Source organism: Coffea arabica, chromosome 6e (genome assembly GCF_036785885.1).
Source record: "Coffea arabica cultivar ET-39 chromosome 6e, Coffea Arabica ET-39 HiFi, whole genome shotgun sequence".
Classification (NCBI taxonomy): domain Eukaryota; kingdom Viridiplantae; phylum Streptophyta; class Magnoliopsida; order Gentianales; family Rubiaceae; genus Coffea; species Coffea arabica.
This window is the reverse complement of record NC_092321.1, coordinates 54,368,214-54,440,302: the sequence shown is the minus strand read 5'-3', so window position 1 is coordinate 54,440,302 and position 72,089 is coordinate 54,368,214. Positions and strand designations below refer to the sequence as shown.

Sequence of the window (72,089 nt, the reverse complement as noted above, 5' to 3'; positions counted from 1 at the left end):
GTCGAGTCAAAGTCTTGATCACATCTCACGTTGACACTTCGTCAACCACATAAGTATCAAATCCGTAGATACATCACTTTTCTTCGAATCCCGTCACCGTTACACCCCCTTACCGGGCCCGCTCATCAAAGTTTTTGATAATACTCGAGTATATCATGGCAATACTGCACGAGTAATGCCGAACAAGATCTCTCCAATAGATCATGCTCTACAAATATCTCATGGTTTGCTAAGCTTATCGACCAAGCCCATGCTGGCTCGATTCGCAAAGTTAGCCAACGAGTTTGGGCGTCCCCCGAATACGAATACGAATACGAATACGAGTATAAGTCGATGAGCAACGCTCAAATCGACAATTCCAAATAGGAATCACAAATACGGATCACGTATACGAATCACAAATACAAATCACATCCACATTATCATGTACAAGTCGGATACGAATTCACATAGAAAAATTCGAATATAATTTCATTTGAAAGAGAACGAGTGCGATAAAGTACACCCTCGTCTCAAAATTTCAAATTTACATAACGGATAAGAAACAGATAACCACTTAACAACAAGTTCATGCACTTGACACTCACCAATCGAAATAAGGGAGTAAGTGCGTAAACGAGCCTTTAGGTGTTCCCCTCGAGATCCTCTTGAAGGTCTCCTTGAGCACCTGAGTAAATAGTAATTGTCTATTACACACTATCGCTTAAAACCCCTAATTATCGAGGAAGATTGCACACTTGTACAATCTAAGAAAATTTCACGAAAATGAGCCTTGATTACTCGTAAATCGAGGCTAAAAAAAATGGGATTTTAAAACACAAGCGAAATCTGATTTTCATCTTTGAAATCAAGTGTAAAACGGTTTAGCAATATCGAAGGAAAATAGAGAGTTCGTAACTCTCAATTTCCTTTAAGTTCGGAAATTTCAGATTTGTCACCCATACTTTGGAAAATCGTAGCTCATTCTATACAAGTCCAAAATTGGAAAACTTTGTACCGTTGGAAACCTCTTGGAAAGTACTAAAAGTTCTTAGAAGACACTTTTCCATGAATCTAAGTGGAAAGTACTCAAAAATGAGCTTGAAATCACTGTTCCAGAATGTTCAGGATTGAGCTGGGGTTGGTTTTTTTCGCTAACTTTGGAAATTTGGCAGAATTCACTCGTTGCAAACTAGCCCTTGAAATTTATAACTCAATTAGAGGTGCAAGTAAGGTTTAGGGCAGAACAAGCGGATTCAGAATTGGAGTTTCGAGCACCGAGATACGGTAGCTCGAAGTTGGGAAAATTCAAGTCTGGTGAACAATTTCCAGATTTGAGTTTCCAAAAATTGGAACCTTAGCTAAGTGTCAAAACGAACTTGGATTGGTATAAAATTTTGCAGTATGTTACTCCTATATGAAAGGTACCGCTCTATCAAATTTCAGGGAAAAAATACCTTCGGAAAGGTAGTTAATTAATCATCCAAAGTTCAGGAAAATTTCTAAAGCAACCTGTCTTTTGACTTCATTTCCCAATTTAAATCGTTTAATCAAGAAAGCTATCCAACCATGGTTCATTTGTGAAATAAAGGTCTAAGATACATCCATGATACCTTTGGTAAGTGTTTAGCATCAAGAACTTCAATTAATAAGATCACTCCCAGGTTTTGTCCCAAACCAGTCCAAGTATTTCGGTATTTTTCCAAAACAGGGCAGTCCTCTTGTTTTGGTCACAACTCAGTCAATTTAACTCAGAATGGGGCATGGTTTATGTCGTTGAAAAATACATTCATAGGGATATAATATCACAGAAGAAATCATTTCAAAATTTGGCACCCAACTAGTTCAAAATCGAGCATCAATTTGCTGCCTTATCACTTCATTCCAGATGAACAGAGCAACAGGACAGCGATCTTAAAACGTTTGGTTCGGCTCACTCACAAAGAATCAGAACGTGCATTTTATCTCAAATTAACGCCTGGAATGTCTAGTTTCCAACGCCACCAACGGCACATGATTTTGACATCCGAGGACGGAGTTACGGCCGAAACACCACCGCTGGTCAGAGCCATACGTGAACAGTTTCCAGATTTGCTAGTTTCACAAAAAAAATTCATCTGCCCAACCAAACCTCATTATTTTTCAATGAAATTTTTCACACATCTAATACGTCATATAAACATCAGATTCAACCCATTAGATCATTAAAAATTGGCCTTAAAATGGCCGAACAAGGCAGGGGCAAAATCGGAAACTTTTGCTTCTTGCACCCAATGAAATTTCTATCAATTACACACCATTAATCCATCATTTTAACCACTAAACCAACAATATATCCACCATCAATCATCAAATCAGCAACAACCCAAGAGTGGGAGTTCATAGAGCCCACCATCAAAATTTTCCAACAATACAAGCTACCCATGTGAAGATTCTAGCTCATATGTGTAATTTAACCTCCATAGGACAAGTTTAGAGTGTTGGATCATTACCTACTTTGGTGGTTGTTCAAGTCAGAATTTTTTTTGGCCCTTTGAAGCCTGAAGAAAACCGTGGAAATGAAGCTCTTCTGCTTGCCTAAGTGAATCTCCAAGTGGTTTGTAAGCTGGATGCAAATTTTGAGATGAAATGGGGGAAGATTGGTGCAAGAATGAAGAAGCTTTTCTTCCTTTCTTTCCTTTGCTGTTTGGTCGGCTGTTTTGGTGTGAAAATGGGAGTTCTAGCCGTGCACTTAAGGTGAGAAAAGAAGGGTTTTGATCTGGTGTGATGGGTCCACTAAAAGCTTAAGAATGTGTGGACAAAATTGCTCCAAAAGTCAACTAAGGATAGTGCGCGAATGCGCGCGTTTCGTGCTCGTTTCCTCTCAGGTTTGTTTCACTTGTGCACTAAACCTCTAATGCACTTCCATTCATACTATTATTATTCACTTTTAATAGTCTAAAATAACGGTCTTAAGTCCCTTAATTGATCGCGCGCGTAAAACGCGTATTTCCAATTTTGCGCGATAACGCTTAACTTTCAAAAAAAAATTCTTATAACGATTATATTACTAACTAATACTTGAGCACTTAAATATAAAAATACCTAATTTAAGACTAATGTACATGTCTCTAATTTTTCCGAACTTATTGTATCCTCGATTCAATTATTTATTCCAATCGCATATTCACTATTTTTACTTAACGAGTCTTCAGAAATTAAATTTTGAAACAAGTCACTTTAAAAATATAACTAAGCCATAGATCCTTTTAATTAGGTCTAAAAATGTTAGAAAATAATATTTGGGGCAATTGGCCAAATAAATAATTAAATGAGCTAGAATTTGGAGTTTAAAATAGGTAAATTTTTGTGAGTCTTTACATGAGTCGAGTATTAATTCCTTAATGAACCTTTCTTAATCTACCATTGATCATTGTTAACTCTCTAATATCAATACACTCTCGATTCAAATATAGTCTCGAAAAACATGCACTCGTTGTTCCAAACTAAACGAGTTTTCGAAAAGTGAATTTTTCTAACAACACGCTTTAAAAAATATAAATGAGGCATCGTTCCATATAAATGGATTTTAAATGATCGAAATAAATAATTTGGAGAAAAATGAGTAAATAAATATTTAAACAAACTACCAATATTCGATAAAAAAAATAAAAAAAAAAATTTCGAGTCCTCACATCCTCCCCTCCTTAAAAGAATTTCGTCCTCGAAATTCACACTTAGGATAATAGTCATACCCCTTAATAGTCATGCCTTTCAAATTAATCACTAACTTACACCCTCCGATCCATATCTCACAATTTCTATTTACCCAATTAGTAGTCAAACTTTGATTCTATCTTATGAATTTAGGATTTTGCAAAAAGTGTGTACGGTACTAGGTCACTGAGAACCTTAGATAGACAAATAGAAGGAGGAATCATACCTCTAATGACTTTAGTAGAATCGGAAACATGTTGATAATCTAATGCATAAACCCTAGCTGGTGCATTAGATCGACTTCCTCCAACACTAGGCTGCTTAGCGGCTGACTTTTCAGGCCTTTGGGTACTACCTCCGTCTTTTGGTACGGTCGGGCATTTTGATATCTGGTGCTCGGTACTACCACAATACAAGCACTTCCCTTGTTTCCTAAAACAATCATTCTCCGTATGGTTGAGCTTGCCACAATAACCACAAACGACTTGGGGAGCCACAGATTGACCACTTGGAGGTGTCCCTCTCGATTGACCTCGTCCATTGCGATCTACTCTTGATTGAGTCCCTTTTTGCATGTTAGATATCTCCACTCCACCCATCCCTTTTCCCTTTTTAAAAGGTGGGGCACTCTTATCTGCCTGTCCCGAATGGTTACTAGAAGTGCCCCTCTTCTTAGCATGAAAGTCTCTAACTTGCAGCCTTGCACTCTCAACTCTCTGTGCTTTTTCTAAGACTTCAGTAAACGTAGAGATTTGGGCTGCAGCCAAACCCTCCTGGATTTCTACATTAAGTCCCTGCACGAACCGTCTAATCCTCCTCCGTTCATTAATCACCAATTCAGGAGCGTACTTAGAAAGCTTAGTGAACTTTCCCTCGTACTCCGCTACACTAAGGGTTCCTTGTTTCAACTTGATGAATTCATCCTCCCTTTTCTCTTGGATTAAGGGCAGAAGAAATTTCTCATTAAATTCCCTCGTGAAATTCTCCCAAGTCCAAGGGGTTTGAGCTCTTTCCCACTTTCCCCTTATCAGGTCCCACCAAGCGCGTGCAACTCCCTCAAATTGGAATGCAGCAAAATTCACTCGCCTATCCTCGGTATAGTCTAAGGCGGCGAATATATTGGTCATTCTCTCTAACCAGTTTTCAGCTGCCTCGGGGTCGGGCTCTCCAGTGAACTTAGGCGGGTTGAATTTAAGAAACCTCTCCAAGGCTCTATCTTCTCCTCTATCCTGTCCCCCAGGTTGGTTAAGCGGTCCTGGACCCTGTCGTTCAGCTAAGCGTTCTAGGATATCAGTCATCCTATTGATGGCAGTAGCCATTTGGTTAACCTCTATATTCTCTTGTCCTTGGGTCGGTCCAGTTGCCGATCCTTGTTCATCCCCTTGAGGTTGGGTCTGTCTAGTCCCTCGCCCATGGTCTCGACCACTCCTTAGTCCTTCCATTATCTTAAGGGTGCCTAATGCAAGAAATAAAAGCGATCACGCAAGAAATTTCTTAAAACAAGAGCCGATCTTGAAAACATCAGAGATAACAATAATTAACAAGTATTTATGCTTTTAAAATTCATACAATTAGCAAGTCGGGGGGGTATGACAAAAAAAATACAGCACACAGGTGCCACAAAAGTACTTTTAGTCACATACGACTAAAGTAAAGTCAAGTGCCTCAAAAGTAGGCCATACAGTCATACAAAAATGCAATGGCCTCAGCACTAGCATTACTCCAGCTAAATCCAACTACATCAGTCCAAAAGGGGCTAATAATTTTTTTTTTTTGTTCATTTCCAACTCATATCAAACTCTTGGATCCTATGGAGTTACAAAGGACCATCCATCAATCTTTCTCTATCTCTCTCTCTCTTAGGCTCAACTACATTCCACTTCTCTCTAGTCAATATTGTCCCACACTCAGTTAAAATATTCTGCGCCAGATGTCTCATTTCTCTTACTACATGAACTGGACATCCGTTGACCTCTTGCACTTGCTCTCACGAAACATTAGTCCATTCTTGTTCCTCGCAAATGGAGATCTTAAGTCTTTAACATTACCCTCAACTCTTAAGTACTCGGGTACAAGAATCCGAAATAAGATAATTCACATCTCGAGCTGGCCAGTCCCAAGAGTAAATCACCATATTTGAGATTCGTACCCAACATACATATCTGGTCTTTCCCAAGTATTACGATAAAAGATTTATACCTATCACATTCATGATTCACAGCTTACACTCTAAAAGAGTACTTAAGCCTTTACTCATTCATATGATAAAGACCATAACACCATTTGACCCAATCTCACCCTTCGCAGATACCACGCGAAGCGGCTCTGATTTTTTTTTTTTTCCTACAAGTGGTCACTTAACTTTCAAACCAGTCCCACAGTCCGGCATCCTAAATTTCAACCCTAAGATACACTACAAAGATCTGAAACCTAAGCTCTGATACCAACTGTGACAGTTCTCAGGGTCACATCACGGGGTACCTATCAGCTTGCCACCCGCACGCGGGCATCCCCTACGGAGAGTTTCGCTTCGTGACTCTTCACGAACGAGAGGCTCGGGACTTTTCCAGACGAAGGACGTAAAGTCCCAACTATCGGCATATGACTCTGATACCAACTGTGACTCCCCCACATCTCCCTAAGGCGAACCAAAGGGTATCCGCGGGACGCCTGCCCAACTCTCGCCAGGACTCAAGCAATTCCATTCAACTTAAAACCAAACCGAACATTTCGAAGAGAGCAACATGAATACAATTAAGGCAGAAGCGCTAAAACTTATCAAGTCACTTAACATGTAACCAGTACATCGGGTAATCATAATACAACTTAAATCTTAAATACAAGTCAGGGCCCAAATTTTACATTTCAATTCCAAAAGTACAACCCAAACCAGGGCATAGCCAAAATATAGTAGAAATCCTAAACAAAAGGACAACGAAGGGTTTCTCCATACTTCCCCAAGATTCGGTCCTGTTAAGGAAAACAAACTAATAGGATGAGCCAATACTCAGTGAGGCCAAGAAAACACACATGCAAACACATAATCCAAGTACCAACAACAATTACATTGTAGGTAAGGCTATCAAATTCGAATAATTCAGATTTCGAATAGGAAAAAAATAAACAGAAACAATTCAAGGATACTGTAGCTCTCAGGAGCTAAATTCCACGTAGTCGAGTCAAAGTCTTGATCACATCTCACGTTGACACTTCGTCAACCACATAAGTATCAAATCCGTAGATACATCACTTTTCTTCGAATCCCGTCACCGTTACACCCCCTTACCGGGCCCGCTCATCAAAGTTTTTGATAATACTCGAGTATATCATGGCAATACTGCACGAGTAATGCCGAACAAGATCTCTCCAATAGATCATGCTCTACAAATATCTCATGGTTTGCTAAGCTTATCGACCAAGCCCATGCTGGCTCGATTCGCAAAGTTAGCCAACGAGTTTGGGCGTCCCCCGAATACGAATACGAATACGAATACGAGTATAAGTCGATGAGCAACGCTCAAATCGACAATTCCAAATAGGAATCACAAATACGGATCACGTATACGAATCACAAATACAAATCACATCCACATTATCATGTACGAGTCGGATACGAATTCACATAGAAAAATTCGAATATAATTTCATTTGAAAGAGAACGAGTGCGATAAAGTACACCCTCGTCTCAAAATTTCAAATTTACATAACGGATAAGAAACAGATAACCACTTAACAACAAGTTCATGCACTTGACACTCACCAATCGAAATAAGGGAGTAAGTGCGTAAACGAGCCTTTAGGTGTTCCCCTCGAGATCCTCTTGAAGGTCTCCTTGAGCACCTGAGTAAATAGTAATTGTCTATTACACACTATCGCTTAAAACCCCTAATTATCGAGGAAGATTGCACACTTGTACAATCTAAGAAAATTTCACGAAAATGAGCCTTGATTACTCGTAAATCGAGGCTAAAAAAAATGGGATTTTAAAACACAAGCGAAATCTGATTTTCATCTTTGAAATCAAGTGTAAAACGGTTTAGCAATATCGAAGGAAAATAGAGAGTTCGTAACTCTCAATTTCCTTTAAGTTCGGAAATTTCAGATTTGTCACCCATACTTTGGAAAATCGTAGCTCATTCTATACAAGTCCAAAATTGGAAAACTTTATACCGTTGGAAACCTCTTGGAAAGTACTAAAAGTTCTTAGAAGACACTTTTCCATGAATCTAAGTGGAAAGTACTCAAAAATGAGCTTGAAATCACTGTTCCAGAATGTTCAGGATTGAGCTGGGGTTGGTTTTTTTCGCTAACTTTGGAAATTTGGCAGAATTCACTCGTTGCAAACTAGCCCTTGAAATTTATAACTCAATTAGAGGTGCAAGTAAGGTTTAGGGCAGAACAAGCGGATTCAGAATTGGAGTTTCGAGCACCGAGATACGGTAGCTCGAAGTTGGGAAAATTCAAGTCTGGTGAACAATTTCCAGATTTGAGTTTCCAAAAATTGGAACCTTAGCTAAGTGTCAAAACGAACTTGGATTGGTATAAAATTTTGCAGTATGTTACTCCTATATGAAAGGTACCGCTCTATCAAATTTCAGGGAAAAAATACCTTCGGAAAGGTAGTTAATTAATCATCCAAAGTTCAGGAAAATTTCTAAAGCAACCTGTCTTTTGACTTCATTTCCCAATTTAAATCGTTTAATCAAGAAAGCTATCCAACCATGGTTCATTTGTGAAATAAAGGTCTAAGATACATCCATGATACCTTTGGTAAGTGTTTAGCATCAAGAACTTCAATTAATAAGATCACTCCCAGGTTTTGTCCCAAACCAGTCCAAGTATTTCGGTATTTTTCCAAAACAGGGCAGTCCTCTTGTTTTGGTCACAACTCAGTCAATTTAACTCAGAATGGGGCATGGTTTATGTCGTTGAAAAATACATTCATAGGGCTATAATATCACAGAAGAAATCATTTCAAAATTTGGCACCCAACTAGTTCAAAATCGAGCATCAATTTGCTGCCTTATCACTTCATTCCAGATGAACAGAGCAACAGGACAGCGATCTTAAAACGTTTGGTTCGGCTCACTCACAAAGAATCAGAACGTGCATTTTATCTCAAATTAACGCCTGGAATGTCTAGTTTCCAACGCCACCAACGGCACATGATTTCGACATCCGAGGACGGAGTTACGGCCGAAACACCACCGCTGGTCAGAGCCATACGTGAACAGTTTCCAGATTTGCTAGTTTCACAAAAAAAATTCATCTGCCCAACCAAACCTCATTATTTTTCAATGAAATTTTTCACACATCTAATACGTCATATAAACATCAGATTCAACCCATTAGATCATTAAAAATTGGCCTTAAAATGGCCGAACAAGGCAGGGGCAAAATCGGAAACTTTTGCTTCTTGCACCCAATGAAATTTCTATCAATTACACACCATTAATCCATCATTTTAACCACTAAACCAACAATATATCCACCATCAATCATCAAATCAGCAACAACCCAAGAGTGGGAGTTCATAGAGCCCACCATCAAAATTTTCCAACAATACAAGCTACCCATGTGAAGATTCTAGCTCATATGTGTAATTTAACCTCCATAGGACAAGTTTAGAGTGTTGGATCATTACCTACTTTGGTGGTTGTTCAAGTCAGAATTTTTTTTGGCCCTTTGAAGCCTGAAGAAAACCGTGGAAATGAAGCTCTTCTGCTTGCCTAAGTGAATCTCCAAGTGGTTTGTAAGCTGGATGCAAATTTTGAGATGAAATGGGGGAAGATTGGTGCAAGAATGAAGAAGCTTTTCTTCCTTTCTTTCCTTTGCTGTTTGGTCGGCTGTTTTGGTGTGAAAATGGGAGTTCTAGCCGTGCACTTAAGGTGAGAAAAGAAGGGTTTTGATCTGGTGTGATGGGTCCACTAAAAGCTTAAGAATGTGTGGACAAAATTGCTCCAAAAGTCAACTAAGGATAGTGCGCGAATGCGCGCGTTTCGTGCTCGTTTCCTCTCAGGTTTGTTTCACTTGTGCACTAAACCTCTAATGCACTTCCATTCATACTATTATTATTCACTTTTAATAGTCTAAAATAACGGTCTTAAGTCCCTTAATTGATCGCGCGCGTAAAACGCGTATTTCCAATTTTGCGCGATAACGCTTAACTTTCAAAAAAAAATTCTTATAACGATTATATTACTAACTAATACTTGAGCACTTAAATATAAAAATACCTAATTTAAGACTAATGTACATGTCTCTAATTTTTCCGAACTTATTGTATCCTCGATTCAATTATTTATTCCAATCGCATATTCACTATTTTTACTTAACGAGTCTTCAGAAATTAAATTTTGAAACAAGTCACTTTAAAAATATAACTAAGCCATAGATCCTTTTAATTAGGTCTAAAAATGTTAGAAAATAATATTTGGGGCAATTGGCCAAATAAATAATTAAATGAGCTAGAATTTGGAGTTTAAAATAGGTAAATTTTTGTGAGTCTTTACATGAGTCGAGTATTAATTCCTTAATGAACCTTTCTTAATCTACCATTGATCATTGTTAACTCTCTAATATCAATACACTCTCGATTCAAATATAGTCTCGAAAAACATGCACTCGTTGTTCCAAACTAAACGAGTTTTCGAAAAGTGAATTTTTCTAACAACACGCTTTAAAAAATATAAATGAGGCATCGTTCCATATAAATGGATTTTAAATGATCGAAATAAATAATTTGGAGAAAAATGAGTAAATAAATATTTAAACAAACTACCAATATTCGATAAAAAAAATAAAAAAAAAAATTTCGAGTCCTCACATCCTCCCCTCCTTAAAAGAATTTCGTCCTCGAAATTCACACTTAGGATAATAGTCATACCCCTTAATAGTCATGCCTTTCAAATTAATCACTAACTTACACCCTCCGATCCATATCTCACAATTTCTATTTACCCAATTAGTAGTCAAACTTTGATTCTATCTTATGAATTTAGGATTTTGCAAAAAGTGTGTACGGTACTAGGTCACTGAGAACCTTAGATAGACAAATAGAAGGAGGAATCATACCTCTAATGACTTTAGTAGAATCGGAAACATGTTGATAATCTAATGCATAAACCCTAGCTGGTGCATTAGATCGACTTCCTCCAACACTAGGCTGCTTAGCGGCTGACTTTTCAGGCCTTTGGGTACTACCTCCGTCTTTTGGTACGGTCGGGCATTTTGATATCTGGTGCTCGGTACTACCACAATACAAGCACTTCCCTTGTTTCCTAAAACAATCATTCTCCGTATGGTTGAGCTTGCCACAATAACCACAAACGACTTGGGGAGCCACAGATTGACCACTTGGAGGTGTCCCTCTCGATTGACCTCGTCCATTGCGATCTACTCTTGATTGAGTCCCTTTTTGCATGTTAGATATCTCCACTCCACCCATCCCTTTTCCCTTTTTAAAAGGTGGGGCACTCTTATCTGCCTGTCCCGAATGGTTACTAGAAGTGCCCCTCTTCTTAGCATGAAAGTCTCTAACTTGCAGCCTTGCACTCTCAACTCTCTGTGCTTTTTCTAAGACTTCAGTAAACGTAGAGATTTGGGCTGCAGCCAAACCCTCCTGGATTTCTACATTAAGTCCCTGCACGAACCGTCTAATCCTCCTCCGTTCATTAATCACCAATTCAGGAGCGTACTTAGAAAGCTTAGTGAACTTTCCCTCGTACTCCGCTACACTAAGGGTTCCTTGTTTCAACTTGATGAATTCATCCTCCCTTTTCTCTTGGATTAAGGGCAGAAGAAATTTCTCATTAAATTCCCTCGTGAAATTCTCCCAAGTCCAAGGGGTTTGTGCTCTTTCCCACTTTCCCCTTATCAGGTCCCACCAAGCGCGTGCCACTCCCTCAAATTGGAATGCAGCAAAATTCACTCGCCTATCCTCGGTATAGTCTAAGGCGGCGAATATATTGGTCATTCTCTCTAACCAGTTTTCAGCTGCCTCGGGGTCGGGCTCTCCAGTGAACTTAGGCGGGTTGAATTTAAGAAACCTCTCCAAGGCTCTATCTTCTCCTCTATCCTGTCCCCCAGGTTGGTTAAGCGGTCCTGGACCCTGTCGTTCAGCTAAGCGTTCTAGGATATCAATCATTCTATTGATGGCAGTTGCCATTTGGTTAACCTCTATATTCTCTTGTCCTTGGGTCGGTCCAGTTGCCGATCCTTGTTCATCCCCTTGAGGTTGGGTCTGTCTAGTCCCTCGCCCATGGTCTCGACCACTCCTTAGTCCTTCCATTATCTTAAGGGTGCCTAATGCAAGCGTACTTAGAAAGCTTAGTGAACTTTCCCTCGTACTCCGCTACACTAAGGGTTCCTTGTTTCAACTTGATGAATTCATCCTCCCTTTTCTCTTGGATTAAGGGCAGAAGAAATTTCTCATTAAATTCCCTCGTGAAATTCTCCCAAGTCCAAGGGGTTTGAGCTCTTTCCCACTTTCCCCTTATCAGGTCCCACCAAGCGCGTGCAACTCCCTCAAATTGGAATGCAGCAAAATTCACTCGCCTATCCTCGGTATAGTCTAAGGCGGCGAATATATTGGTCATTCTCTCTAACCAGTTTTCAGCTGCCTCGGGGTCGGGCTCTCCAGTGAACTTAGGCGGGTTGAATTTAAGAAACCTCTCCAAGGCTCTATCTTCTCCTCTATCCTGTCCCCCAGGTTGGTTAAGCGGTCCTGGACCCTGTCGTTCAGCTAAGCGTTCTAGGATATCAGTCATCCTATTGATGGCAGTAGCCATTTGGTTAACCTCTATATTCTCTTGTCCTTGGGTCGGTCCAGTTGCCGATCCTTGTTCATCCCCTTGAGGTTGGGTCTGTCTAGTCCCTCGCCCATGGTCTCGACCACTCCTTAGTCCTTCCATTATCTTAAGGGTGCCTAATGCAAGAAATAAAAGCGATCACGCAAGAAATTTCTTAAAACAAGAGCCGATCTTGAAAACATCAGAGATAACAATAATTAACAAGTATTTATGCTTTTAAAATTCATACAATTAGCAAGTCGGGGGGGTATGACAAAAAAAATACAGCACACAGGTGCCACAAAAGTACTTTTAGTCACATACGACTAAAGTAAAGTCAAGTGCCTCAAAAGTAGGCCATACAGTCATACAAAAATGCAATGGCCTCAGCACTAGCATTACTCCAGCTAAATCCAACTACATCAGTCCAAAAGGGGCTAATAATTTTTTTTTTTTGTTCATTTCCAACTCATATCAAACTCTTGGATCCTATGGAGTTACAAAGGACCATCCATCAATCTTTCTCTATCTCTCTCTCTCTTAGGCTCAACTACATTCCACTTCTCTCTAGTCAATATTGTCCCACACTCAGTTAAAATATTCTGCGCCAGATGTCTCATTTCTCTTACTACATGAACTGGACATCCGTTGACCTCTTGCACTTGCTCTCACGAAACATTAGTCCATTCTTGTTCCTCGCAAATGGAGATCTTAAGTCTTTAACATTACCCTCAACTCTTAAGTACTCGGGTACAAGAATCCGAAATAAGATAATTCACATCTCGAGCTGGCCAGTCCCAAGAGTAAATCACCATATTTGAGATTCGTACCCAACATACATATCTGGTCTTTCCCAAGTATTACGATAAAAGATTTATACCTATCACATTCATGATTCACAGCTTACACTCTAAAAGAGTACTTAAGCCTTTACTCATTCATATGATAAAGACCATAACACCATTTGACCCAATCTCACCCTTCGCAGATACCACGCGAAGCGGCTCTGATTTTTTTTTTTTTCCTACAAGTGGTCACTTAACTTTCAAACCAGTCCCACAGTCCGGCATCCTAAATTTCAACCCTAAGATACACTACAAAGATCTGAAACCTAAGCTCTGATACCAACTGTGACAGTTCTCAGGGTCACATCACGGGGTACCTATCAGCTTGCCACCCGCACGCGGGCATCCCCTACGGAGAGTTTCGCTTCGTGACTCTTCACGAACGAGAGGCTCGGGACTTTTCCAGACGAAGGACGTAAAGTCCCAACTATCGGCATATGACTCTGATACCAACTGTGACTCCCCCACATCTCCCTAAGGCGAACCAAAGGGTATCCGCGGGACGCCTGCCCAACTCTCGCCAGGACTCAAGCAATTCCATTCAACTTAAAACCAAACCGAACATTTCGAAGAGAGCAACATGAATACAATTAAGGCAGAAGCGCTAAAACTTATCAAGTCACTTAACATGTAACCAGTACATCGGGTAATCATAATACAACTTAAATCTTAAATACAAGTCAGGGCCCAAATTTTACATTTCAATTCCAAAAGTACAACCCAAACCAGGGCATAGCCAAAATATAGTAGAAATCCTAAACAAAAGGACAACGAAGGGTTTCTCCATACTTCCCCAAGATTCGGTCCTGTTAAGGAAAACAAACTAATAGGATGAGCCAATACTCAGTGAGGCCAAGAAAACACACATGCAAACACATAATCCAAGTACCAACAACAATTACATTGTAGGTAAGGCTATCAAATTCGAATAATTCAGATTTCGAATAGGAAAAAAATAAACAGAAACAATTCAAGGATACTGTAGCTCTCAGGAGCTAAATTCCACGTAGTCGAGTCAAAGTCTTGATCACATCTCACGTTGACACTTCGTCAACCACATAAGTATCAAATCCGTAGATACATCACTTTTCTTCGAATCCCGTCACCGTTACACCCCCTTACCGGGCCCGCTCATCAAAGTTTTTGATAATACTCGAGTATATCATGGCAATACTGCACGAGTAATGCCGAACAAGATCTCTCCAATAGATCATGCTCTACAAATATCTCATGGTTTGCTAAGCTTATCGACCAAGCCCATGCTGGCTCGATTCGCAAAGTTAGCCAACGAGTTTGGGCGTCCCCCGAATACGAATACGAATACGAATACGAGTATAAGTCGATGAGCAACGCTCAAATCGACAATTCCAAATAGGAATCACAAATACGGATCACGTATACGAATCACAAATACAAATCACATCCACATTATCATGTACGAGTCGGATACGAATTCACATAGAAAAATTCGAATATAATTTCATTTGAAAGAGAACGAGTGCGATAAAGTACACCCTCGTCTCAAAATTTCAAATTTACATAACGGATAAGAAACAGATAACCACTTAACAACAAGTTCATGCACTTGACACTCACCAATCGAAATAAGGGAGTAAGTGCGTAAACGAGCCTTTAGGTGTTCCCCTCGAGATCCTCTTGAAGGTCTCCTTGAGCACCTGAGTAAATAGTAATTGTCTATTACACACTATCGCTTAAAACCCCTAATTATCGAGGAAGATTGCACACTTGTACAATCTAAGAAAATTTCACGAAAATGAGCCTTGATTACTCGTAAATCGAGGCTAAAAAAAATGGGATTTTAAAACACAAGCGAAATCTGATTTTCATCTTTGAAATCAAGTGTAAAACGGTTTAGCAATATCGAAGGAAAATAGAGAGTTCGTAACTCTCAATTTCCTTTAAGTTCGGAAATTTCAGATTTGTCACCCATACTTTGGAAAATCGTAGCTCATTCTATACAAGTCCAAAATTGGAAAACTTTATACCGTTGGAAACCTCTTGGAAAGTACTAAAAGTTCTTAGAAGACACTTTTCCATGAATCTAAGTGGAAAGTACTCAAAAATGAGCTTGAAATCACTGTTCCAGAATGTTCAGGATTGAGCTGGGGTTGGTTTTTTTCGCTAACTTTGGAAATTTGGCAGAATTCACTCGTTGCAAACTAGCCCTTGAAATTTATAACTCAATTAGAGGTGCAAGTAAGGTTTAGGGCAGAACAAGCGGATTCAGAATTGGAGTTTCGAGCACCGAGATACGGTAGCTCGAAGTTGGGAAAATTCAAGTCTGGTGAACAATTTCCAGATTTGAGTTTCCAAAAATTGGAACCTTAGCTAAGTGTCAAAACGAACTTGGATTGGTATAAAATTTTGCAGTATGTTACTCCTATATGAAAGGTACCGCTCTATCAAATTTCAGGGAAAAAATACCTTCGGAAAGGTAGTTAATTAATCATCCAAAGTTCAGGAAAATTTCTAAAGCAACCTGTCTTTTGACTTCATTTCCCAATTTAAATCGTTTAATCAAGAAAGCTATCCAACCATGGTTCATTTGTGAAATAAAGGTCTAAGATACATCCATGATACCTTTGGTAAGTGTTTAGCATCAAGAACTTCAATTAATAAGATCACTCCCAGGTTTTGTCCCAAACCAGTCCAAGTATTTCGGTTTTTTTCCAAAACAGGGCAGTCCTCTTGTTTTGGTCACAACTCAGTCAATTTAACTCAGAATGGGGCATGGTTTATGTCGTTGAAAAATACATTCATAGGGCTATAATATCACAGAAGAAATCATTTCAAAATTTGGCACCCAACTAGTTCAAAATCGAGCATCAATTTGCTGCCTTATCACTTCATTCCAGATGAACAGAGCAACAGGACAGCGATCTTAAAACGTTTGGTTCGGCTCACTCACAAAGAATCAGAACGTGCATTTTATCTCAAATTAACGCCTGGAATGTCTAGTTTCCAACGCCACCAACGGCACATGATTTCGACATCCGAGGACGGAGTTACGGCCGAAACACCACCGCTGGTCAGAGCCATACGTGAACAGTTTCCAGATTTGCTAGTTTCACAAAAAAAATTCATCTGCCCAACCAAACCTCATTATTTTTCAATGAAATTTTTCACACATCTAATACGTCATATAAACATCAGATTCAACCCATTAGATCATTAAAAATTGGCCTTAAAATGGCCGAACAAGGCAGGGGCAAAATCGGAAACTTTTGCTTCTTGCACCCAATGAAATTTCTATCAATTACACACCATTAATCCATCATTTTAACCACTAAACCAACAATATATCCACCATCAATCATCAAATCAGCAACAACCCAAGAGTGGGAGTTCATAGAGCCCACCATCAAAATTTTCCAACAATACAAGCTACCCATGTGAAGATTCTAGCTCATATGTGTAATTTAACCTCCATAGGACAAGTTTAGAGTGTTGGATCATTACCTACTTTGGTGGTTGTTCAAGTCAGAATTTTTTTTGGCCCTTTGAAGCCTGAAGAAAACCGTGGAAATGAAGCTCTTCTGCTTGCCTAAGTGAATCTCCAAGTGGTTTGTAAGCTGGATGCAAATTTTGAGATGAAATGGGGGAAGATTGGTGCAAGAATGAAGAAGCTTTTCTTCCTTTCTTTCCTTTGCTGTTTGGTCGGCTGTTTTGGTGTGAAAATGGGAGTTCTAGCCGTGCACTTAAGGTGAGAAAAGAAGGGTTTTGATCTGGTGTGATGGGTCCACTAAAAGCTTAAGAATGTGTGGACAAAATTGCTCCAAAAGTCAACTAAGGATAGTGCGCGAATGCGCGCGTTTCGTGCTCGTTTCCTCTCAGGTTTGTTTCACTTGTGCACTAAACCTCTAATGCACTTCCATTCATACTATTATTATTCACTTTTAATAGTCTAAAATAACGGTCTTAAGTCCCTTAATTGATCGCGCGCGTAAAACGCGTATTTCCAATTTTGCGCGATAACGCTTAACTTTCAAAAAAAAATTCTTATAACGATTATATTACTAACTAATACTTGAGCACTTAAATATAAAAATACCTAATTTAAGACTAATGTACATGTCTCTAATTTTTCCGAACTTATTGTATCCTCGATTCAATTATTTATTCCAATCGCATATTCACTATTTTTACTTAACGAGTCTTCAGAAATTAAATTTTGAAACAAGTCACTTTAAAAATATAACTAAGCCATAGATCCTTTTAATTAGGTCTAAAAATGTTAGAAAATAATATTTGGGGCAATTGGCCAAATAAATAATTAAATGAGCTAGAATTTGGAGTTTAAAATAGGTAAATTTTTGTGAGTCTTTACATGAGTCGAGTATTAATTCCTTAATGAACCTTTCTTAATCTACCATTGATCATTGTTAACTCTCTAATATCAATACACTCTCGATTCAAATATAGTCTCGAAAAACATGCACTCGTTGTTCCAAACTAAACGAGTTTTCGAAAAGTGAATTTTTCTAACAACACGCTTTAAAAAATATAAATGAGGCATCGTTCCATATAAATGGATTTTAAATGATCGAAATAAATAATTTGGAGAAAAATGAGTAAATAAATATTTAAACAAACTACCAATATTCGATAAAAAAAATAAAAAAAAAAATTTCGAGTCCTCACATCCTCCCCTCCTTAAAAGAATTTCGTCCTCGAAATTCACACTTAGGATAATAGTCATACCCCTTAATAGTCATGCCTTTCAAATTAATCACTAACTTACACCCTCCGATCCATATCTCACAATTTCTATTTACCCAATTAGTAGTCAAACTTTGATTCTATCTTATGAATTTAGGATTTTGCAAAAAGTGTGTACGGTACTAGGTCACTGAGAACCTTAGATAGACAAATAGAAGGAGGAATCATACCTCTAATGACTTTAGTAGAATCGGAAACATGTTGATAATCTAATGCATAAACCCTAGCTGGTGCATTAGATCGACTTCCTCCAACACTAGGCTGCTTAGCGGCTGACTTTTCAGGCCTTTGGGTACTACCTCCGTCTTTTGGTACGGTCGGGCATTTTGATATCTGGTGCTCGGTACTACCACAATACAAGCACTTCCCTTGTTTCCTAAAACAATCATTCTCCGTATGGTTGAGCTTGCCACAATAACCACAAACGACTTGGGGAGCCACAGATTGACCACTTGGAGGTGTCCCTCTCGATTGACCTCGTCCATTGCGATCTACTCTTGATTGAGTCCCTTTTTGCATGTTAGATATCTCCACTCCACCCATCCCTTTTCCCTTTTTAAAAGGTGGGGCACTCTTATCTGCCTGTCCCGAATGGTTACTAGAAGTGCCCCTCTTCTTAGCATGAAAGTCTCTAACTTGCAGCCTTGCACTCTCAACTCTCTGCGCTTTTTCTAAGACTTCAGTAAACGTAGAGATTTGGGCTGCAGCCAAACCCTCCTGGATTTCTACATTAAGTCCCTGCACGAACCGTCTAATCCTCCTCCGTTCATTAATCACCAATTCAGGAGCGTACTTAGAAAGCTTAGTGAACTTTCCCTCGTACTCCGCTACACTAAGGGTTCCTTGTTTCAACTTGATGAATTCATCCTCCCTTTTCTCTTGGATTAAGGGCAGAAGAAATTTCTCATTAAATTCCCTCGTGAAATTCTCCCAAGTCCAAGGGGTTTGTGCTCTTTCCCACTTTCCCCTTATCAGGTCCCACCAAGCGCGTGCCACTCCCTCAAATTGGAATGCAGCAAAATTCACTCGCCTATCCTCGGTATAGTCTAAGGCGGCGAATATATTGGTCATTCTCTCTAACCAGTTTTCAGCTGCCTCGGGGTCGGGCTCTCCAGTGAACTTAGGCGGGTTGAATTTAAGAAACCTCTCCAAGGCTCTATCTTCTCCTCTATCCTGTCCCCCAGGTTGGTTAAGCGGTCCTGGACCCTGTCGTTCAGCTAAGCGTTCTAGGATATCAATCATTCTATTGATGGCAGTTGCCATTTGGTTAACCTCTATATTCTCTTGTCCTTGGGTCGGTCCAGTTGCCGATCCTTGTTCATCCCCTTGAGGTTGGGTCTGTCTAGTCCCTCGCCCATGGTCTCGACCACTCCTTAGTCCTTCCATTATCTTAAGGGTGCCTAATGCAAGCGTACTTAGAAAGCTTAGTGAACTTTCCCTCGTACTCCGCTACACTAAGGGTTCCTTGTTTCAACTTGATGAATTCATCCTCCCTTTTCTCTTGGATTAAGGGCAGAAGAAATTTCTCATTAAATTCCCTCGTGAAATTCTCCCAAGTCCAAGGGGTTTGAGCTCTTTCCCACTTTCCCCTTATCAGGTCCCACCAAGCGCGTGCAACTCCCTCAAATTGGAATGCAGCAAAATTCACTCGCCTATCCTCGGTATAGTCTAAGGCGGCGAATATATTGGTCATTCTCTCTAACCAGTTTTCAGCTGCCTCGGGGTCGGGCTCTCCAGTGAACTTAGGCGGGTTGAATTTAAGAAACCTCTCCAAGGCTCTATCTTCTCCTCTATCCTGTCCCCCAGGTTGGTTAAGCGGTCCTGGACCCTGTCGTTCAGCTAAGCGTTCTAGGATATCAGTCATCCTATTGATGGCAGTAGCCATTTGGTTAACCTCTATATTCTCTTGTCCTTGGGTCGGTCCAGTTGCCGATCCTTGTTCATCCCCTTGAGGTTGGGTCTGTCTAGTCCCTCGCCCATGGTCTCGACCACTCCTTAGTCCTTCCATTATCTTAAGGGTGCCTAATGCAAGAAATAAAAGCGATCACGCAAGAAATTTCTTAAAACAAGAGCCGATCTTGAAAACATCAGAGATAACAATAATTAACAAGTATTTATGCTTTTAAAATTCATACAATTAGCAAGTCGGGGGGGTATGACAAAAAAAATACAGCACACAGGTGCCACAAAAGTACTTTTAGTCACATACGACTAAAGTAAAGTCAAGTGCCTCAAAAGTAGGCCATACAGTCATACAAAAATGCAATGGCCTCAGCACTAGCATTACTCCAGCTAAATCCAACTACATCAGTCCAAAAGGGGCTAATAATTTTTTTTTTTTGTTCATTTCCAACTCATATCAAACTCTTGGATCCTATGGAGTTACAAAGGACCATCCATCAATCTTTCTCTATCTCTCTCTCTCTTAGGCTCAACTACATTCCACTTCTCTCTAGTCAATATTGTCCCACACTCAGTTAAAATATTCTGCGCCAGATGTCTCATTTCTCTTACTACATGAACTGGACATCCGTTGACCTCTTGCACTTGCTCTCACGAAACATTAGTCCATTCTTGTTCCTCGCAAATGGAGATCTTAAGTCTTTAACATTACCCTCAACTCTTAAGTACTCGGGTACAAGAATCCGAAATAAGATAATTCACATCTCGAGCTGGCCAGTCCCAAGAGTAAATCACCATATTTGAGATTCGTACCCAACATACATATCTGGTCTTTCCCAAGTATTACGATAAAAGATTTATACCTATCACATTCATGATTCACAGCTTACACTCTAAAAGAGTACTTAAGCCTTTACTCATTCATATGATAAAGACCATAACACCATTTGACCCAATCTCACCCTTCGCAGATACCACGCGAAGCGGCTCTGATTTTTTTTTTTTTCCTACAAGTGGTCACTTAACTTTCAAACCAGTCCCACAGTCCGGCATCCTAAATTTCAACCCTAAGATACACTACAAAGATCTGAAACCTAAGCTCTGATACCAACTGTGACAGTTCTCAGGGTCACATCACGGGGTACCTATCAGCTTGCCACCCGCACGCGGGCATCCCCTACGGAGAGTTTCGCTTCGTGACTCTTCACGAACGAGAGGCTCGGGACTTTTCCAGACGAAGGACGTAAAGTCCCAACTATCGGCATATGACTCTGATACCAACTGTGACTCCCCCACATCTCCCTAAGGCGAACCAAAGGGTATCCGCGGGACGCCTGCCCAACTCTCGCCAGGACTCAAGCAATTCCATTCAACTTAAAACCAAACCGAACATTTCGAAGAGAGCAACATGAATACAATTAAGGCAGAAGCGCTAAAACTTATCAAGTCACTTAACATGTAACCAGTACATCGGGTAATCATAATACAACTTAAATCTTAAATACAAGTCAGGGCCCAAATTTTACATTTCAATTCCAAAAGTACAACCCAAACCAGGGCATAGCCAAAATATAGTAGAAATCCTAAACAAAAGGACAACGAAGGGTTTCTCCATACTTCCCCAAGATTCGGTCCTGTTAAGGAAAACAAACTAATAGGATGAGCCAATACTCAGTGAGGCCAAGAAAACACACATGCAAACACATAATCCAAGTACCAACAACAATTACATTGTAGGTAAGGCTATCAAATTCGAATAATTCAGATTTCGAATAGGAAAAAAATAAACAGAAACAATTCAAGGATACTGTAGCTCTCAGGAGCTAAATTCCACGTAGTCGAGTCAAAGTCTTGATCACATCTCACGTTGACACTTCGTCAACCACATAAGTATCAAATCCGTAGATACATCACTTTTCTTCGAATCCCGTCACCGTTACACCCCCTTACCGGGCCCGCTCATCAAAGTTTTTGATAATACTCGAGTATATCATGGCAATACTGCACGAGTAATGCCGAACAAGATCTCTCCAATAGATCATGCTCTACAAATATCTCATGGTTTGCTAAGCTTATCGACCAAGCCCATGCTGGCTCGATTCGCAAAGTTAGCCAACGAGTTTGGGCGTCCCCCGAATACGAATACGAATACGAATACGAGTATAAGTCGATGAGCAACGCTCAAATCGACAATTCCAAATAGGAATCACAAATACGGATCACGTATACGAATCACAAATACAAATCACATCCACATTATCATGTACGAGTCGGATACGAATTCACATAGAAAAATTCGAATATAATTTCATTTGAAAGAGAACGAGTGCGATAAAGTACACCCTCGTCTCAAAATTTCAAATTTACATAACGGATAAGAAACAGATAACCACTTAACAACAAGTTCATGCACTTGACACTCACCAATCGAAATAAGGGAGTAAGTGCGTAAACGAGCCTTTAGGTGTTCCCCTCGAGATCCTCTTGAAGGTCTCCTTGAGCACCTGAGTAAATAGTAATTGTCTATTACACACTATCGCTTAAAACCCCTAATTATCGAGGAAGATTGCACACTTGTACAATCTAAGAAAATTTCACGAAAATGAGCCTTGATTACTCGTAAATCGAGGCTAAAAAAAATGGGATTTTAAAACACAAGCGAAATCTGATTTTCATCTTTGAAATCAAGTGTAAAACGGTTTAGCAATATCGAAGGAAAATAGAGAGTTCGTAACTCTCAATTTCCTTTAAGTTCGGAAATTTCAGATTTGTCACCCATACTTTGGAAAATCGTAGCTCATTCTATACAAGTCCAAAATTGGAAAACTTTATACCGTTGGAAACCTCTTGGAAAGTACTAAAAGTTCTTAGAAGACACTTTTCCATGAATCTAAGTGGAAAGTACTCAAAAATGAGCTTGAAATCACTGTTCCAGAATGTTCAGGATTGAGCTGGGGTTGGTTTTTTTCGCTAACTTTGGAAATTTGGCAGAATTCACTCGTTGCAAACTAGCCCTTGAAATTTATAACTCAATTAGAGGTGCAAGTAAGGTTTAGGGCAGAACAAGCGGATTCAGAATTGGAGTTTCGAGCACCGAGATACGGTAGCTCGAAGTTGGGAAAATTCAAGTCTGGTGAACAATTTCCAGATTTGAGTTTCCAAAAATTGGAACCTTAGCTAAGTGTCAAAACGAACTTGGATTGGTATAAAATTTTGCAGTATGTTACTCCTATATGAAAGGTACCGCTCTATCAAATTTCAGGGAAAAAATACCTTCGGAAAGGTAGTTAATTAATCATCCAAAGTTCAGGAAAATTTCTAAAGCAACCTGTCTTTTGACTTCATTTCCCAATTTAAATCGTTTAATCAAGAAAGCTATCCAACCATGGTTCATTTGTGAAATAAAGGTCTAAGATACATCCATGATACCTTTGGTAAGTGTTTAGCATCAAGAACTTCAATTAATAAGATCACTCCCAGGTTTTGTCCCAAACCAGTCCAAGTATTTCGGTTTTTTTCCAAAACAGGGCAGTCCTCTTGTTTTGGTCACAACTCAGTCAATTTAACTCAGAATGGGGCATGGTTTATGTCGTTGAAAAATACATTCATAGGGCTATAATATCACAGAAGAAATCATTTCAAAATTTGGCACCCAACTAGTTCAAAATCGAGCATCAATTTGCTGCCTTATCACTTCATTCCAGATGAACAGAGCAACAGGACAGCGATCTTAAAACGTTTGGTTCGGCTCACTCACAAAGAATCAGAACGTGCATTTTATCTCAAATTAACGCCTGGAATGTCTAGTTTCCAACGCCACCAACGGCACATGATTTCGACATCCGAGGACGGAGTTACGGCCGAAACACCACCGCTGGTCAGAGCCATACGTGAACAGTTTCCAGATTTGCTAGTTTCACAAAAAAAATTCATCTGCCCAACCAAACCTCATTATTTTTCAATGAAATTTTTCACACATCTAATACGTCATATAAACATCAGATTCAACCCATTAGATCATTAAAAATTGGCCTTAAAATGGCCGAACAAGGCAGGGGCAAAATCGGAAACTTTGCTTCTTGCACCCAATGAAATTTCTATCAATTACACACCATTAATCCATCATTTTAACCACTAAACCAACAATATATCCACCATCAATCATCAAATCAGCAACAACCCAAGAGTGGGAGTTCACAGAGCCCACCATCAAAATTTTCCAACAATACAAGCTACCCATGTGAAGATTCTAGCTCATATGTGTAATTTAACCTCCATAGGACAAGTTTAGAGTGTTGGATCATTACCTACTTTGGTGGTTGTTCAAGTCAGAATTTTTTTTGGCCCTTTGAAGCCTGAAGAAAACCGTGGAAATGAAGCTCTTCTGCTTGCCTAAGTGAATCTCCAAGTGGTTTGTAAGCTGGATGCAAATTTTGAGATGAAATGGGGGAAGATTGGTGCAAGAATGAAGAAGCTTTTCTTCCTTTCTTTCCTTTGCTGTTTGGTCGGCTGTTTTGGTGTGAAAATGGGAGTTCTAGCCGTGCACTTAAGGTGAGAAAAGAAGGGTTTTGATCTGGTGTGATGGGTCCACTAAAAGCTTAAGAATGTGTGGACAAAATTGCTCCAAAAGTCAACTAAGGATAGTGCGCGAATGCGCGCGTTTCGTGCTCGTTTCCTCTCAGGTTTGTTTCACTTGTGCACTAAACCTCTAATGCACTTCCATTCATACTATTATTATTCACTTTTAATAGTCTAAAATAACGGTCTTAAGTCCCTTAATTGATCGCGCGCGTAAAACGCGTATTTCCAATTTTGCGCGATAACGCTTAACTTTCAAAAAAAAATTCTTATAACGATTATATTACTAACTAATACTTGAGCACTTAAATATAAAAATACCTAATTTGAGACTAATGTACATGTCTCTAATTTTTCCAAACTTATTGTATCCTCGATTCAATTATTTATTCCAATCGCATATTCACTATTTTTACTTAACGAGTCTTCAGAAATTAAATTTTGAAACAAGTCACTTTAAAAATATAACTAAGCCATAGATCCTTTTAATTAGGTCTAAAAAGGTTAGAAAATAATATTTGGGGCAATTGGCCAAATAAATAATTAAATGAGCTAGAATTTGGAGTTTAAAATAGGTAAATTTTTGTGAGTCTTTACATGAGTCGAGTATTAATTCCTTAATGAACCTTTCTTAATCTACCATTGATCATTGTTAACTCTCTAATATCAATACACTCTCGATTCAAATATAGTCTCGAAAAACATGCACTCGTTGTTCCAAACTAAACGAGTTTTCGAAAAGTGAATTTTTCTAACAACACGCTTTAAAAAATATAAATGAGGCATCGTTCCATATAAATGGATTTTAAATGATCGAAATAAATAATTTGGAGAAAAATGAGTAAATAAATATTTAAACAAACTACCAATATTCGATAAAAAAAATTAAAAAAAAAAATTTCGAGTCCTCACATCCTCCCCTCCTTAAAAGAATTTCGTCCTCGAAATTCACACTTAGGATAATAGTCATACCCCTTAATAGTCATGCCTTTCAAATTAATCACTAACTTACACCCTCCGATCCATATCTCACAATTTCTATTTACCCAATTAGTAGTCAAACTTTGATTCTATCTTATGAATTTAGGGTTTTGCAAAAAGTGTGTACGGTACTAGGTCACTGAGAACCTTAGATAGACAAATAGAAGGAGGAATCATACCTCTAATGACTTTAGTAGAATCGGAAACATGTTGATAATCTAATGCATAAACCCTAGCTGGTGCATTAGATCGACTTCCTCCAACACTAGGCTGCTTAGCGGCTGACTTTTCAGGCCTTTGGGTACTACCTCCGTCTTTTGGTACGGTCGGGCATTTTGATATCTGGTGCTCGGTACTACCACAATACAAGCACTTCCCTTGTTTCCTAAAACAATCATTCTCCGTATGGTTGAGCTTGCCACAATAACCACAAACGACTTGGGGAGCCACAGATTGACCACTTGGAGGTGTCCCTCTCGATTGACCTCGTCCATTGCGATCTACTCTTGATTGAGTCCCTTTTTGCATGTTAGATATCTCCACTCCACCCATCCCTTTTCCCTTTTTAAAAGGTGGGGCACTCTTATCTGCCTGTCCCGAATGGTTACTAGAAGTGCCCCTCTTCTTAGCATGAAAGTCTCTAACTTGCAGCCTTGCACTCTCGACTCTCTGTGCTTTTTCTAAGACTTCAGTAAACGTAGAGATTTGGGCTGCAGCCAAACCCTCCTGGATTTCTACATTAAGTCCCTGCACGAACCGTCTAATCCTCCTCCGTTCATTAATCACCAATTCAGGAGCGTACTTAGAAAGCTTAGTGAACTTTCCCTCGTACTCCGCTACACTAAGGGTTCCTTGTTTCAACTTGATGAATTCATCCTCCCTTTTCTCTTGGATTAAGGGCAGAAGAAATTTCTCATTAAATTCCCTCGTGAAATTCTCCCAAGTCCAAGGGGTTTGAGCTCTTTCCCACTTTCCCCTTATCAGGTCCCACCAAGCGCGTGCCACTCCCTCAAATTGGAATGCAGCAAAATTCACTCGCCTATCCTCGGTATAGTCTAAGGCGGCGAATATATTGGTCATTCTCTCTAACCAGTTTTCAGCTGCCTCGGGGTCGGGCTCTCCAGTGAACTTAGGCGGGTTGAATTTAAGAAACCTCTCCAAGGCTCTATCTTCTCCTCTATCCTGTCCCCCAGGTTGGTTAAGCGGTCCTGGACCCTGTCGTTCAGCTAAGCGTTCTAGGATATCAGTCATCCTATTGATGGCAGTAGCCATTTGGTTAACCTCTATATTCTCTTGTCCTTGGGTCGGTCCAGTTGCCGATCCTTGTTCATCCCCTTGAGGTTGGGTCTGTCTAGTCCCTCGCCCATGGTCTCGACCACTCCTTAGTCCTTCCATTATCTTAAGGGTGCCTAATGCAAGAAATAAAAGCGATCACGCAAGAAATTTCTTAAAACAAGAGCCGATCTTGAAAACATCAGAGATAACAATAATTAACATGTATTTATGCTTTTAAAATTCATACAATTAGCAAGTCGGGGGGGTATGACAAAAAAAATACAGCACACAGGTGCCACAAAAGTACTTTTAGTCACATACGACTAAAGTAAAGTCAAGTGCCTCAAAAGTAGGCCATACAGTCATACAAAAATGCAATGGCCTCAGCACTAGCATCACTCCAGCTAAATCCAACTACATCAGTCCAAAAGGGGCTAATAATTTTTTTTTTTTGTTCATTTCCAACTCATATCAAACTCTTGGATCCTATGGAGTTACAAAGGACCATCCATCAATCTTTCTCTATCTCTCTCTCTCTTAGGCTCAACTACATTCCACTTCTCTCTAGTCAATATTGTCCCACACTCAGTTAAAATATTCTGCGCCAGATGTCTCATTTCTCTTACTACATGAACTGGACATCCGTTGACCTCTTGCACTTGCTCTCACGAAACATTAGTCCATTCTTGTTCCTCGCAAATGGAGATCTTAAGTCTTTAACATTACCCTCAACTCTTAAGTACTCGGGTACAAGAATCCGAAATAAGATAATTCACATCTCGAGCTGGCCAGTCCCAAGAGTAAATCACCATATTTGAGATTCGTACCCAACATACATATCTGGTCTTTCCCAAGTATTACGATAAAAGATTTATACCTATCACATTCATGATTCACAGCTTACACTCTAAAAGAGTACTTAAGCCTTTACTCATTCATATGATAAAGACCATAACACCATTTGACCCAATCTCACCCTTCGCAGATACCACGCGAAGCGGCTCTGATTTTTTTTTTTTTCCTACAAGTGGTCACTTAACTTTCAAACCAGTCCCACAGTCCGGCATCCTAAATTTCAACCCTAAGATACACTACAAAGATCTGAAACCTAAACTCTGATACCAACTGTGACAGTTCTCAGGGTCACATCACGGGGTACCTATCAGCTTGCCACCCGCACGCGGGCATCCCCTACGGAGAGTTTCGCTTCGTGACTCTTCACGAACGAGAGGCTCGGGACTTTTCCAGACGAAGGACGTAAAGTCCCAACTGTCGGCATATGGCTCTGATACCAACTGTGACTCCCCCACATCTCCCTAAGGCGAACCAAAGGGTATCCGCGGGACGCCTGCCCAGCTCTCGCCAGGACTCAAGCAATTCCATTCAACTTAAAACCAAACCGAACATTTCGAAGAGAGCAACATGAATACAATTAAGGCAGAAGCGCTAAAACTTATCAAGTCACTTAACATGTAACCAGTACATCGGGTAATCATAATACAACTTAAATCCTAAATACACGTCAGGGCCCAAATTTTACATTTCAATTCCAAAAGTACAACCCAAACCAGGGCATAGCCAAAATATAGTAGAAATCCTAAACAAAAGGACAACGAAGGGTTTCTCCATACTTCCCCAAGATTCGGTCCTGTTAAGGAAAACAAACTAATAGGATGAGCCAATACTCAGTGAGGCCAAGAAAACACACATGCAAACACATAATCCAAGTACCAACAACAATTACATTGTAGGTAAGGCTATCAAATTCGAATAATTCAGATTTCGAATAGGAAAAAAATAAACAGAAACAATTCAAGGATACTGTAGCTCTCAGGAGCTAAATTCCACGTAGTCGAGTCAAAGTCTTGATCACATCTCACGTTGACACTTCGTCAACCACATAAGTATCAAATCCGTAGATACATCACTTTTCTTCGAATCCCGTCACCGTTACACCCCCTTACCGGGCCCGCTCATCAAAGTTTTTGATAATACTCGAGTATATCATGGCAATACTGCACGAGTAATGCCGAACAAGATCTCTCCAATAGATCATGCTCTACAAATATCTCATGGTTTGCTAAGCTTATCGACCAAGCCCATGTTGGCTCGATTCGCAAAGTTAGCCAACGAGTTTGGGCGTCCCCCGAATACGAATACGAATACGAATACGAATATAAGTCGATGAGCAACGCTCAAATCGACAATTCCAAATAGGAATCACAAATACGGATCACGTATACGAATCACAAATACAAATACAAATCACATCCACATTATCATGTACGAGTCGGATACGAATTCACATAGAAAAATTCGAATATAATTTCATTTGAAAGAGAACGAGTGCGATAAAGTACACCCTCGTCTCAAAATTTCAAATTTACATAACGGATAAGAAACAGATAACCACTTAACAACAAGTTCATGCACTTGACACTCACCAATCGAAATAAGGGAGTAAGTGCGTAAACGAGCCTTTAGGTGTTCCCCTCGAGATCCTCTTGAAGGTCTCCTTGAGCACCTGAGTAAATAGTAATTGTCTATTACACACTATCGCTTAAAACCCCTAATTATCGAGGAAGATTGCACACTTGTACAATCTAAGAAAATTTCACGAAAATGAGCCTTGATTACTCGTAAATCGAGGCTAAAAAAAATGAGATTTTAAAACACAAGCGAAATCTGATTTTCATCTTTGAAATCAAGTGTAAAACGGTTTAGCAATATCGAAGGAAAATAGAGAGTTCGTAACTCTCAATTTCCTTTAAGTTCGGAAATTTCAGATTTGTCACCCATACTTTGGAAAATCGTAGCTCATTCTATACAAGTCCAAAATTGGAAAATTTTATACCGTTGGAAACCTCTTGGAAAGTACTAAAAGTTCTTAGAAGACACTTTTCCATGAATCTAAGTGGAAAGTACTCAAAAATGAGCTTGAAATCACTGTTCCAGAATGTTCAGGATTGAGCTAGGGTTGGTTTTTTTCGCTAACTTTGGAAATTTGGCAGAATTCACTCGTTGCAAACTAGCCCTTGAAATTTATAACTCAATTAGAGGTGTAAGTAAGGTTTAGGGCAGAACAAGCGGATTCAGAATTGGAGTTTCGAGCACCGAGATACGGTAGCTCGAAGTTGGGAAAATTCAAGTCTGGTGAACAATTTTCAGATTTGAGTTTCCAAAAATTGGAACCTTAGCTAAGTGTCAAAACGAACTTGGATTGGTATAAAATTTTGCAGTATGTTACTCCTATATGAAAGGTACCGCTCTATCAAATTTCAGGGAAAAAATACCTTCGGAAAGGTAGTTAATTAATCATCCAAAGTTCAGGAAAATTTCTAAAGCAACCTGTCTTTTGACTTCATTTCCCAATTTAAATCGTTTAATCAAGAAAGCTATCCAACCATGGTTCATTTGTGAAATAAAAGTCTAAGATACATCCATGATACCTTTGGTAAGTGTTTAGCATCAAGAACTTCAATTAATAAGATCACTCCCAGGTTTTGTCCCAAACCAGTCCAAGTATTTCGGTTTTTTTCCAAAACAGGGCAGTCCTCTTGTTTTGGTCACAACTCAGTCAATTTAACTCAGAATGGGGCATGGTTTATGTCGTTGAAAAATACATTCATAGGGCTATAATATCACAGAAGAAATCATTTCAAAATTTGGCACCCAACTAGTTCAAAATCGAGCATCAATTTGCTGCCTTATCACTTCATTCCAGATGAACAGAGCAACAGGACAGCGATCTTAAAACGTTTGGTTTGGCTCACTCACAAAGAATCAGAACGTTCATTTTATCTCAAATTAACGCCTGGAATGTCTAGTTTCCAACGCCACCAACGGCACATGATTTCGACATCCGAGGACGGAGTTACGGCCGAAACACCACCGCTGGTCAGAGCCATACGTGAACAGTTTCCAGATTTGCTAGTTTCACAAAAAAAATTCATCTGCCCAACCAAACCTCATTATTTTTCAATGAAATTTTTCACACATCTAATACGTCATATAAACATCAGATTCAACCCATTAGATCATTAAAAATTGGCCTTAAAATGGCCGAACAAGGCAGGGGCAAAATCGGAAACTTTTGCTTCTTGCACCCAATGAAATTTCTATCAATTACACACCATTAATCCATCATTTTAACCACTAAACCAACAATATATCCACCATCAATCATCAAATCAGCAACAACCCAAGAGTGGGAGTTCACAGAGCCCACCATCAAAATTTTCCAACAATACAAGCTACCCATGTGAAGATTCTAGCTCATATGTGTAATTTAACCTCCATAGGACAAGTTTAGAGTGTTGGATCATTACCTACTTTGGTGGTTGTTCAAGTCAGAATTTTTTTTGGCCCTTTGAAGCCTGAAGAAAACCGTGGAAATGAAGCTCTTCTCCTTGCCTAAGTGAATCTCCAAGTGGTTTGTAAGCTGGATGCAAATTTTGAGATGAAATGGGGGAAGATTGGTGCAAGAATGAAGAAGCTTTTCTTCCTTTCTTTCCTTTGCTGTTTGGTCGGCTGTTTTGGTGTGAAAATGGGAGTTCTAGCCGTGCACTTAAGGTGAGAAAAGAAGGGTTTTGATCTGGTGTGATGGGTCCACTAAAAGCTTAAGAATGTGTGGACAAAATTGCTCCAAAAGTCAACTAAGGATAGTGCGCGAATGCGCGCGTTTCGTGCTCGTTTCCTCTCAGGTTTGTTTCACTTGTGCACTAAACCTCTAATGCGCTTCCATTCATACTATTATTATTCACTTTTAATAGTCTAAAATAACGGTCTTAAGTCCCTTAATTGATCGCGCGCGTAAAACGCGTATTTCCAATTTTGCGCGATAACGCTTAACTTTCAAAAAAAAATTCTTATAACGATTATATTACTAACTAATACTTGAGCACTTAAACATAAAAATACCTAATTTGAGACTAATGTACATGTCTCTAATTTTTCCAAACTTATTGTATCCTCGATTCAATTATTTATTCCAATCGCATATTCACTATTTTTACTTAACGAGTCTTCAGAAATTAAATTTTGAAACAAGTCACTTTAAAAATATAACTAAGCCATAGATCCTTTTAATTAGGTCTAAAAAGGTTAGAAAATAATATTTGGGGAAATTGGCCAAATAAATAATTAAATGAGCTACAATTTGGAGTTTAAAATAGGTAAATTTTTGTGAGTCTTTACATGAGTCGAGTATTAATTCCTTAATGAACCTTTCTTAATCTACCATTGATCATTGTTAACTCTCTAATATCAATACACTCTCGATTCAAATATAGTCTCGAAAAACATGCACTCGTTGTTCCAAACTAAACGAGTTTTCGAAAAGTGAATTTTTCTAACAATACGCTTTAAAAAATATAAATGAGGCATCGTTCCATATAAATGGATTTTAAATGATCGAAATAAATAATTTGGAGAAAAATGAGTAAATAAATATTTAAACAAACTACCAATATTCGATAAAATAAAATTAAAAACAAATTTTTGAGTCCTCACAGTTTTTGTTAAGCCTAAATTACCCTCATGCCTTTTAATTAGAGTTATTACATTTCAATCATGACACTAATAAGAAAAAATGAAAATTTTCAATAAATTACATCTAAAAAATATTGGTAATAAAAATTAAAAACTACCCATTTACAACTATATTAATCAATCATTTTCTTCAACTCCAATTATTGAAATATGCACATTCCAGCCTCTCAAAGTTAACTTGCATTTCATTCATGCCAAATGATATATAGAAATATTTTTGGAGTTCTACGCCAAGAAGACTGTGATCGACAACATTCTCTGCAGCATTCAACACACTTAAACATACCACATCTGGGTATACTTGCTTAAACAAATTTTATTTATCTAATTCCATTGTTGCTCCATCAAAATGAAATGCTCTTGTTGAAAAGCCCTTAAAATCCCTAAACAAGTGTCCAATATAGTAAAGTTGATACTTGTCCAAAGAGAAATATCGTCTTTCCAATGAGTCCCCTATTTAATCAACAATTGCCTGTTCAACTTTCTCGTATGCAATATCTTGAAGGAAACTCAAACTTGAACCTGAATCAATAATTGCACCCCCACCACTTTTAAAATTATCCATGCTCAAATCCTTTTTGTCAGTACCGAGTATCCTACCCCTAAAGTTAATGCCTTCAAAATTTACGTAGTAATGGAACTCCCTAATAATAAGAGGAGTTGAGTTTTCAACTCCTCCGGACTTTCTCCCTATGATCAGCATATTTTTTTTATCAAATGGATCGCTTAAATTTCCAATACAGTATGAGAACTCACTACTATCCAGTTGTGAAGCTAATGAGATTCCTGAAGGACCAAGCCCCAAGACACGATTGAACTTGTCTATATAGCTATTTTTTATAGTACATCCAAATAACGGATTTAACTCATGCGCTGGTTGGTTGTCAAATGATGAACCGAAAATAAATCTTTCAAATGCAAGATTTCCACGGACAACGACTTCACCCAAATATTTCAATACAAACCAACAGAAAGTGGGTGCTGGAATACATGTCAACGGAGTAGAAGAACAAAAGTCTTCGCACCTCACATTAGCAGAATATGTTGAAGACTCCCCAGACCAATAGTTTCTATAGAATGTCCTATTGCCACCTATACCAGGTTTGCACTGAACCCAAAACAGATTACTACCAGTAGCTAACGCAACCAATTGAGCAGCCTCCCGTGAACCAAAGTTGAAACCCACCAAAAACACAGGTATTGATGTGTTAACAAAAATTCCAGTCTCGAAATCAGTATCAAGATCTGAATCATCATTTGAATCATCTAAATCATCTTGTACTGTCACCTTCAAATCTTCTGGCATTGTCACCTTCAAGTATCTTAAGCGAGATAAGGAAATATGCAAGTCCCTATGTTCGATAGCATTTGTGTCAAAATAGGGGGGAGTGAATAGAGTTATAATGAATCATTTTTGTAACTATCCTACTCCTACTAATATGGCTTGTTCTTGCTATCCAAAGACAGAAAAGAACGATGGTTGTGGTGATTAGAAGAAAGTTAGCCATACTTTCTAACTATTATGCAAAAGTTTGCTGCAAACAAATGTGTAAATGTGCAAAGTGTTTTAAAGGATTCTCTCTTCCCAAATTTGTCATCTCATGTAAAGCAAATGACACATAATCTTAATTTTCAATGTTATTGTCAATCAATCAGCAATAGCCTGCAGCTAAAGTTGGTTGTTGTTTCTTGATGATGTAGAGTTGGGAAGAGTATTGTATTAATTACTTGCCTCACACTATGAAGCACACGTCTACTTTGTAACAACATCAAATATATCATTATCATTACTCTATAAAAAGTAGGATGAGTCTTGATAACAGGGAGTGTAAGTGTAAACATATTTTGCTTTTAGTTTTTATTTAGCCTAAATTACCCTCATGCCTTTTAATTAAAGTTATTACATTTCAATCATGACACTAATAAGAAAAAATGAAAAGTTTCAATAAATTACCTCTAAAAAATATTGGTAATAAAAATTAAAAACTAGCCATTTACAACTATATTCACCAATCATTTTCTTCAACTCCAATTATTGAAATATTCACATTCCATCCTCTCAAAGTTAACTTGCATTTCATTCATGTCAAATGATATATAGAAATATTTTTGGAGTTCTACGCCAAGAAGACTGTGATCGACACCATTCTCTGCAACATTCAACACACTTAAACATACCACATCAGGGTATACTTACTTAAACAAATTCTCTTTATCTAATTCCATTGTTGCTCCATCAAAATGAAATGCTATTGTTGGAAAGCCCTTAAAATCCCTAAACAAGCGTCTTTCCAATGAGTTCTCTATGTAATCAACAATTACCTGTTCAAGTTTCTCGTATTCAATATCTTGAAGGAAACTCAAACTTGAACCTGAATCAATAATTGCACCCCTACCACTTTTAAAATTATCCATGCTCAAATCCTTTTTGTCAGTGCCGAGTATCCTACCCCCAAAGCTAATGCCTTCAAGATTTACGTAGTAATGGAACTCCCTAATAATAAGAGGAGTTGAGTTTTCAACTCCTCCGGACTTTATCCCTATGATCAGTATATTTTTTTCATCAAATGGATCGTTTAAATTTTCAATACAATATGAGAACTCACTACTATCCAGTTGTGAAGCTAATGAGATTCCTGAAGGACCAAACCCCGAGACACCATTGAACTTGCCTATGTAGCTATTTTTTCTAGTACATCCAAATAACGGATTTAACTTATGCGCTGGTTGGTTATCAAATGATGAACCGAAAATAAATCGTTCAAATGCAAGATTTTCACGGACAACGATTTCACCCAAATATTTCAATACATACCAGCAAAGAGTGGGTGTTGGAATACATGTCAACGGAATAGAAGAACAAAAGTCCTCGCGCCTCACATTAGCCGGATATATTGAAGACTCCCCAAGCCAATAGTTTCTCTAGAATGTCCTATTGCTGCCTATACCAGGTTTGCACTGAACTCAAAGCAGATTACTACCAGTATCCAACGCAACCAATTGAGCAGCCTCCCGTGAACCAATGTTGAAACCCACCAAAAACACAGGTATTGATGTGTTAACAAAAATTCCAGTCTCAAAATTAGTATCATTATCTGAATCATCTGAATCATATTGTACTGTCAGCTTCAAATATTCTTGCATTGTCACCTTCAAGTATCTTAAGCGAGATAAGGAAATATGCAAGTTCCTATGTTCGGCAGCATTTGTGTCAAAATAGAGGGGAGTGAATAGAGTTATAATGAATCATTTTTGTAACTATCCTACTCCTACTAATATGGCTTGTTCTTGCTATCCAAAGACAGAAAAGAACGATGGTTGTGGTGATTAGAAGAAAGTTAGCCATACTTTCTGACTATTATGCAAAGGTTTGCTGCAAGCAAATGTGTAAATGTGCAAAGTGTTTTAAAGGATTCTCTCTTCCCAAATTTGTCAGCTCATGTAAAGCAAATGACACATAATCTTCATTTTCAATGTTATTGTCAATCAATCAACAATAGCCTGCAACTAAAGTTGGTTGTTGTTTCTTGATGATGTAGTGTTGGCAAGAGAATTGTATTAATTACTTGCCCTCACACGATGAAGCACACGTCTACCATGTAACAACATCAAATATATCATTATCATTACTCTATAAAAGGTAGGATGAGTCTGGTAACAGGGAATGTAAGTGTAAACATATTTTACTTTTAGTTTTTGTTTAGCCTAAATTGCCCTCCTGTTTTTTAATTAGAGGTAATAAATTTCAATCATGACACTAATAAGAAAAAGTAAAAAGTTTCAATAAATTATATCTAAAAAATATTGGTAATAAAAATTAAAAACGACGCTTTTACATGTGACAGCCCCACCTCCCCCTAAGACGAACCAGAGGGTTCGGCGGGCCGCCTGCCCAGCTCTCGCCGGGACTCAGCGGTCACTAAAGTCCTCAAATGAATTACAAGAATAAACCTCAAATATACATCACATGGTCCACAAATATACATCCAAGTCTCCAATAATTACATGTCACAATTGCAGCGGAAACAATTCCCAACTATACATAAAATGATTCCACATCCAAATTGTACAACATAAAGGCCATCCATTCACGTGAATAAGCACAACAAGTCCTGCCTTCGCCACGAGCCCTGTGGAGGGGAAAGAAAATGTAGAAAAGGCGGGCGTTAAAAAAATAAACCCTAGAAAATTAAAAAAATTTCCGGGTTCTCAAACTCATTTTTTTTCGGGGCGTCACATTACAACTATATTAATCAATCATTTTCTTCAACTCCAATTATTGAAATATTCACATTCCATCCTCTCAAAGTTTACTTGCATTTCATTCATGTCAAATGAAATATAGAAATATTTTTTGAGTTTTACGTCAAGAAAACTGTGATTGACACCATTCTCTGCAGCATTCAACACACTTAAACATACCACATCTGGTATACTTGCTTAAACAAATTCTTTTTATCTAATTCCATTGTTGCTCCATCAAAATGAAATGCTATTGTTGTAAAGCCCTTAAAATCCCTAAACAAGTGTCCAATATAGCAAAATTTATACTTGTCCAAAGAGAAATATCGTCTTTCCAATGAGTCCCCTATGTAATCAACAATTGTCTGTTCAAGTTTCTCGTTTGCAATATCTTCAAAGGAACTCAAACCTGAACCTGAATCAATAGTTGCACCCCCACCACTTTTAAAATTATCCATTCTCAAATCCTTTTTGTCAATACCGAGCATCCTACCCCCAAAACTAATGCCTTCAAGATTTACGTAGTAATCAAACTCTCTAATAATAAGAGGAGTTGAAAACTCAACTCCTCCGAATTTTATCCCTATAATCAGTATATTTTTTTCATCAAATGGATCGTTTAAATTTCCAATACAATATGAGAACTCACTACTATCCAGTTGTGAAGCTAATGAGATTCCTGAAGGGCCAAACCCCAAGACACGATTGAACTTGTCTGTGTAGCTATTTTTTCTAGTACAACCAAATAACGGATTTAACTCATGCGCTGGTTGGTTGTCAAATGATGAACCGAAAATAAATCGTTCAAATGCAGGATTTCCACGGACAATGACTTCACCCAAATATTTCAATACATACCAGCAGAGAGTGGGTGTTGGAATACATGTCAATGGAGTAGAAGAATAAAAGTCCTCGCACCTCACATTAACAGAATATGTTGAAGACTCCGCAGGCCAATAGTTTCTATAGAATGTCCTATTGCCGCCTATATCAAGTTTGCACTGAACCCAAAGTAGATTACTACCAGTATCCAACGCAACCAATTGAGCAGCCTCCAGTGAACCAAAGTTGAAACCCACCAAAAACACAGGTATTGATATGTTAATAAAATTTCCAGTCTCGAAATCAGTATCATTATCTGAATCATCATTTGAATCATCTGAATCATATTGTACTGTCAGCTTCAAATATTCTTGCATTGTCACCTTCAAGTATCTTAAGCGAGATAAGGAAATATGCAAGTCCCTATGTTCGGCAGCATTTGTGTCAAAATAAGGGAGGTCAATAGAGTTATAATGAATCATTTTCGTAACTATCCTACTCCGACTACTATGGCTGGTCCTTGGTATCAAAAGAAAGAAAAGAACGATGGTTATGGTGATTAGACGAAAGCTAGCCATACTTTCTGACTATTATGCAAATGTTTGCTGCAAGCAAATCTGTAAATGTATAAAGTATTTTAAAGGATTCTCTCTTCCCAAATTTGTCTGCTCATGTAAAGCAAATGACACATAATCTTAATTTTTAATGTTATTGTCAATCAATCAGCAATAGCCTGCAGTTAAAGTTGGTTGTTGTTTCTTGATGATGTAGAGTTGGTAAGAGAAATGTATTAATTACTTGCCCTCACACGATGAATCACACGTCTACCTTGTAACAATATCAAATATATCATTATCATTACCCAATAAAAGGTAGGATGAGTTTGGGTAACAGCGAGTGTAAGTGTAAACATATTTTGCTTTTAGTTTTTGTTTGGCCTAAATTACCCTCAAGTCATTTAATTAGAGGTATTACATTTCAATCATGACACTAATAAGAAAAAATGAAAATTTTCAACAAATTACATCTAAAAAATATTGGTAATAAAATTAAAAACTACGCATTTACAACTATATTCATCAATCATTTTCTTCAACTCCAATTATTGAAATATTCGCATTCCATCCTTTCAAAGTTAACATACATTTCATTCATGTCAAATGATATATAGAAATATTTTTGAAGTCCTACGCCAAGAAAACTGTGATCGACACAATTCTCTGCAGCATTCAACACACTTAAACATACCACATCTGGTATACTTGCTTAAACAAATTCTTTTTATCTAATTCCATTGTTGCTCCATCAAAATGAAATGCTATTGTTGTAAAGCCCTTAAAATCCCTAAACAAGTGTCCAATATAGCAAAGTTGATACTTGTCCAAAGAGAAATATCGTCTTTCCAATGAGTCCCCTATGCAATCAACAATTGCCTGTTCAAGTTTCTCGTTTGCAATATCTTAAAAGGAAACTCAAACCTGAACCTGAATCAATAGTTGCACCCCCACCACTTTTAAAATTATCCATTCTCAAATCTTTTTTGTCAATACCGAGCATCCTACCCCCAAAACTAATGCCTTCAAGATTTACGTAGTAATCAAACTCTCTAATAATAAGAGGAGTTGAGTCCGGATTTTATCCCTATAATCAGTATATTTTTTTCGTCAAATGGATCGTTTAAATTTCCAATACAATATGAGAACTCACTACTATCCAGTTGTGAAGCTAATGAGATTCCTGAAGGACCAAACCCCAAGTCACGATTGAACTTGTCTGTTTAGCTATTTTTTCTAGTACATCCAAATAACGGATTTAACTCATGCGCTGGTTGGTTGTCAAATGATGAACCGAAAATAAATCGTTCAAATGCAGGATTTCCACGGACAATGACTTCACCCAAATATTTCAATACATACCAGCAGAGAGTGGGTGTTGGAATACATGTCAATGGAGTAGAAGAATAAAAGTCCACGCACCTCACATTAACAGAATATGTTGAAAACTCCGCAGGCCAATAGTTTCTATAGAATGTCCTATTGCCGTCTCTATCAAGTTTGCACTGAACCCAAAGCAGATTACTACCAGTATCCAACGCAGCCAATTGAGCAGCCTCCCGTGAACCAAAGTTGAAACCCACCAAAAACACAGGTATTGATGTGTTAACAAAAATTCCAGTCTCGAAATCAGTATCATTATCTGAATCATCATTTGAATCATCTGAATCATATTGTACTGTCAGATTCAAATATTCTTGCATTGTTACCTTCAAGTATCTTAAGCGAGATAAGGAAATATGCAAGTCCCTATATTCGGCAGTATTTGTGACAAAATAGGGGGAGTGAATAGAGTTATAATGAATCAATTTCGTAACTATCCTACTCCGACTACTATGGCTGGTCCTTGGTATCAAAAGACAGAAAAGAACGATAGTTATGGTGATTAGACGAAAGCTAGCCATACTTTCTGACTATTATGCAAAGGTTTGCTGCAAGCAAATGCGTAAATGTGTAAAGTATTTTAAAGGATTCTCTCTTCCCAAATTTGTCAGCTCATGTAAAGCAAATGACACATAATCTTAATTTTCAATGTTATTGTCAGCCAATCAGCAATAGCCTGCAGCTAAAGTTGGTTGTTGTTTCTTGATGATGTAGAGTTGGTAAGAGAATTGTATTAATTACTTGCACTCACACAATGAATCACACGTCTACCTTGTAACAACATCAAATATATCATTATCATTACCCAATAAAAGGTAGGATGAGTTTGGGTAACAGCGAGTGTAAGTGTAAACATATTTTGCTTTTAGTTTTTGTTTGGCCTAAATTACCCTCAAGTCATTTAATTAGAGGTATTACATTTCAATCATGACACTAATAAGAAAAAATGAAAATTTTCAACAAATTACATCTAAAAAATATTGGTAATAAAATTAAAAACTACGCATTTACAACTATATTCATCAATCATTTTCTTCAACTCCAATTATTGAAATATTCGCATTCCATCCTTTCAAAGTTAACATACATTTCATTCATGTCAAATGATATATAGAAATATTTTTGAAGTCCTACGCCAAGAAGACTGTGATCGACACAATTCTCTGCAGCATTCAACACACTTAAACATACCACATCTGGTATACTTGCTTAAACAAATTCTTTTTATCTAATTCCATTGTTGCTCCATCAAAATGAAATGCTATTGTTGTAAAGCCCTTAAAATCCTTAAACAAGTGTCCAATATAGCAAAGTTGATACTTGTCCAAAGAGAAATATCGTCTTTCCAATGAGTCCCCTATGTAATCAACAATTGCCTGTTCAAGTTTCTCGTTTGCAATATCTTCAAAAGAAACTCAAACTTGAACCTGAATCAATAGTTGCACCCCCACCACTTTTTAGAATATCCATTCTCAAATCCTTTTTGTCAGTGCCGAGTATCCTACCCCCAAAGCTAATGCCTTCAAGATTTACGTAGTAATGGAACTCCCTAATAATAAGAGGAGTTGAGTTTTCAACTCCTCCGGACTTTATCCCTATGATCAGTATATTTTTTTCGTCAAATGGATTGTTTAAATTTTCAATACAATATGAGAACTCACTACTATCCAGTTGTGAAGTTAATGAGATTCCTGAAGGACCAAACCCCGAGACACCATTGAACTTGTCTATGTAGCTATGTTTTCTAGTACATCCAAATTACGGATTTAACTTATGCGCTGGTTGGTTATCAAATGATGAACCGAAAATAAATCGTTCAAATGCAAGATTTCCACGAACAACGATTTCACCCAAATATTTCAATACATACCAGCAAAGAGTGGGTGTTGGAATACATGTCAACGGAATAGAAGAACAAAAGTCCTCGCACCTCACATTAGCAGGATATATAGAAGACTCCCCAAGCCAATAGTTTCTACAGAATGTCCTATTGCTGCCTATACCAGGTTTGCACTGAACTCAAAGCAGATTACTACCAGTATCCAACGCAACCAATTGAGCAGCCTCCCGTGAACCAATGTTGAAACCCACCAAAAACACAGGTATTGATGTGTTAACAAAAATTCCAGTCTCGAAATCAGTATCATTATCCAAATCATCATTTGAATCATCTGAATCATATTGTACTGTCAGATTCAAATATTCTTGCATTGTCACCTTCAAGTATCTTAAGCGAGATAAGGAAATATGCAAGTCCCTATATTCGGCAGCATTTGTGTCAAAATAGGGGGAGTGAATAGAGTTATAATGAATCATTTTCGTAACTATCCTACTCCGACTACTATGGCTGGTCCTTGGTATCAAAAGACAGAAAAGTACGATAGTTATGGTGATTAGGCGAAAGCTAGCCATACTTTCTGACTATTATGCAAAGGTTTGCTGCAAGCAAATGCGTAAATGTGTAAAGTATTTTAAAGGATTCTCTCTTCCCAAATTTGTCAGCTCATGTAAAGCAAATGACACATAATCTTAATTTTCAATGTTATTGTCAATCAATCAACAATAGCCTGCAACTAAAGTTGGTTGTTGTTTCTTGATGATGTAGTGTTGGCAAGAGAATTGTATTAATTACTTACCCTCACACGATGAAGCACATGTCTACCTTGTAACAACATCAAATATATCATTATCGTTACTGTATAAAAGGTAGGATGAGTCTGGTAACAGGGAGTGTAAGTGTAAACATATTTTGCTTTTAGTTTTTGTTTAGCCTAAATTGCCCTCTTGTTTTTTAATTAGAGGTATTAAATTTCAATCATGACACTAATAAGAAAAAGTAAAAAGTTTCAATAAATTATATCTAAAAAATATTGGTAATAAAAATTAAAAACGACGCTTTTACAACTATATTAATCAATCATTTTCTTCAACTCCAATTATTGAAATATTCACATTCCATCCTCACAAAGTTTACTTGCATTTCATTCATGTCAAATGATATATAGAAATATTTTTCGAGTTTTACGTCAAGAAGACTGTGATCGACACCATTCTCTGCAGCATTCAACACACATAAACATATCACATCTGGTATACTTGCTTAAACAAATTCTTTTTATCTAATTCCATTGTTGCTCCATCAAAATGAAATGCTATTGTTGTAAAGCCCTTAAAATCCCTAAACAAGTGTCCAATATAGCAAAATTTATACTTGTCCAAAGAGAAATATCGTCTTTCCAATGAGTCCCCTATGTAATCAACAATTGCCTGTTCAAGTTTCTCGTTTGCAATATCTTCAAAGGAAACTCAAACCTGAACCTGAATCAATAGTTGCACCCCCACCACTTTTAAAATTATCCATTTTCAAATCCTTTTTGTCAATACCGAGCATCCTACCCCCAAAACTAATGCCTTCAAGATTTACGTAGTAATCAAACTCCCTGATAATAAGAGGAGTTGAGAACTCAACTCCTCCGGATTTTATCCCTATAATCAGTATATTTTTTTCATCAAATGGATCGTTTCAATTTTCAATACAATATGAGAACTCAATACTATCCAGTTGTGAAGCTAATGAGATTCCTGAAGGACCAAACCCCAAGACACGATTGAACTTGTCTGTGTAGCTATTTTTTCTAGTACAACCAAATAACGGATTTAACTCATGCGCTGGTTGGTTGTCAAATGATGAACCGAAAATAAATCGTTCAAATGCAGGATTTCCACGGACAATGACTTCACCCAAATATTTCAATACATACCAGCAGAGAGTGGGTGTTGGAATACATGTCAATGGAGTAGAAGAATAAAAGTCCTCGCACCTCACATTAACAGAATATGTTGAAGACTCCGCAGGCCAATAGTTTCTATAGAATGTCCTATTGCCGTCTATATCAAGTTTGCACTGAACCCAAAGCAGATTACTACCAGTATCCAACGCAACCAATTGAGCAGCCTCCAGTGAACCAAAGATGAAACCCACCAAAAACACAGGTATTGATGTGTTAACAAAATTTCCAGTCTCGAAATCAGTATCATTATCTGAATCATCATTTGAATCATCTGAATCATATTGTACTGTCAGCTTCAAATATTCTTGCATTGTCACCTTCAAGTATCTTAAGCGAGATAAGGAAATATGCAAGTCCCTATGTTCGGCAGCATTTGTGTCAAAATAAGGGAGGTCAATAGAGTTATAATGAATCATTTTCGTAACTATCCTACTCCGACTACTATGGCTGGTCCTTGGTATCAAAAGAAAGAAAAGAACGATGGTTATGGTGATTAGACGAAAGCTAGCCATACTTTCTGACTATTATGCAAATGTTTGCTGCAAGCAAATCTGTAAATGTGTAAAGTATTTTAAAGGATTCTCTCTTCCCAAATTTGTCAGCTCATGTAAAGCAAATGACACATAATCTTAATTTTCAATGTTATTGTCAATCAATCAGCAATAGCCTGCAGCTAAAGTTGGTTGTTGTTTCTTGATGATGTAGAGTTGGTAAGAGAATTGTATTAATTACTTGCCCTCACACGATGAATCACACGTCTACCTTGTAACAACATCAAATATATCGTTATCCTTACCCAATAAAAGGTAGTATGAGTTTGGGTAACAGGGAGTGTAAGTGTAAACATATTTTGCTTTTAGTTTTTATTTGGCCTAAATTACCCTCAAGTCATTTAATTAGAGGTATTACATTTCAATCATGACACAAATAAGAAAAAATGAAAATTTTCAACAAATTACATCTAAAAAATATTGGTAATAAAATTAAAAACTACGCATTTACAACTATATTCATCAATCATTTTCTTCAACTCCAATTATTGAAATATTCGCATTCCATCCTTTCAAAGTTAACATACATTTCATTCATGTCAAATGATATATAGAAATATTTTTGAAGTCCTACGCCAAGAAGACTTTGATCGACACAATTCTCTGCAGCATTCAACACACTTAAACATACCACATCTGGTATACTTGCTTAAACAAATTCTTTTTATCTAATTGCATTGTTGCTCCATCAAAATGAAATGCTATTGTTGTAAAGCCCTTAAAATCCCTAAACAAGTGTCCAATATAGCAAAGTTGATACTTGTCCAAAGAGAAATACCGTCTTTCCAACGAGTCCCCTATGTAATCAACAATTGCCTGTTCAAGTTTCTCGTTTGCAATATCTTCAAAGGAAACTCAAACCTGAACCTGAATCAATAGTTGCACCCCCACCACTTTTAAAATTATCCATTCTCAAATCCTTTTTGTCAATACCGAGCATCCTACCCCCAAAACTAATGCCTTCAAGATTTACGTAGTAATCAAACTCCCTAATTATAAGAAGAGTTGAAAACTCAACTCCTCCGGATTTTATCCCTATAATCAGTATATTTTTTTCATCAAATGGATCGTTTAAATTACCAATACAATATGAGAACTCACTACTATCCAGTTGTGAAGCTAATGAGATTCCTGAAGGACCAAACCCCAAGACACGATTGAACTTGTCTGTTTAGCTATTTTTTCTAGTACATCCAAATAACGGATTTAACTCATGCGCTGGTTGGTTGTCAAATGATGAACCGAAAATAAATCGTTCAAATGCAGGATTTCCACGGACAATGACTTCACCCAAATATTTCAATAAATACCAGCAGAGAGTGGGTGTTGGAATACATGTCAATGGAGTAGAAGAATAAAAGTCCACGCACCTCACATTAACAGAATATGTTGAAGACTCCGCAGGCCAATAGTTTCTATAGAATGTCCTATTGCCGCCTCTATCAAGTTTGCACTGAACCCAAAGCAGATTGCAACCAGTATCCAACGCAGCCAATTGAGCAGCCTCTCGTGAACCAAAGTTGAAACCCACCAAAAACACAGGTATTGATGTGTTAACAAAAATTCCAGTCTCGAAATCAGTATCATTATCTGAATCATCATTTGAATCATCTGAATCATATTGTACTGTCAGATTCAAATATTCTTGCATTGTCACCTTCAAGTATCTTAAGCGAGAGAAGGAAATATGCAAGTCCCTATATTCGGCAGCATTTGTGTCAAAATAGGGGGAGTGAATAGAGTTATAATGAATCATTTTCGTAACTATCCTACTCCGACTACTATGGCTGGTCCTTGGTATCAAAAGACAGAAAAGTACGATAGTTATGGTGATTAGGCGAAAGCTAGCCATACTTTCTGACTATTATGCAAAGGTTTGCTGCAAGCAAATGCGTAAATGTGTAAAGTATTTTAAAGGATTCTCTCTTCCCAAATTTGTCAGCTCATGTAAAGCAAATGACACATAATCTTAATTTTCAATGTTATTGTCAATCAATCAACAATAGCCTGCAACTAAAGTTGGTTGTTGTTTCTTGATGATGTAGTGTTGGCAAGAGAATTGTATTAATTACTTACCCTCACACGATGAAGCACATGTCTACCTTGTAACAACATCAAATATATCATTATCGTTACTGTATAAAAGGTAGGATGAGTCTGGTAATAGGGAGTGTAAGTGTAAACATATTTTGCTTTTAGTTTTTGTTTAGCCTAAATTGCCCTCTTGTTTTTTAATTAGAGGTATTAAATTTCAATCATGACACTAATAAGGAAAAGTAAAAAGTTTCAATAAATTATATCTAAAAAATATTGGTAATAAAAATTAAAAACGACGCTTTTACAACTATATTAATCAATCATTTTCTTCAACTCCAATTATTGAAATATTCACATTCCATCCTCTCAAAGTTTACTTGCATTTCATTCATGTCAAATGATATATAGAAATATTTTTCGAGTTTTACGTCAAGAAGACTGTGATCGACACCATTCTCTGCAGCATTCAACACACATAAACATACCACATCTGGTATACTTGCTTAAACAAATTCTTTTTATCTAATTCCATTGTTGCTCCATCAAAATGAAATGCTATTGTTGTAGAGCCCTTAAAATCCCTAAACAAGTGTCCAATATAGCAAAATTTATACTTGTCCAAAGAGAAATATCGTCTTTCCAATGAGTCCCCTATGTAATCAACAATTGCCTGTTCAAGTTTCTCGTTTGCAATATCTTCAAAGGAAACTCAAACCTGAACCTGAATCAATAGTTGCACCCCCACCACTTTTAAAATTATCCATTTTCAAATCCTTTTTGTCAGTACCGAGCATCCTACCCCCAAAACTAATGCCTTCAAGATTTACGTAGTAATCAAACTCCCTAATAATCAGTATATTTTTTTCATCAAATGGATCGTTTAAATTTTCAATACAATATGAGAACTCAATACTATCCAGTTGTGAAGCTAATGAGATTCCTGAAGGACCAAACCCCAAGACACGATTGAACTTGTCTGTGTAGCTATTTTTTCTAGTACAACCAAATAACGGATTTAACTCATGCGCTGGTTGGTTGTCAAATGATGAACCGAAAATAAATCGTTCAAATGCAGGATTTCTGTGACAGCCCCACCTTCCCCTAAGGCGTACCAAAGGGGTTAGCGGACTGCCTGCCCATCTCTCGCCAGGACTACTAAAACGGTAAAACATTAATTCAAGTCGTTCGGGAAACTACTAACGCGCTTAACCCAACCATCAATCAAGAAACGGAAAACAAAAGTTAAAACGTAAAGTGAATAGTGACTGCCACGTCACAATCAGCCAGCACCCAATCAAATGCAAATAACTGCTTACAATCCCGGAAAGGAATATATATACAAGCCAAGTAGAATACATGGAACATGAATACCCACACACTGTTACCAACCACATTTGTATGATTACAAGCCAAAAGGAAACATGTAAATCCAAGTACAATCAAGTTGCCAACTATTGAGGAGCTATACAAAATCTCTCAACTAGCTCTACTCAACTCATCTTCAAACTCAAAAGTCCAAAAGGTAAATCCCTGTAAGGAAAACAAAATTCACGGAGTGAGCTTTCGCCCAATGAGGTACCATCACCAAAATATACCAGGATCACATAAACACAAGAATATTCAGTCCAAATACGCACGTCAAGTAAGTAAAATCAACAACACCCAAGTGTAGGGAATAAAAGGATACGGATGGCTCTCAAGAGCCCTTTTCCTCTTTTGCCATGCTTGATCTCATCTCATTGACTCTCCGTCAATGTATACCAGGTAATCATGACCGTAGACTCCTCTTTACTCCAATTATCCATCCACCTCACTTTCCCCTTACCGGGCCCGAACACCAAACAGTACAGAATTGATATTCCTCGAGTATACCGGAATCAAGGGTCTCATACCCAAAGATTCCCAAATACAGTCCCCATGGCTTGTCAAATGTCCCCGACCAAGTCCTTACTGGCTCGAGTCCATTGACTTCCAATGAGGTAGAGCTCAGAGTGAACAGTAAAGTTGGTATCCAAGCAATACCAAATCCAGTATAGTCAATAATATTCAAGTAATATCATAAACAGTCAAGTAAGCTTAGTATAATAACCAGTCAAGGAGGCTAGAGAGTACGAGAGTGGTAAAGTACACCCTCGCCTCACCTAGCTCAAACAATCATCACAACTAGTCCAAACCACAGAATTCAAGTACAAGAAAGCCACGGAATAACAAACATGTGAGTAGTACACTCACCAAGTTCAACAAAGAAATTTCACAAGTTTTCGCCCGACGTGAGCCTCGGATCACCGGCACGCCCTATAACAATCAAGAAAGTACAATGAAAACGCAAACACAAGTCGAATACCTTTTTCTAGGAACTATTAAGGCAAGACCCAAATATAGCTTGGAAATGAAAAATACATAACATGTAGGGTTAAAAGTAGAAATAAACCCTAAGATTATTCACTTCTATCAAATCTCAACCCAACACATAAGAATCCAATACCCTAGACACTTGGACAGCATTTCCCCTAAAATTTCAGCTTTTCCAACCTACAAGACAACCAATAAAAGCCATCCAACACAACCACAAGCACCCAAACAATATATAAGCCATTCCATATGCGTCATTAGGGTCATAATACCCTTCAATTATAGCCAATTAGAAGTTCAACAATCAACAATAGAAAACCCCCAATTTGAAACCCTAAATCTGAAATTTTCCGCACAAGCGGAAATTTTTCGCAATTAACCACAATTAACGCACAAGAGAACTATTTAATACCATTTAGAACCACCAATTCAAGCTCAATCATATCCATCATAGGAAAACAGAAAATTCCAGAAAAAAATCCAGAAAAATCAGAAAATTAGGAAACTTCACTCCAATCCACCAAATCGTCCGAAAAATCGCGGAAATAGCTACTATAAGGCACCAATTGGCCAAAATTTATAACAAAAGATGAGTTCCAAGCAAGATACCTTAGTTCTTCAAGAAAGGTTGTAGCTTGTGAGGTTTTCTTCCAAAACAACACCACCAAGTTCTTCAAAGACCCTTAGCAAGATGTTTTTATGGACTAATTCAAGAAACAAACGGCTAGTTTTCAAGATTTGAGCAAGATTAGAAGATGGAAGGTTGAAGAATTTTTTCCTTTGCTTGCTAGAGAGGTTCGGCCAAGACAAGGCTGAAATGAAGATGATTTGGTCAATTTTTGGTCTTTTATTCAAGTTAAAGAAAGTTAGGCAAAGTTAGGCAAGTTTAGTCCAACAACAATTTGACACTTGGCGCATTATTTTTGCTAGAGCTATCTTCTTGTCCCTCATGGCTAATCCATCTAGAAAACCTCCAATTATCTCCTAATACCTATTAACAAAATTTCTTTACGCAAAAAAAATTAACCTACTTGGTCAAATTTCTCTCACTTAATGCACTAGTGGGTCCCGCGACCAAAAGACGTTCCAAAATTCTCACGAACTACCTTATACTAGAAAAATGATTTAAAAACTATATTTACTGATAAAATATTGATAAAAGTAATATAATAAAGAAATTAAAAGAAAACGGGTGCACAGGAATAAAATAATAAATAAATAAAAAAAAATTTTTTTTTTTTTTCTGGGTTCTCACAATTTCCACGGACAATGACTTCACCCAAATATTTCAATACATACCAGCAGAGAGTGGGTGTTGGAATACATGTCAATGGAGTAGAAGAATAAAAGTCCTCGCACCTCACATTAACAGAATATGTTGAAGACTCCGCAGGCCAATAGTTTCTATAGAATGTCCTATTGCCGTCTATATCAAGTTTGCACTGAACCCAAAGCAGATTACTACCAGTATCCAACGCAACCAATTGAGCAGCCTCCAGTGAACCAAAGATGAAACCCACCAAAAACACAGGTATTGATGTGTTAACAAAATTTCCAGTCTCGAAATCAGTATCATTATCTGAATCATCATTTGAATCATCTGAATCATATTGTACTGTCAGCTTCAAATATTCTTGCATTGTCACCTTCAAGTATCTTAAGCGAGATAAGGAAATATGCAAGTCCCTATGTTCGGCAGCATTTGTGTCAAAATAAGGGAGGTCAATAGAGTTATAATGAATCATTTTCGTAACTATCCTACTCCGACTACTATGGCTGGTCCTTGGTATCAAAAGAAAGAAAAGAACGATGGTTATGGTGATTAGACGAAAGCTAGCCATACTTTCTGACTATTATGCAAATGTTTGCTGCAAGCAAATCTGTAAATGTGTAAAGTATTTTAAAGGATTCTCTCTTCCCAAATTTGTCAGCTCATGTAAAGCAAATGACACATAATCTTAATTTTCAATGTTATTGTCAATCAATCAGCAATAGCCTGCAGCTAAAGTTGGTTGTTGTTTCTTGATGATGTAGAGTTGGTAAGAGAATTGTATTAATTACTTGCCCTCACACGATGAATCACACGTCTACCTTGTAACAACATCAAATATATCGTTATCATTACCCAATAAAAGGTAGGATGAGTTTGGGTAACAGGGAGTGTAAGTGTAAACATATTTTGCTTTTAGTTTTTATTTGGCCTAAATTACCCTCAAGTCATTTAATTAGAGGTATTACATTTCAATCATGACACTAATAAGAAAAAATGAAAATTTTCAACAAATTACATCTAAAAAATATTGGTAATAAAATTAAAAACTACGCATTTACAACTATATTCATCAATCATTTTCTTCAACTCCAATTATTGAAATATTCGCATTCCATCCTTTCAAAGTTAACATACATTTCATTCATGTCAAATGATATATAGAAATATTTTTGAAGTCCTACGCCAAGAAGACTTTGATCGACACAATTCTCTGCAGCATTCAACACACTTAAACATACCACATCTGGTATACTTGCTTAAACAAATTCTTTTTATCTAATTGCATTGTTGCTCCATCAAAATGAAATGCTATTGTTGTAAAGCCCTTAAAATCCCTAAACAAGTGTCCAATATAGCAAAGTTGATACTTGTCCAAAGAGAAATACCGTCTTTCCAACGAGTCCCCTATGTAATCAACAATTGCCTGTTCAAGTTTCTCGTTTGCAATATCTTCAAAGGAAACTCAAACCTGAACCTGAATCAATAGTTGCACCCCCACCACTTTTAAAATTATCCATTCTCAAATCCTTTTTGTCAATACCGAGCATCCTACCCCCAAAACTAATGCCTTCAAGATTTACGTAGTAATCAAACTCCCTAATTATAAGAGGAGTTGAAAACTCAACTCCTCCGGATTTTATCCCTATAATCAGTATATTTTTTTCATCAAATGGATCGTTTAAATTACCAATACAATATGAGAACTCACTACTATCCAGTTGTGAAGCTAATGAGATTCCTGAAGGACCAAACCCCAAGACACGATTGAACTTGTCTGTTTAGCTATTTTTTCTAGTACATCCAAATAACGGATTTAACTCATGCGCTGGTTGATTGTCAAATGATGAACCGTAAATAAATCGTTCAAATGCAGGATTTCCACGGACAATGACTTCACCCAAATATTTCAATAAATACCAGCAGAGAGTGGGTGTTGGAATACATGTCAATGGAGTAGAAGAATAAAAGTCCACGCACCTCACATTAACAGAATATGTTGAAGACTCCGCAGGCCAATAGTTTCTATAGAATGTCCTATTGCCGCCTCTATCAAGTTTGCACTGAACACAAAGCAGATTGCAACCAGTATCCAACGCAGCCAATTGAGCAGCCTCTCGTGAACCAAAGTTGAAACCCACCAAAAACACAGGTATTGATGTGTTAACAAAAATTCCAGTCTCGAAATCAGTATCATTATCTGAATCATCATTTGAATCATCTGAATCATATTGTACTGTCAGCTTCAAATATTCTTGCATTGTCACCTTCAAGTATCTTAAGCGAGATAAGGAAATATGCAAGTCCCTATGTTCGGCAGCATTTGTGTCAAAATAAGGGAGGTCAATAGAGTTATAATGAATCATTTTCGTAACTATCCTACTCCGACTACTATGGCTGGTCCTTGGTATCAAAAGAAAGAAAAGAACGATGGTTATGGTGATTAGACGAAAGCTAGCCATACTTTCTGACTATTATGCAAATGTTTGCTGCAAGCAAATCTGTAAATGTGTAAAGTATTTTAAAGGATTGTCTCTTCCCAAATTTGTCAGCTCATGTAAAGCAAATGACACATAATCTTAATTTTCAATGTTATTGTCAATCAATCAGCAATAGCCTGCAGCTAAAGTTGGTTGTTGTTTCTTGATGATGTAGAGTTGGTAAGAGAATTGTATTAATTACTTGCCCTCACACGATGAATCACACGTCTACCTTGTAACAACATCAAATATATCGTTATCATTACCCAATAAAAGGTAGGATGAGTCTTGGTAACAGGGAGTGCATGTGTTAACATATTTTGCTTTTAGTTTTTGTTTAGACTAAATTACCCTCATGTCTTTTAACTTGAGGTATTACATTTCAATCATGACACTAATAAGAAAAAATGAAAAATTTTAATAAATTACATCTAAAAAATATTGGTAATAAAAATTGAAAAGACGTTTTTACAACTATATTCCTCAATCATTTTCTTCAACTCCAATTATTGAAATATTCACATTCCATCCTCTCAAAGTTAACTTGCATTTCATTCACGTCAAATGATATATAGAAATATTTTTGGAGTTCTACGCCAAGAAAACTGTGATCGACACCATTCTCTGCAGCATTCAACACACTTAAACATACCACATCTGGTATACTTGTTTAAACAAATTCTCTTTATCTAATTTCATTGTTGCTCTATCAAAATGAAATGCTATTGTTGTAAAGCCCTTAAAATCCCTAAACAAGTGTACAATATAGCAAAGTTGATACTTGTCCAAAGAGAAATATCGTCTTTCCAATGAGTCCCCTATGTAATCAACAATTACCTGTTCAAGTTTCTCGTTTGCAATATCTTCAAAAGAAACTCAAACTTGAACCTGAATCAATAGTTGCACCCCCACCACTTTTTAAATTATCCATTCTCAAATCCTTTTTGTCAGTGCCTAGTATCCTACCCCCAAAGCTAATGCCTTCAAGATTTACGTAGTAATGGAACTCCCTAATAATAAGAGGAGTTGAGTTTTCAACTCCTCCGGACTTTATCCCTATGATCAGTATATTTTTTTCGTCAAATGGATTGTTTAAATTTTCAATACATTATGAGAACTCACTACTATCCAGTTGTGAAGTTAATGAGATTCCTGAAGGACCAAGCCCCGAGACACCATTGAACTTATCTATGTAGCTATTTTTTCTAGTACATCCAAATAACGGATTTAACTTATGCGCTGGTTGGTTATCAAATGATGAACCGAAAATAAATCGTTCAAATGCAAAATTTCCACGAACAACGATTTCACCCAAATATTTCAATACATACCAGCAAAGAGTGGGTGTTGGAATACATGTCAACGGAATAGAAGAACAAAAGTCCTCGCACCTCACATTAGCGGGATATATTGAAGACTCCCCAAGCCAATAGTTTCTACAGAATGTCCTATTGCTGCCTATACCAGGTTTGCACTGAACTCAAAGCAGATTACTACCTGTATCCAACGCAACCAATTGAGCAGCCTCCCGTGAACCAATGTTGAAACCCACCAAAAACACAGGTATTGATGTGTTAACAAAAATTCCAATCTCGAAATCAGTATCATTATCCGAATCATCATTTGAATCATCTGAATCATATTGTACTGTCAGCTTCAAATATTCTTGCATTGTCACTTTCAAGTGTCATAAGCGAGATAAGGAAATATGCAAGTCCCTATGTTCGACAGCATTTGTGTCAAAATAGGGGGGAGTGAATAGAGTTATAATGAATCATTTTTGTAACTATCCTACTCCTACTAATATGGCTTGTTCTTGCTATCCAAAGACAGAAAAGAACGATGGTTGTGGTGATTAGAAGAAAGTTAGCCATACTTTCTGACTATTATGCAAAGGTTTGCTGCAAGCAAATGTGTAAATGTGCAAAGTGTTTTAAAGGATTCCCTCTTCCCAAATTTGTCAGCTAATGTAAAACAAATGACACATAATCTTAATTTTCAATGTTATTGTCAATCAATCAACAATAGCCTGCAGCTAAAGTTGGTTGTTGTTTCTTGATGATGTAGAGTTGGCAAGAGAATTGTATTAATTACTTGCCCTCACACGATGAAGCACACGTCTACCTTGTAACAACATCAAATATATCATTATCATTACTCTATAAAAGGTAGGATGAGTCTTGGTAACAGGGAGTGTAAGTGTAAACATATTTTGCTTTTAGTTTTTGTTTAGCCTAAATTACCCTCATGTTTTTTAATTAGAGGTATTACAATTCAATCATGACACTAATAAGAAAAATGAAAATTTTCAATAAATTACATCTAAAAATTATTGATAATAAAAATTATAAACTACGCATTTACAACTATATTCATCAATCATTTTCTTCAACTCCAATTATTGAAATATTCGCATTCCATCCTTTCAAAGTTAACATACATTTCATTCATGTCAAATGATATATAGAAATATTTTTGAAGTCCTACGCCAAGAAGACTGTGATCGACACAATTCTCTGCAGCATTCAACACACTTAAACATACCACATCTGGGTATACTTGTTTAAACAAATTCTCTTTATCTAATTCCATTGTTGCTCCATCAAAAATGAAATGCTATTGCTTTAAAGCCCTTAAAATCCCTAAACAAGCGTCTTTCCAATGAGTTCTCTATGTAATCAACAATTGCCTATTCAAGTTTCTCGTATGCAATATCTTGAAGGAAACTCAAACTTGAACTTGAATCAATAATTGCACCCCCACCACTTTTAAAATTATCCATTTTCAAATCCTTTATATCAGTGCCGAGCATCCTACCCCCAAAGCTAATGCCTTCAAGATTTGCGTAGTAATGGAACTCCCAAATAATAAGAGGAGTTGAGTTTTCAACTCCTCCGGACTTTATCCCTATGATCAGTATATTTTTCTCATCAAATGGATCGCTTAAATTTCCAATACAATATGAGAACTAACTACTATCCAGTTGTGAAGCTAATGAGATTCCTGAAGGACCAAACCCCAAGACACGATTGAACTTGTCTATGTTGCTATTTTTTCTAATACATCAAAATAACAGATTTAACTCATGCGCTGGTTGGTTGTCAAATGATGAATCGAAAACAAATCTTTCAAATGTAAGATTTCCTCGGACAACGATTTCACCCAAATATTTCAATACTTACCAGCAGAGAGTGGGTGTTAGAATACATGTCAATGGAGTAGAAGAACAAAAGTTCTCGCACCTCACATTAGCAGAATATGTTGAAAACTCCCCCGACCAATAGTTTCTATAGAATGTCTTATTGCCGCCTATACTAGGTTTGCACTGAACCCAAAAGCAGATTACTACCAGTATCCAACGCAACCAATTGAGCAGCCTCTCGTGAACCAATGTTGAAACCCACCAAAAACACAGGTATTGATGTGTTAACAAAAATTCCAGTCTCGAAATCAGTATCATTATCTGAATCATCATTTGAATCCTCTGAATCATCTTGTACTGTCAGCTTCAAATATTCTTGCATTGTCATCTTCAAATATCTTAAGCGAGATAAGGAAATATGCAAGTTCCTATGTTCAGCAGTATTTGTGTCAAAATAGGGGGAGTGAATAGAGTTATAATGAATCATTTTTGTAACTATCATACTCCTACTACTATGGCTGGTTCTTGTTATCAAAAGACAGAAAAGAACGATAGTTGTGGTGATTAGAAGAAAGCTAGCCACAATTTCGGGCTATTATGCAAAGGTTTGCTGCAAGCAAATGTGTAAATGTACAAAGTGTTTTAAAGGATTCTCTCTTCTCAAATTTGTCAACTCATGTAAAGCAAATGACACATAATTTTAATTTTCACTGTTTTTGTCAATCAATCTGCAATAGCTTGCAGCTAAAGTTGGTTGTTGTTTGTTGATGATGTAGAGTTGGCAAGAGAATTGTATTAATTACTTGCCCTCACACGATGAAGCACACATCTACCTTGTAACAATATCAAATATATCATTATCATTACTCTATAAAAAGTAAGATGAGTCTTGGTAACAGGGAGTGTAAGTGTGAACATATTTTGCTTTCAGTTTTTGTTTAGCCTAAATGACTCTCATGCCTTTTAATTAGAGTTATTATATTTCAATCATGACACTAATAAGAAAAAACAAAAAGTTTCAATAAATTATATCTAAAAAATATTGGTAATAAAAATTATAAACCACGCATGTACAACTATATTCAGCAATCATTTTCTTCAACTCCACTTATTGAAATATTCACATTCCATCCTCTCAAAGTTAACTTGCATCTCATTCATGTCAAATGATATATAGAAATATTTGTGGAGTTCTACGCCAAGAAGACAGTGATCGACACCATTCTCTGCAGCATTTAACACACTTAAACATACCACATCTGTGTATACTTGCTTAAACAAATTCTCTTTATCTAATTCCGTTGTTGCTCCATCAAAATGAAATACTATTGTTGTAAAGCCCTTAAAATCCCTAAACGAGTGTCCAATATAGCAAAGTTGATATTTGTCCAAAGGGAAATATCGTCTTTCCAATGAGTCCCATATGTAATCAACAATTGCCTGTTCAAGTTTCTCGTTTGCAATATCTTCAAAGGAAACTCAAACTTGAACCTGAATCAATAATTGCACCCCCACCACTTTTAAAATTATCCATTCTCAAATCCTTTTTGTCAATGCCGAGCATCCTACCCCCAAAGCTAATGCCTTCAAGATTTACGTAGTAATGGAACTCCCTAATAATAAGAGGAGTTGAGTTTTCAACTCCTCCGGACTTTATCCCTATGATCAGTATATTTTTTTCATCAAATGGATCGCTTAAATTTTCAATACAATATGAGAACTCACTACTATCCAGTTGTGAAGCTAATGAGATTCCTGAAGGGCCAAGCCCCAAGACACCATGGAACTTGTCTATGTAGCTATTTTTTCTTTTACATCAAAGTAACAGATTTAACTCATGCGCTGGTTGGTTGTCAAATGATGAACCGAAAACAAATCTTTTAAATACAAGATTTTCACGGACAACGACTTCACCCAAATATTTCAATACATACCAGCAGAGAGTGGGTGTTGGAATACATGTCAATGGAATAGAAGAACAAAAGTCCTCGCACCTCACATTAGCAGAATATGTTGAAAACTCCCCAGGCTAATAGTTTCTATAGAATGTCCTATTGCCGCCTATACCAGGTTTGCACTGAACCCAAAGCAGATTACTACCAGTATCCAACGCAACCAATTGAGCAGCCTCCCGTGAACCAATGTTGAAACCCACCAAAAACACAGGTATTGATGTGTTAACAAAAATTCCAGTCTCGAAATCAGTATCATGATCTGAATCATCTTGTACTGTTAGCTTCAAATCTTCTTGCATTGTCACCTTCAAGTATCTTAAGCGAGATAAGGAAATATGCAAGTCCCTATGTTCGGCAGCATTTGTGTCAAAATAGGGGGAGTGAATAGAGTTATAATGAATCATTTTTGTAACTATCCTACTCCTACTACTATGGATGGTTCTTGCTATCAAAAGACAGAAAAGAACGATGGTTGTGGTGATTAGAAGAAAGCTAGCCATACTTTCTGACTATTATGCAAAGGTTTGCTGCAAGCAAATGTGTAAATGTGCAAAGTATTTTAAAGGATTCTCTCTTCCCAAATTTGTCAGCTCATGTAAAGCAAATGACACATAATCTTAATTTTCAATGTTATTGTCAATCAATCAGCAATAGCCTGCAGCTAAAGTTGGTCGTTGTTTGTTGATGATGTAGAGTTAGCAAGAGAATTGTATTAATTACTTGCCCTCACACGATGAAACACACGTCTACCTTGTAACAACATCAAATATATCATTATCACTACTCTATAAAAAGTAGGATGAGCCTTGGTAACAGGGAGTATAAGTGTAAACATATTTTGCTTTTAGTTTTTGTTTAGCCTAAATTACCCTCATGTCTTTTAATTAGAGTTATTACATTTCAATCATGACACTAATAAGAAAAAATGAAAAGTTTCAATAAATTACATCTCAAAAGTATTGGTAATAAAAATTAAAAACTACCCATTTACAACTATATTCACCAATCATTTTCTTCAACTCCAATTATTGTATGTGTTAAAATTATCTCCAATTATTATATTCTTATGTGTGATAGTTAAAGTTAACTATATTTTATATACCATATTGGTATAGAAAAAAATCATGATTAACAAGAAGGCAAAACGTTATAAACAGTTATGAGAAAATGAAAGGTTTAATTCATGATTAAATTCACTATATTATGTCGAATTGACTAAGAAAACTTCAAAAAATTTGTTGATAGTTATAAAAAAAATATAACAGAAAAAGTATACAACTACTGAAATTGATAAAAATCTGTTGTATCCGAATCATAATGTTTTGGTATGTATTTTGCTCAGGTTTTATTGTATACATTGGTTTGACAAAATATAAAAAAAAAATTCCTATGCTTATTGTCACAATCCAAATAAAATATGTAACAGCTTAGTTTAGAGTTCATAAAAATTTCTTCTTCTTCCATCTTCAGAGTTCAATAAACTTTTAATTGTTTTGTATATAATAAAATTTTTTTACAACTAACGGTTGTAAAATTTTATTTATCATATGGTTTCTAAGTTAATATTATACCAACAACTTCGTTTAAATATGATAATCCTCCATCTTCAAAGTTTTTATAACTATAGAATGTACAATAAACTTTTAATTACTTTGTACGCTATATACATTTTGTACCATTACCAAATGCTTAATTTTGTTCATTATATAGTTTCTTAGTTTATATTATGCCAATAATTAAAGTTTTGCACAAAAAATTTAATATATTAAAAGTTTTATATCTTGAAAAAATATATTCACATACAAAGCACGTGAGTTATTACTAGGAACATCAAATATGGCCATCATGAAGAGAAATTCCCAAATTTATGATGAAATTTAAAATTTTTCTATAAAGGAGGCTTTTTGGGCGTGGGATTCCACCAAGTGGTCGTTGCATTTGCCAAGTGCGAACTCAAGAAATTCATATTTGTTAAATGCAATGTCTTCTTAAATTTTTGACTCACAAAAGCCAAAAAAAAAAAATTCACTTCAAACCTCGCATTCAAGAAATGCGAGGTTGCTGACCTCGCGTTTGTTAAATGCAACGTATGCAATTTCTAAAACCTTTTATCTTTTGAACATTAATAAATTCATGCTCATGTATTTTTATTTTATTTTTTGTTAAAAGCTAAGCAGATCTTTTGCTTTTCTTTTGAGTATGGATTTTACTTTTTATTTTGCAAAATTATGGAGAATGAATTTTTAGGTTATTATCCATTGATCTTGGATTTCACATTAAACATATATTGAATAATCATTGATGTAATCAAAAGTAAATCATTATTTTATCATTGACATAATGTTCAAAGAAGACATTAACTGAACACTAATATTATTTAATCCCATAATCTGATTAGCCCTTGCTATAAATCCTATTTATATCCAACTACTTCCCATGCCATCTAGCATTCCTATTTTTGCTGAGCAGGTTATTGAATTAATTAATTAGCAAATTAGCATATGGTATAAAACTAACTTTTCTTGACAAAGATGTACAATATTATCTAATCAATTAATAATGATAAAATACATCGTACTACTTCGCTAATAATAAAGTTGCTATTTTACTAAGTGTTGAGTACTTGATATATATTAACAATAGCTTATGTAGAATTAGTTGTCCTGAGGATTCTTCAAATATCTTAAAAATCTAATTCTAACTACAAAATATTAATTGGGTTGGTTTCTTTCATTGCAGAAAAATGATCCTTGTACCATTCATCACTTAGTGCCATTGAATCCAATGCCATGGAACATGATTACCCGCAATAAAATTCAAAAATAGTAGAATGAATGCATGTACTTCATTCATCCACTGCATAATTATCACTTGAAACGGAAGTATATTAGTGTGCTTGACTAACAATACAAAACATAAAGAATGAGCTAAAATGTTCAAAATTATTTGAACTACCTAGGCACTTAGGGTGTGTTTGTTTGGATTAAAAATATTTTCTAGAAAATGTTTTCCACAATTTCCAGTGCTTTTTAGCCTTAGAATTGGTGAAAATTATTTTACGAAAGAAATTATTTTCCCCATTTTGACGTGAAAAAACTTTCTTAAATGAGGAACTAAAGCTGTTTTCCAAAAGAAGATCTCCATCGAAAGCTGTTTTTCATCGAGGAGGACTCGATGTGAGTAGAAACTCCATCGAAACTGGTCAATAAAGACCGTCACATATTGTGACAAGTTTTTATGGGAGGTAAGGTTCGAACTCTTGACCTCCCGCACCACTAAGCCTAAGAAGGCTTGGGATGACCACTGGACCTTTTCATAGGTTAGGACATGTAGGCTGGTGGTGAAGTACAGTAGTAGTGGGCAGAGAATAGCGGTGGTGGCGATTGATCATGATTCATGACATTTTAACGATAGCCAATCGGAGCAAAGTTTCAAAATTGCAACCAAACTCCTGAAAATTATGTAAATGCAAATCTTTTCCCAGAAAACAATTTCAACAGAAATATTTTCCTAATGAAAATATTTTACATCTAACCAAATAGACCCTTAATGGAAAAGTTATTCATCGTTCCAAAGACATCAAATGAGCCTATAACCCCATTCTGATTAAATTAAAACAACCACATAAGCCAATGAATACAAAGAAATTTTATTTTCTCTTCGTATAATATTTCTTTGTACATGAACAGGAAGAAATATTAGTTACAGCATAATCCAATGAATACCAAGAAATATTAGTGTGAAGCATGAACTGGACGATGAACGAGAAACATTCAACAACTCATGAGGAATCTAAACAATTTCCTTCTCAAAGTACAACTTAGCAGCATAATTTATTGTTTCAGCCCATTGCTAGTCTAACCTTGATAGACCATGAGATCTTGTAGGTATTAGAGACTCTAACAAGCTATCTATTTGCTCGACCCATTGTGAGAACAGGAAAAAATTAGGTGATATTTATTTATTTCTTTAAATGTATTTTCTTTACTTTAAATTATTGCCTTAATTTTCTAGATATTTTTATTAGTGAGTCAAGTTTTTAAATCATTTTCTTGCTATAAGTTAGTACACGTTAAGTTTGACGTGCATTATGGACATGGGACCCGCTAGTGCGATAAGTGTGATAAATTTTTGACGACTAGGTGGAATTTTGCATGAAGGGATATTGTTTATAAGGTGCTAATGGATAATTAGAGGTTAGCTAGATATTTAGCCTTTGGAAGACAATAAGATAAGGGTTAATCTTGGCTAAATATTTGTCTTAAAATTATTGGACTTTTGACCTTGACTAAGGACTTTTTTACCTCTTTAATAAAATCAAAATTTGACCACAATTCCTTCTATTTTGCTCCTAGCTTGGCCGAACCATTGAGAGGGAAAAAGGAAAGGAAACTTCATCTTCAACCACCAATTTCGTGCTTAAATCTTGAGTTCCAACCATAGATTTTGCAAACCACTCCATAAAAGTTGTTCACTAGCGAAGATTAAGGGCTTGAGTGGAGAGATTTTTTGTAGAAAAGCACTAAGCTTCCATCTTTCTTGGAGGTTCAAGGTAACTTAGCAAGATACTTCCCTCTACTTCAAATATTTGCTAATTAGTGGCTTATGGTTGCAAAATTGGTAGTTTTATGAGAAGGTTTCATGGTTTGAAATGATGTTGTGAAAATTTCAGCTTTATAGTGTTAATTTGCAAGACTTGACTTGAGAGTTATGGCCATGATTAACCTTGCTATGTTGTGTTTAATCTGTGGTATGAAGTTGATGATGATTATTGAGGCTTTAGTAGATGATTTCTTGTTGTTTTGCATGAAGTTGTGTAATGTGACCAAAGCTGGTACGAAACAGGATAGCTAGAGCAGTGTTGGGCAATCTGTTGTATCTTGGTAAAGGTCAAAATTGAGTTCTATTTAATGCGTTTGAAACTAGATTCATACGGCTATAAACCGTGAAAATTTCAGACCCTGGTTCTGTCTGTGTGATTTATGGTGATTTTGTAAAATTTGATAAATTTCGAGACTATTCTGCCTTAGTTTTGTAGTTTTTGTATTGTATAGTTAAAATCTGACTGGTTTGTGGTCTGAATCTTGAAAAGTGACCTTCTAGAGATATGTAGCTCTTCAAATCTACTTTCTTGTGTCAAAATTTGGTGATTTTTGGACTTACAAAATCCCTGTTTTGATTTTTTCAAAGTTGGTTGCTGGAGTTGAAAACTTTCTGTTCAGAGAGGTTTTAAGAGTCAATTGAGCTGCGAATTTGTCATCGTTTAGGCCAAACCAGCTCTTGCTCAAAACATGAAAGTTGTAGGGTATTGAGCCAGTTTTCTACCTGTAAAAGTCAAATCAATCAGATCATCGTAGCCTCTAAAATGACCAGAACACCTTGCCTGCAGTGAAAACCCTGATTTGCTGTAATCGTTTTCCTTATACTTTTGAAATGTTCATTTTTGACCCTGAAGACGTCTGATCTTGAACCCGATGTCTTCATAAGAAATGTAGCCCTGTGGCTTAGCTTCGAAAAATATAGAAATGATCTCAATCTGATTTGTATAGCCTCAGTTATGATCAGAATACTAACACATGACAAAGCTGTCACCTATACATTTTCTCTTGAGTATTTGTTTTCTTCATTTTTCTTGATTCCATTCATTTTTCATAGTTCAAATTAACATTTGTACTCCATATTACAATCAAACCCTTGTACTTGATGTTTCCTTAGATTTAAATGAGAAACCTTAATGTTCTTTATTATGCTTAATTCTTGACCCGGAACTTGATTTCTCATGGTTTCATTCTTACTTTTGAACTTTGAATTTGAAAAGGCTTGATTCAAGGCTATAACGACTTGCTTTATTCTTTATTATACATTTGAGAATTATATACCAACCTCTTGTTTCTTCACTTCTTAAGTGCGAAAACCCTAAGGTTTTGTTTTTCACTTTCATATAAACTTGTTGGTTCTTACCTCAAGATTCGAGAGTCAAGGGTGTTATTCAGGAACCGAGACATATCGCACGTAACAGTGAGTGTTCCTTGCATGTGTGTGTGACTTGAATAGTTTTGCTATATGTTTACTTCATATTTCTTGTATGTTTAAGTGTTAAGTGCTCCCTATAATTGCTCCTATGTAATTTTTTACCGTTTTAAGGCGAGTGTGTACTTTATCATACTCGACCTACTAAAATAACAAATTTCTACCGTTTAACCGTGAATTTCTACCGTTTACCAATTGATTTGATTATTTGCACATGTTGTGAGCTCTTAGCTAAACTGGGCCCTGCACTTGGTTGCTAACCTGCTCGAGCCAGAATTGGACTTGGTCGAGTAGGTTGGAATCCTGAGTCACGGTTTCGGTATACTCGAGTATTACCACTGGAGGAATAAGGTGATGGCCAGACAAACCGAGGGAATTATTAGAGTTATAAGGTGAACCCGACCAAAATAGTTCCACGTGAACACCGTATCCGTTTAATGTGTATTTATTTCTGTAAAATGATAAATGTCTCATTTTAATGTGCCAATGTGAAACCTTGACCCATATGTGCATTGTGTTTAATTTACTTGATTTATTAGAACTGCTTGTGTGTTTTGGAATCTCACTGGATTGTTTAACTCATTCCACTCCTTTGTTTTCCTCAACAGGATTCAAGACCGAGAGCACTCACGAATAGTACTACGTTGTTTTCTTTTGGAGACTTCAAGTTGTATTATAGCAAATGACTGTAGTACATATTCTTTTGGGTTGTATTTAAATTTGAAGGTTAACTAATTTTAAGTATGAAATGTTTTGGAGTACTTTAAATGTATATTGAAAATATTTGAAGAATTTCTAACTTTTAAATTATGGATTGTACTGAGCCTCGGCGAGAGTTGGGCAGATGGTCCGCTGAACCTTTTGGTTCGCTTTAGGGGGAGGTGGGGTCGTCACACCCATTGCTAGTTTATTGTGTTTTCCCTGATTTGTAGATATTTTCACTTACTGAATTTTAGACACTCACGCGAATATTTAAAATTTTGGACATGTATGGAGAGTTTTAGACATGTCTGTGACTTTCAATGATGCGACTATAGTCCCTAAATTGATTTTGTAACAAAATTAACCATATATACAAAATAAATAAATACAAGCATGGTGTGATACCCCGACTTTTAGGATATTACTGTTTCTATATATATATATTTTTTGTTTTAAGACATTGTTTTGTTTTAAAGGTTAGAAACCCTAAATTCTAATCAAAAGAAAAAAAAATCCTAGTTTACTTGTGACTAACCGGTTTTCTTAAATCTCTTATATTTTAATCGAAACCCTAATTGTAACCAATGGAATTGTAAAATTCCTCACATTTTTCTTAAAATTCCTTTTATTTGGTATTTATTCCTTTCTAATAGCTTTACTACTCATTCACACCCTCAGTAAGTGCAATCCACCATAGAATCAAGGTTTTTCCCTTTAGGTTCTTAGTTCGGGTAAATTAGGGCTTTTTGCGTATTTTGACCGTGTGCTCACTTGGTGAGATGTGTGCACTAAATTTGGTGATTAAGAGTGAGTTTTAGATGATATTAAATGTATGATTAGAAGTGATAATAATAAGTTAGTGAATTATAAGATAAAACCCTAGTATATGCGATTTAGGAGAAAACGAGTTGAACCGACGGGTACCGTTTGTTACCGAGTAAGTGCACCACTTAAACACTACTTTATTATCTTAATCTCCTTGCTATTAATTGATTAATATCAGCCTCAAAATATCCTCAAGGCAGCCGAAATATTGGACCAAAAATAAGAGAGAAAAGAACAAAATTTGACTACCAATCAAAGTGTGACACTTGTCACCTTTGACCCAAATTCATTTCTATCATTTTAACCTTCTTGAAGCTTCATTTGAGCTTTCATTTACAGCTTTCCAGCTGTGAGAGTGAGAGGAACTAGAAGAGAGGAAACCATTTCAATCCATCTTGGGTTTTGCTTGATTTAGTGAGAAAACAAGAAAACTAAATCGATTAACTTGCAAATTGAGAGCTTGGGAAGCTTAGGAAGCTAAATTTCACAAGGAGAGGTGGTGGATAACTCTTTCAAGCATCTTTGAGAGGTATATTGGCTGTCCATCACATTTATTTCCCTTAATCTTGTTAAAGTTTAGTTAGAAACTCTTAATCTTGCCTTATGACGGTTAATCGGTTGGTTTTGATGGATTTGTTGGATATGGAGCTAGGGTTTACATTTTCAGCTTTGATTATAGTTATATACCTCTTAATTGATGTTATTGAGCTAGTAGTTGATGGTTTTGATGGTAGAGTACTTGTTGGATATGAATTTCTAGTGGAAAAGTTCAAATTCCAGATTTGAGATTCTTCTTTGTTCTGTTCTGCTCGATTTTTTTTTACTATGATGGGGGCCGAATTAGCCTTAGCTCAAAACATTAAAGTTGTAGGTAATGATGTTTTATAGTTTTCTGTAAAATTTCAGCTCAATCAGAGAACGGTATCATATGAAAAGACAAAAATACCCCTGACTGCCATAGGTAGAGCTCTGTGGCCAGTTTTGACATTTCACCAATCTGACCACGTCTGTTCACCCTGATCCGTACTGAATTAGCATTTGACCAAAACACAAAAGTTGTAGTTCTATGTCTTAGCTTTCCAACGCACCTGAAAACGCCTCAATCGGACTTCGTTAACCTGAGTTATTGTCATTTACGCATAGTACGGTTAACTAGCCCGAATGTGAGATTCTGGTTTTGTAAATTGAAATTTTGACTTAGATATACGACAAACTGGACTGAGTGGTCTTCATCAAAGTTGTAGTTCTTTGTCTTAGCTTCGAAACGGTATAAATTTCACACCAATCCGATAAGTGTATCTTCCGTGGTGTCCGTTCCGCCAAGCGACATCAAATCTGTCTTTTGTTTTATGACTTAAATCTCATTTCCGGACATTTTTCTAGTTTGGTTTTGTACTTGTATGACTTTGAGCCTATTGAACGGCTATTGAAATGAGATGATTTTGTGTGTGACTTTGGAACTGATTGAGAAAAGGAATGAAGCCATAAATGGCTGGAAAATAGGTAAATACAAAGGGTGAGCTGCCCAAATTTACGCTCGAGGGTTAGGTAGATATACTTGCGACTCGAGTAATGCTTGAGAGCGAATACCACTTGAACCATCTAGGCTTTTACGTCTTCTTTTATTTGAGGTATATAAGTTAGAACTTGGCCGACCTTGTACCCTTGGAAAAATAAAATTTACGACTAATAGAAATACGTTTTCTCCATTTCTTCGACTCAAATGGTATTTCAAGTATAATTGCTTCAACGTTTCAAAGGTTTAAGAGCGAGCATGAATTTTTCGGAATTTGATAACTATCGTGAACACTACTTAAGCAAGTTGCATTTACTTGATTTTCTTGAAGCTAAACTCCTATGTTTCGAACTCTAGAGAGTTTTACATTCGCAAATGATATTTTATCGCAGATTTGGACTCCAACTAGGGAGTTGGACCTGAACGTGACTTTTGAAAGATACTAGATCTTTGGTGAGTGCTTCCAAATACCTGATTGAACTTGAAACTTGGTTTTACTACTTGAATAATGTGATCGAATGATATGTGATTGGTATGGTCGAGCAAGGTTGTACTTTATCGCACTTGCCCTAATGTGATATGTACTCGTTTATTATTGCAATTGACTTGATATACTTGTGCTTAACTTGTAAGTACTGAGCGGTAGTATGTACCACACTCGATCAGAGTGGGAGGTACCTTTCATTCCCGTCTCCGTACTTTTATCTTGATTTAGTTGATTGGAGAGATTATCTCATCGAATTCTTGGAGACCCAAACCCCACTGGCTAGTTAATCAAGTCGAGCCGGCAAGGGATTGGTCGATTAGATAACAAACCATGGGTAGTTAGTGATGTCCAGTGAAGTGTTATCTCCTTGACTAATCGGTATACTCGAGTATTACCACCAGTGTTTATTGAGGATTTTGGGCCTAGTAGGGGGTTTGGATGGTGGACGGAAAGTAGTTTAAGTGGTGCTCTACCGGATTGGTTACTTACTTGAAAGTTGACGGAGTGTCAACTATTACTTGATCAAGCTCTGGTGATGCAATGGGAATTTAGCTCCTGAGAGCCATCCGTATCTTTATACTTTAGAATGATTAATACCTATCGTGTTATTGTTTCGTTTTAAAAGAAAACTTTGCACTTACTCATTTTGAGATTTGCTACTTGAAGTGTTATTACTCACTTTTATGAACTTTTCATGCTCACTACTTTGCTACATGATACTTACATGTTTAAATAATGGTCAATTTGCTATTTGGAATCTCACTGGGTTTTTAGTTCATTCTACGTCATTTGTTTTCCTTACAGGGGATATGAGTGAGGCGTGAGACGTGTACAGACTAGCGTAGTCTAGTTCTTTTAAATTTTTTTGTAATAGTTCTCGCCCTAGTGCTTGAATATGGTTGGATGTATTAAGAATTGGGAACTTTCGTTTTATTTGGGATTATATATTATTTTGAGATAGAAATAAATGTAAGTATGCGTTTCAAGTTTGGGAATTGTTTTTTTTGTTTTATCCTCGAGATTATTTCTTATTTCTTTTGAAGAGTTTGAATGAATCCTGGCGAGAGTTGGACAGGCGGTCCGCCGAACCCTGGGGTACGCCCTAGGGGGAGGTGGGGCCGTCACACATGGTACTCTACTTGATCCTAGGCATACTACAACTTGACTTTGCTATACAACTATAAGATGAATATTTTATATGAATTTCGTGCTTATTGATAGTTCAAAAAATGCAGACGAGTCCTGAGCTTGGTAAATTCAAAAGCTTGAGTGGGTGAATAATACAACTTGAAGGCTTTTACTATTCTGCTAGATGAAAAGCATCCTCAAAAGCTTTCACAATTATAGCCGTGTAAAATGATTAGGGTTGTAAATCGGGTCTAATGAGCCAGACTTTTATAAGTTCGAGCTCAGTTCATTTAATTTGTAATATTTTCGGGTTTCAGATTATGAGTTTCGGATTAAAAAATATGAAACTCATACTCAACTCACATAACATTCGGGTTGTGAGACTTATTCGGGTTTAACCCAAGCTTACTTATTACTCTTAATTTTATATTTTAATATAATTACTATAACTATTAAGTTGTAAAACTAATTTAACATTTATAAGGCTACAATATTAAAACTAAACATGAACAAATAATAATTCTTCAAAAGTATATAAACCAAAAAATTTTCAACAATATTTATATTTAATTCGTTTAAAATACATGAAAAATAGTAATAAAACATGCTGTCATAAGCCAATATATCTTTAAAAGTTGAAACTTTTGTATAGCCTTGTGACTTGAATCCAAATATACTTGATGATTTGTGTTTCTAGATCAAAAAGAAATCAACCAATATTATGCCGATACAAAAATTTACTCAACCAATAAGAAAAGTTAGAGATTCAATTATGCAATTACTAATATTGGCTCTCAAGAAAGCTCATAGAAGAGTCTTCAGATGTATTTTTGTATTTTGTAATTTATATACTTTTAGTATTTAGTAATAATATATTTGGGTATATAATTATGCATAATATCAAAATATAAATATTATATATATATGTAATTAAAGGGTCGGGCCTATATCGGGTTTAAGCCTAAACAGGCCCAAGCTTGGCTCATAGTTAATTCGGGCCTAATTTTTAGGTTCAATCTCAGACCGGTTCACTAAAAAGTCTGACTCATCGGGCTTTTTATCGGGCCAAACGAGCCGAGATCGGGTTGCCGAACCCATTGACAGTTCTAAAAGTTATGTGATCAATTCAAATAGGTCTCTCAAGCTTGCACAGACCAGTAATGTATAGACAACAGAAAGTAATCTAGTCCATTATGTCTTCCCATTTTAGATTTTCAAACATCTTGAGATATGGTGCACGAAAAAAAATCCTGGAATACTCAACTTGAATATGAGCGTGTAGGACCTGCAACAGTTTGTATTGTTACCAAAATAGTGGCTAGAATGGTACATACTATGAAGGCTTCGTATAGGGATGCCAAAAAACCTTAACAAAAAAAAATTAAAATTCCATTATCATCGCTTCAAAAAGTTGATACCAATTAACATAGCTACTAATTACTAAATCATAATCAGTTTCCTTCATCATCTCAAAAGTATGCATGATAGGAATAGACATTGGACTCGAAAAACCTGAAAAAACAGAGGGAGAAAAGTTACCTCAGAGAATTAGGGAAATTAAACCAAGAATGGCTTCACTTGGAAATTTCGGGTTTAGAATTTCCTACCAACATTAAAGATATGGCTGTCTAGGTGTTGTGTTGAAACACAAATTATTGATAATAGTTTTACAAGTATGGCAGACAACAACAGAAAGTAATAAAAATTACCGATCATAACATTTAATACTATTGGGTAGTTCAAAATACAATTTCAGAGTGAAGAAATCCATTACTATAATCCTTAAATAAAACCTATAGAGTTGCAATATCATTGGACTACCTCTTTGAGGTTCATCAATCTACGAGCATTCCACGTTGAGCCTTCCATAAGCGAAAATCATCACAATTGGCTTTTCCATGTTTTTCCTCAATTAAGCAAGTTTGAAATAGCCATTCTTCATAGCCATCATCAAGCATAAAGTATCCGTATAACTTGGGAAATTCTCTCATGATTTCAACAAATTCAGGTGCCAATTTAGGTGACCATTGTTCGCTGATGCTATAATAAGATCCCAATTCAAAGAAATACCAATTGCAGTAATCAATATCATATTTAATTTCCTCCGAATCTGTGGCATCAGCATCAAGGTAGAGCTTCACACATTCTTCCATCACTGGCTTGAGGATAAGGCGGTCTTCATCCGATATACCTCCAATTTTGTCGTTTATACTATAGTTACGTAGAGGGACGAAATAATCTGGTCTCATCTTGAGCTTGAGCTTATGGGGCATGATTTCGTGCACAACTTCCTCTTTTAGCCGATGAACATAATCTGGTGTCAATCTGCCATTTTTTGAGAATGACCAGCTAATTAAATTGTAAAACTTGCCACAGCGATACGTATTCAGCTTCTTCAACCTAATCAGTTCATCTTCAAGAAGGTTCTCTGCTAAAGATGAAAAAGGATCGAGATAAAGATCCACACAGCGGTCCATCATCAGCTTCAGAATTCGACGGTCGTCAGCGGACAAAGCATTCTCATTAACTTGTTCACGAGTCTCATGACTACAACAAGAAATTGATCGAGGCATAGAGATTAGGATCGCCGCCAAGATGTAGACAATCATGGTTGAAAATCCTTCAACAGATTTCCCGTTGCCTGCGGCCATAGCTTGTGGCTTATTTAAGAAAACTTGTGCTTTTCTTTTGAGGTGGTTGGGGGATGGTAAAGCTTCAATCAAGAAAAGTTGCTTTAGTTGATTTTAACTATGAATTCATTGACATCGACCTGGTTAATTTGTTACGCTTTATAGGATTAGGCTTGAGGTTAGGATTCTTTGGTTGCTTTTTTGTAATACAATTAAGCCAAGCTTAGGAGGTAGGGGTGTGACATAAGAAGTACAAAAGCCATAGTACTCTATTTGAGATTAGGATTCTTTGGTTTAATTCTTTTTTATTGGGATTCTGTTTAATTGTATTAGGATTCTTTGGTTTAATTGCATTACAGAATTCTGTTTAATTGGTTTAATTGTAGTACAGAAGCCATAGGATTCTGTTTGGATTAGGATTCTTTGGTTGCTTTCTTGTAACAGAATTAAGCCAAGTATAGGAGATAGGGGTGTGACATAAGACGTAGAGAAGCCATAGGATTCTGTTCTCATTATCATTTCATTACTGCTATTACATATGTTATATAACTGCTATAAAAGTACCAAAATAACTTTATTTGGCAGCAACAACAAAAGTCCTCATTATGCAACCTGAGAAGCACCGTATTATAGCAAAAAGTAGTTATAACCCCTCATCAGTCACGTCCAAAGCCTAAAAAAAGCTTTCAACCTCACAATCAAAACATCAAATATTATGTTCACAGAATTTTCCCGCACATGAAAAACAGACAGAAACCAAAAACAAATAGAGGAAAATTTCAAAACAGGACAGCGAAGTATAGACACAGACCACAGAAAATGAATAGAGATAGAGAATGCGAAACAACTACCAGACAGGTCAAAAGAATCCATGAGAAGAAAAACACCATCAGCAACAATGTAGAAAATGATTGTACCTGAAAGTTGTATTGTTCTCGTAAGAAAATGAAAACCTCAGCAGTGGTGTAGGAGAAACTTAAGTGCGTTTCAGGAAAAAGCCAATATACATACATACATACATACATACATACATATATATATATATGTATTTAGAGCAGAGTGTGCAACACCTTTCAGTTGCATGAAATAAAAATGATTGTCATAAGGTAATAGGAAATGCCAATTGCACATCCCATTTCAGACCATAAGATTGACATTTATGTAATCAGAAACTAAATTCTTGCTCCAAATGCTCAGTTTGCACATAAAGCATTTAAGTTCAATTCCATTGCGCTAAGTGTTAACCACTAACCTGTGACTGACTTACAGCAGGAAGATTTAAAAATGATGTGAGAAACTTGAGTTTGGCAAGTTATCAGCCATTGCTCTAGGTTCATGCTACTATTTGAAGTCTGTGCTATGGATGATCAGTTAAGTTTATCCACATTCTCCATCAGCAGGCAGGCTGCTGCTGTACACATATTTTGCTTTATGGAAGCCCATTCTAGCTGTCTTATTGCAGCTATTATTTGTGCAATCATAGGCATTGGAAGACTTAGAAGTCTGGCACCAAGTTATACTGAGGAAAAGTTTGCTTAGTCTCCAAGTCTATTGCCGTAGAATTATTATAGACTAAGTCTGTTAAGACAGCTAATGAAGGGTAGACAATGAACTCCCTCTCTCTGAGCTGCGAAACTTGTAAGATATCTCCTCTTTCACGGAAAATAACTTTTCATTCCTTCGAAAGAAATTTTTTATTGACAATGATCTATAATTTTCATGGCATATTATTTAGTTTATATACTAAAAAGAGAAACTTGGATGAGAGCAAGATCATATTTTTTCGCTAAAATTTTTTAAGGAGTTGCTTTCATTTAACCTTTTAATCTAATGGTATTTGATAGGTTTCGTTTAGGT

At 36.7% G+C, this 72,089-nt stretch overlaps 5 protein-coding genes and 1 long non-coding RNA gene across 6 annotated transcripts; all 6 read right to left on the bottom strand.

Moving 5' to 3' along the window:
- Positions 1-32,792: 32,792 nt before the first annotated feature.
- Positions 32,793-33,641, bottom strand: LOC113699565 (aspartic proteinase CDR1-like). Its single transcript, XM_027219934.1, has one exon. The coding sequence runs from the start codon at positions 33,639-33,641 to the stop codon at positions 32,793-32,795; it is 849 nt and encodes a 282-aa protein (XP_027075735.1).
- Positions 33,642-36,747: 3,106 nt separating this feature from the next.
- LOC113699567 (aspartic proteinase CDR1-like) lies at positions 36,748-37,881 on the bottom strand. Its single transcript, XM_027219936.1, has one exon. It carries the CDS (start codon positions 37,879-37,881, stop codon positions 36,748-36,750), a length of 1,134 nt encoding a protein of 377 aa, XP_027075737.1.
- Positions 37,882-41,355: 3,474 nt separating this feature from the next.
- On the bottom strand, positions 41,356-43,543 carry LOC113699568 (aspartic proteinase nepenthesin-2-like). The gene is made up of 3 exons (XM_027219938.1): positions 42,874-43,543; positions 42,649-42,822; positions 41,356-41,507 (listed from the first exon to the last, which is right to left on the bottom strand). Exons 1-3 carry the CDS (start codon positions 43,541-43,543, stop codon positions 41,356-41,358), a joined length of 996 nt encoding a protein of 331 aa, XP_027075739.1.
- Positions 43,544-44,522: 979 nt separating this feature from the next.
- On the bottom strand, positions 44,523-45,329 carry LOC140009938 (uncharacterized). The gene is made up of 2 exons (XM_072056285.1): positions 44,870-45,329; positions 44,523-44,713 (listed from the first exon to the last, which is right to left on the bottom strand). Exons 1-2 carry the CDS (start codon positions 45,327-45,329, stop codon positions 44,523-44,525), a joined length of 651 nt encoding a protein of 216 aa, XP_071912386.1.
- A 1,685-nt stretch (positions 45,330-47,014) lies between these two features.
- Positions 47,015-48,669, bottom strand: LOC140009198 (uncharacterized). The gene is made up of 2 exons (XR_011816555.1): positions 47,948-48,669; positions 47,015-47,245 (listed from the first exon to the last, which is right to left on the bottom strand). It is a non-coding gene; the product is annotated as an uncharacterized lncRNA (long non-coding RNA).
- A 7,758-nt stretch (positions 48,670-56,427) lies between these two features.
- Positions 56,428-57,213, bottom strand: LOC140009937 (aspartic proteinase nepenthesin-2-like). The gene is made up of 2 exons (XM_072056284.1): positions 57,027-57,213; positions 56,428-56,714 (listed from the first exon to the last, which is right to left on the bottom strand). The coding sequence occupies exons 1-2, from the start codon at positions 57,211-57,213 to the stop codon at positions 56,428-56,430; spliced, it is 474 nt and encodes a 157-aa protein (XP_071912385.1).
- Positions 57,214-72,089: the final 14,876 nt, after the last annotated feature.

Bases quoted from the DNA above. Each gene is read 5' to 3' on its own strand.
- LOC140009937 (XM_072056284.1), bottom strand. From the start codon at position 57,213: ATGCAAGAAGATTTGAAGCTAACAGTACAAGATGATTCAGATCATGAT. The intron at 56,715-57,026 runs GTATAGGCGGCA...TTGGCCCTTCAG, and splicing joins TTGGGTTCAGTGCAAACCTG to GAATCTCATTAGCTTCACAA.
- LOC113699565 (XM_027219934.1), bottom strand. From the start codon at position 33,641: ATGCCAGAAGATTTGAAGGTGACAGTACAAGATGATTTAGATGATTCA.
- LOC140009938 (XM_072056285.1), bottom strand. From the start codon at position 45,329: ATGCAAGAATATTTGAATCTGACAGTACAATATGATTCAGATGATTCA. The intron at 44,714-44,869 runs GTACTAGAAAAA...TACTGATTATAG, and splicing joins GTTAAATCCGTTATTTGGAT to GGATAAAATCCGGAGGAGTT.
- LOC113699568 (XM_027219938.1), bottom strand. From the start codon at position 43,543: ATGATTCATTATAACTCTATTGACCTCCCTTATTTTGACACAAATGCT. The intron at 42,823-42,873 runs GTATTGAAAATT...TACTGATTATAG, and splicing joins TAGTATTGAGTTCTCATATT to GGATAAAATCCGGAGGAGTT. The intron at 41,508-42,648 runs GTTTGAGTTTCC...AATATGATTCAG, and splicing joins AACTATTGATTCAGGTTCAG to ATGATTCAAATGATGATTTG.
- LOC113699567 (XM_027219936.1), bottom strand. From the start codon at position 37,881: ATGATTCATTATAACTCTATTGACCTCCCTTATTTTGACACAAATGCT.